Consider the following 57244-nt stretch of genomic DNA (forward strand, 5'->3'; position numbering starts at 1 on the left):
TAAACATGAGAGTTAATTTAATTCGTAAGACAACCAAATAGATTACTATAACGAGGGATTAATAAAATAAATTAAAGTATATGAATAGAAGTTGTTTGGAGCTCATAGTAAGAAAAAAACAAAGTTGAGTATCATGTAAGTAAAAGAAATTCACATAGAGGCGGTTGATGTACTCTAAAGAAAATAAAAAGTAAATACACAAAATTAAGAAGCAGAAAGCATTTTTCATATACGTAGGTCTGATAAAGTATAATCTAAAACGTTTAACAAGTTTACACATATGTTTTACAACTAAGCATTTTCGATAATATAAGATAACAATTTTATTATTCACTTAATGTACATGTTAGTTTTGGTGGAGCTCGTTGATATTTAGGTCTGTTTCAATAGTAGTTGCATAGTCTAGCAAGACTGCAAGAATGAAAAGCTTTGATTCCATAAGTACTCTTCGTAAGATGATAATCCTTACTGGGTTGGAGTAAAATCTTCTTATTAGTTTTTCGACCTCTTTCTGAAATTGATAGTTGTAGTGACATTTTTTCACAGTCGATACATATACAGTAAAGGTTTGTTTTCTATTGGATTTGATTTATACAACGCATTTGCAATTAGCAAAGGATAAGTATTGAGAAATTATAACACAATAAGTATGTTAAACTTCAAAGTAATTGAGAATGTCAATATGTATAAGGTAAGATGGAGGAATCTAATTGAATTTTCATACATTATAAGAAATACGTGGAGTCATAGATAATTTATAACAAATGTTGTGACTATTTTTGTCAAGTCCACTAATAGTATAAGCTAGTCATATGTAACTATTGACAGTTGTTAAGTTATAATTTATTATTTTAAATTAGAAACTTTAGTCATCATATCATTTGGTTTATTTCTGCCACATGTGATGTCCTAAAAAGCTAGTCATTATTTGTTCATGATATGTTTTTACTGAAATAAATATTATTATAAATAATAAAGCAGTTTTAAAGACGTATGCATATTTTCATAATGAAAAGAATTATTGTTCTTACCAATTTTAAAAATGATAATACATGCATATGTGGTTAATAAGAAAAAGATGTATAACAGCCTACAAAAGTTGGAAATTGTCTGTTCGTGTTCTTGAATCAATAATAGGTCGCAGATGCCGACCATTATAACAAGAGCTTGCACCGATCTGTTGGTCCCACGTACGGAATTTGAGATAGTAAAAACCGGAAAATAAAGAATAAAATGAACACCGAGATTTACGTGGAAAACCCCTAAAAATTATTAGGGTAAAAACCACGGGCAAGATGAAAAGATTTCCACTATAATATTTTACTGGTGTACAACTCACTCACTGTGTTTCCAAAGAGAACACACACTGTCTTAATACAGGAGAACAAACACCTCACAAATATTATAGAACTAAACACTCAAATGCTTATAAGATGAGAGAAAACTCGAAGAAGGGATGATTTCAGAATGAAGGGGGGAGCTCTATTTATAGAGCCCCTTGTCCGTGTGAATACGCGTTAAAAACGCGTATTCATATTTCCGTCTGAAAGTTGCCAGCCAACCACACGTTTAAAATTCAGCTGCCCAATTTCTTTGACTCCCGACATGCATTTAATCCATTCAATTGCCGACATTTCTCCCACTTGAAGATTTGATTGATAATCAAACACATCTCCACACATCCTTTCAATCTTGTCATTCCCTGCTGCTTACGTTTCTGCTAGGCCACTTGAGGATCTACACCACTCAAACTTATCAATGTTCACTGGCTTGGTCAGAAATCAGCTATGTTTTCTTTCGTATGAATCTTCTGCATATCCACACTTCCTTCTTCTACTACTTCTCGCACGAAATGAAATTTTACTCCAATGTGTTTCGTCCTGGAATGAAAGACTGGATTCCTTGCGATGTGCAAGGCACTCTGACTGTCACAAAACAAAAGAACATTCTCTTGTTTGTGCCCGATCTCCTCCAATAACCTTTTAATCCATATTGCCTCCTTGCAAGCTTGAGTAGCTGCCATGTATTCTGCCTCTGTTGTAGATAATGCCACAACTGTCTGCAGTTTTGAAACCCAGCTTACTGCTCTTCCTGCAAGTGTAAAGACATAACCAGTAGTAGATTTTCTCTTATCAGGATCACCTGCATAATCTGAATTGACATAGCCCCTGAGTGTAAAATCCGATACTCCATAACATAATGCAGCATTCGAGGTACCCTTAATGTATCGAAGGATTCTCTTAACAGTGCTCCAATGCTCTCGTCCAGGATTCGCCATATACCGACTAACTGCTCCCACTGCTTGAGCAATGTCCGGTCTTGTACATATCATGGCGAACATCAAACTTCCCATTGCTGATGCATATGGTACTCGAGACATCTCCATCCTCTCTGCTTCACTGCTAGGACACATCTCGGAGGATAACTTGAAGTTAACAGGAAGAGGGGTCGATATTGGCTTACTGTCTTGCATGTTGAAGCGTTGCAAGACTTTCTTCAAATAATTTTTCTGGGAAAGCCAAATCTTTCTGTTACTTCTATCTCGGTGAACTTGCATCCCTAGAATCTTGTTTGCTGGTCCCAAGTCCTTCATATCAAATTCCCTAGCCAACTGTGCCTTCAATCCTTGGACCTGATCTTTGTTGGGGCATGCTACCAATATGTCGTCCACATACAACAGCAAAATGATGTAATCATCACCAGACCTCTTGAAATACGTACAAGGGTCTGCACTCAGTCTGTTGTATCCAAGGCTCATGATATAGGAATCAAATCTCTTGTACCAACACCTCGGCGCCTGTTTGAGACCGTACAGAGATTTGTTCAACCTGCAAACCAAGTTCTCTTTGCCTTTTTCCGCAAAACCTTCTGGCTGGAGCATATAGATTTCTTCTTCAAGATCTCCATGAAGAAATGCTGTTTTCACATCTAGCTGTTCTAGATGTAGGTCAAACACCGCACACAATGCCAGCACCACTCTGACTATTGTAAGCCGAACCACAGGTGAAAATATCTCATTGAAGTCAATGCCTTCTTTCTGAGCATACCTTTTTACTACCAATCTAGCACGATATCGCTCCACTTGGTTATTGCCATCACGCTTGATCTTATAGACCCATCTGTTTCCAATGGCTTTCCTCCCTCGTGGTAATGTAACAAGATCCCAAGTTTTATTCTTGTCTAATGCCTCCAACTCTTCTTGCATTGCTATCATCCAAAAAGATACATCTGAGCTCTGAGTAGCCTCGTGGAAACTCGATGGCTCACCATCCTCTGATAATAACAATATGCAATGTTGCTTTCAGTGACATAATCTGAAAGCCAACCTGGTGGTCTTCTGTCTCGAGTTGACTGCCTCACATTGGAAACTTCAGACTCAACATGTTCTTGTTCTTCGTCCTCTGGTACTGCTTCACAAGAAACTTGACCTTCGTCTGTCTTATTCTCCACCTGAAATATAGTAGTTTCTGAATTCAGTGTGCCTTTGTCTCCCTTTACTTTATATTCCTCGAAGATAACATCCCTGCTGATGACAAGCTTGTGAACAGTAGGATCCCACAAGCGAAACCCCTTTACTCCATCAGCATAACCCAAGAAGATACATTTTCTGGATTTCGAATCCAACTTCGATCTTTCTTGCTCATTGTACAGAACGTACACCGGACTTCCAAATGTATGCAAATGAGAATAATCTGTCGGCTTCCCAGTCCATATCTCCTTCGGAGTCTTCAGATCAATCGCAACTGAAGGAAAACGATTGATAATATAACAAGCGGTTTTGACTGCTTCCGCCCAAAATGACTTTTCTAATTCATTGCTCTTGTTCTGTCCAACAAGGTCCTGTTCATCCGCTGTTTAATTCATTGACTTGAGTTTTAGTTCACGATTTAAGAAATTTCATTATTTTAATATTTATGTTTAATTGATGCATGTTAAAATGTTTTTCGAGTTTCTTGTTCAGGCGATTATTCGAGGCGGGATCGAGGAAAGAACCGGTGACGATTTTTAGCAATTTAAAGGGTGGTATTTTATTTTAAGTTTAAGATGAGGTATTTTAAATAATTTATTTAGTTTTAGTATTTTTAAAAACCTAATTTATTTATTTAGTGATTTTAGAGTTTAAAACCTTTAAATCTAGCATTTTGTGTGGGTTTGTTATTTTAATTAAGGCAATTGAGGGAGTTAGTGTTTGATTAACTTTAAATTAGTGGTCAATTTATTATTAAGCAATTTAATTCCCATAATTAACCACTAAACTCACACACTCACACTTTTACACACACCTAACTCACACACTAACACACGGCAACTCACAACACACACACAAACATATTTCTATTTCAATTCTTTTTGAAGAAAACCTAGGTTTCTAAGAAACCTAGCAGCCGCCCCCTTCCCCGTTACCTTCCAACAGGTTTTTGTTCGATTTTATTGCAAGAAAATCGCGTCACGTTCGTCCCGGATCAACCTCGCTTCCATCTCCGCTTCGGTGTCGTCGTACGGTATTTTTAAATATCAAAAGGCACGTATATTCTGTTCTTGATGCATCGATCATGTCATATTATGTGTGCGTTGTTATTTATGCTTAAAACCATGTGTATGTTGTGTAGAAGTTTGAGCAATCACGTTTAAAACGCTTTCGGAGTCCTTTTTAGATCTAAAAATCCCGTTTTTACTGTTCTGGTCGAAACTGCGAATTTTCAGTCGAGATTTTGAGAAAACTTTCAACTAGAAAATTGTAGAACTTTTCGATGCCTTCGATTTGATATAACATTCGAGATTTTTGGATGAAAATTGAGTGAGTTATGATATTTTTCGTGAGACTGCTCAAGCTGTAATTTTCAGAAAATTATGTTATGGATGCGTTTCTTGAAGTTTTATGTTGCAGGCTTCGTTGAGGATCGACGGGTGTTTGTTGCTGCGAATAAGTATATTGGTAAAGACGTTTGGAGTGTTTTTGAGGCTTTGTTTCATGTCGTTAGGCACCACGTTGAATTAAGCGTCGTAGGAAGAGAAATTGATATCAAATCCGTTTTGTGTCGTTGGTTGTGAATTGTTACGATTGGGGTTGGTTTTTAATGTTCACTCAGGTTTGGCATATTGTTATGGTGTTCTATGAATGTCTTGAGGAGTAGTCTTGTAGCCATTGAAGTTGATTAGGGAGAAGAATTTTAGTTGACAGATTTTCACGCAGGTTTCAACGTTCAGTAGCTATACGGACCCAGGGACGGACCCTGACACGGGGTCCGTGTCTTTGCTTTCCCCTTGGTGCGTCTATACAGTAGGTACACGAACCTGGTCCCGGACCCTTACACGGGGTCCGTGCCCCTTCCCTTCCCGAGTATCCCTTTCACAGTATGTACACGGACCCTCACCCGGACCTATAGACGGGGTCCGTGCCTCTTTCTTGTCGACACACATACCATGCAGTACTGACACGGACCCTCACACGGAGCTAGGCACGGGGTCCGTGTCCTTCTTCTTCCCGAACACTTCCTTCACAGTAGGTAGACGGACCCATACACGGACCCGGGCTAGGGGTCCGTGTACACACTGTTTGGGAAATATGTTGTATTGGTTTTCGAAGTCTGATGTCATGGTTTAGTGCAAGGGTTATCAAGGTCGTATCATGAGAAGTTATAGAATGTCTTAAGAAATGATTGAGCTTGAGTGTCAGTATGTTTTCTATGTCTAAGTTATGCATGTTAAGCCTTTGAATTCATGTTAGTACGTTGCAGCAACCATCCCGATCGACATCCAACGAATCCCTCAACGCCAAGTAAGTATGTATGACGTGCAATGAAAATATTCTAAGTTTTTTGAGGTATACTAAATGTCTTGTGACCAAATTATGAATGAGTTTGGAAGTCGGTGAACGTGGCCGAGGACCTCTCCACCCCGTTAAATTATGAACGGGTTTGAAGTTAGGATTGGAAAGCGTTAAATTATGAACGGGGACCAATCCGCCCATTAAATTATGAACGGGTTAGATCGTGGTTGTGAAGCGTTAAATTATGAACGTGGATCAACTGGCCTGTTAAATTATGAACAGGGATCTCATGTATGTGGCAGTGGATACGTCCCTTTCAGCCCAGTACTGTGGTGTGTCTGATCAGGCGTTTATTATGTTACAGGTCACTTGCTTTGAAACATCCTCTACGCAAAATGATGAAGTTATGTATGTTCAAGTATGCAGTATGTTTATGAAAGTTTATGTTGATGGCACGTCTAGTTATGTACGTACGTATGTTCAAGTTTATTATGCAAGTCCAAGTAGTTTCAAGCTATGTATGTCCTATTTTAAAGTTGCATGTGATTTTATTATGTACTACTCGTTACTACCAGTTCTGTCTTTTGATGCCCTCATGTAGACAAAATGCATCAAACTCGTCACTGGTATATTCTCCTCCATTGTCAGTCCTCAGACACTTGATTTCTTTTCAGAATCAAGTTCAACCCACGCTTTGAAATCTTTGAAGACCTGGAAAACATCTGATTTCTTCTTGATTGGATACACCCAACATCTCCTAGAGAAATCATCAATGAACGAGACAAAGTATCTCGCTCATCCTAGGGATACAACCGGTGCTTGCCAAACATCCGAATGAATCAGCTCCAATATGCTTTTGCTCCTAGCATTAGAAGTGCCAAACTTTAATCTGTGTTGTTTACTGGTAACACAATGCTCACAAAAGGGTAGTGACACTTTTGTAAGTCCCGGCAGCAGCTTCCGTTCTGAGAGAATTTTCAAACCCCGTTCTGACATATGCCCGAGCTTTCTATGCCATAACACTGTTAATTCTTCTCCTGAACCATTTGATGCAACAACTAGCTCCGCCTCTTTGTGTGTTTCTCCCAAAAGTACATACAGATTGGCAGCAACCTTTTCCGCCTTCATAACCACAAGCGCGCCTTTCACAATTTTCATGATCTCGTTCTCGATCCGAGTTTTGCACCCGATGTCATCCAATTGTCCCAAGGACAAAAGATTTTTCGTCAGTCCTTTCACATGTCGTACCTCCTGTATGGTGCGAATGGTGCCATCAAACATTTTAATTTTGATAGTACCGACCCCAGCGATTTCCAAGACATGATCATTTCCCATGAATACAGATCCTTCTGAGATTGGTTCATAATGATCAAACCATTCTCTCCGAGACGTCATATGCCACGTCGCTCCTGAATCCATAATCCATGTGTCACAAATTTGTGTCTGCCTTCTGCAACAGTTGCCGCTTCGCTGAATAATATTTCACCACTTCCTGAAGTACTGGCCACATTTCCTTGAGAACTTTTATCGATACTCGTACACTTTTTCTTGAAGTGCCCTTTACCGCCACATTTAAAGCAGTAAATATTTTTCTTCTTACTTCTCGACTTTGATCTACCTCGTCTTTGGCTCCCACTGGAGTCACGGTCCATGAATCTTCCTCTTATCATCGGCAAAGCCTCTGCCTGCTTCGAAGTTACCAACCTGTCTTCCTTATTCTTGCGCCGGCTTTCTTCTCCGAGAACCGCAGTTAAGACATCGTCGAATCTTAGAAAGTCCATAAGAATATTGTTGGTAATGTTGATGATAAGTTGATCGTATGAATCTGGTAGACTTTGAAGTAGAAGCTCCGCACGTTCATTTTCCCCTATTTTATGCCCCATGGAAGTGAGTTGGGCAAATAGAGTATTTAGTGTGTTGATATGGTCGGTCATCGATGAAGATTCCGTCATCCGAAGAGTATAAAGCCTTCTCTTTAGGAAAATCATATTGTGTAGGGACTTGACCTCGTACATCTTTGTCAGAGTATCCCAGATAACTTTGGCTATTTTTATCTCAGAGATACTTGACAAAACTTCGTCAGCTATAGCCAAGTGTAAATTGGCAACAGCATTATCATTCATCTCGTTCCACTTTCCATCATCTGTAATCTCCACCGGTCTATCTCCAATAACCGCCAAGCAATTCTCCTTTCTTAAAACTGCTTGTATCTTTATTTTCCACAACATAAAATTGCTTCCATTGAACTTTGCTATCTCGTACCTTCCCGCCATTATGTCTACGACAATTTTAGTAGACCGGACAAAATAATCCCGCCTTAAATAAAAAATCTCAAAAAATCTTTTCTGATGTGGAAGATCACTCTAGGCTGCAACCACAGAGCATACTCAGAATCTTAAGAAATTTTAAACCAAGGCTCTGATACCACTTGTTGGTCCCACGTGCGGAATTTGAGATAGTAAAAACCGGAAAATAAAGAATAAAATGAACACCGAGATTTACGTGGAAAACCCCTAAAAATTATTAGGGTAAAAACCACGGGCAAGATGAAAAGATTTCCACTATAATATTTTACTGGTGTACAACTCACTCACTGTGTTTCCAAAGAGAACACACACTCTCTTAATATAGGAGAACAAACACCTCACAAATATTATAGAACTAAACACTCAAATGCTTATAAGATGAGAGAAAACTCGAAGAAGGGATGATTTCAGAATGAAGGGGGGAGCTCTATTTATAGAGCCCCTTGTCCGTGTGAATACGCGTTAAAAACGCGTATTCATATTTCCGTCTGAAAGTTGCCAGCCAACCACACGTTTAAAATTCAGCTGCCCAATTTCTTTGACTCCCGACATGCATTTAATGCATTCAATTGCCGACACGATCTTGGTATAAAACCAATTCCAAGCAAACGGGTGTGTGTGATGTAATGTAATGTTTGATATCAAGAAAGTTGGTATTTTCAGTCCTATATATCCACTATCCAGTCTGTATTTTGAAATGTTAAAAGTTTTAAATTTTGCATTCCATTAATTTTGTGCAAATTAATCTGTTCCGTGCAGTGCTTATCTCTGGTTCTGTGGCTAGAAGAATGCTATAAAACCGTATATACACACCATCCGGGTTTTCAGATAGGGTTAAGGCCAATTTTTTCACCTGATATAATCCTTTCCCTGTACAACTTCCAGAGAATCTGTATGGAGAAAAATGGGCTTTTGTCCAGTTACCTTTTCCAAGGTATCAACTTTTCTCATTGAGTTAGTAATTCTATGTTTTAGCATCTTTTGATTACCATACAATAATCCAGTCTTGTATTCTCAGCTGTGGCAGAAGAGGTGGCATCTCTGCAAAATAGATTTACCTTTGGTGCAGGTTTGGATCTGGATCTTCTCGGGATTGAAGTAGGCGAAAAGACATTAGTTCCGGGACACGCTGTTGGATCTTCCCGAGCTAAACCATTAGCAGGTTACAATGCTATGCATATATTCTTCTTAGCATCATGTTCTTTTCCAAGCATTGTATTGATGTTTACATTCATTGTTGCAGCGTGGATGAATGGTTTAGAAGTATGTTCGATTGAAGCAGACGTAGCTCGGGCTAGTATAATCCTCTCAGTCTGGATTTCGACCCGGTATGTTTATGCAATATACAAGAAAACACCAGTCGCTACACGTGAAGCTGAAGCATGGGAAGCAGCAAAAGAGGCCTGTGGAGGCTTACACTTTCTTTCTATTCAAGACGACTTAGATTCAGACAGTTGTGTTGGGTTTTGGCTATTATTAGACCTTCACCTGTATTATTTTAAAGCTTTAGTAAACCATCAGATGTAGTTGCTTTGTATTTCGAGAACTTTCTTTACACTGAGCCGAAGATATCTATCTCCCGACTCAAATAGAAGTACCTTGTAACTATTCTTCTAAAAGTTCAGGTCTTTCATTTAATATACACCAAATTGTCCACCAACTATCGGGGTCAGAAATGGTGCAAACTATGAACTGTATATGGTTGTTTGTATAGACAAATTGTGAAGGCAATTGAGAGAGAATTCATGACACAATGGTTCAAAGAGTTGGATAACTACGGGATTTTAGAGAATTCCAATGTCAATTGTGAGTTTGCCTAATAGATACATGAAGTATTCTATTCATTTACAGATAGATAAACAGCAACTGAGCTGAATTCAGCTCGGGCATTCACAGGAGACAACAGACAAACTAAGCTAGCAATAGAAATAACCAACAAACTAACTTCTGAAAGAACAGAAGTATGAAGTCAACAGCATTAAAGAAATAATATGGGATTCTATGCACGGAGGAACAATATGATCTCCAACCCATTCCCTTACTCTTTAAACAGATTCTAGTGCAGCAAGGATTGGGAACAAGATGATGAAATGGAACGAGCAAAATGAGGCTCCACGTTCTGGCAGCTTCTTGGACCTATTAATGTGATTGCCTAATTAGATAATCATGTCGAGTTGCCATCAAACGCTGACAGCCATCTCTCAAGAAGCCAGAACCTACTAAAACAACAGAAATTCGAAATCAACGTTTTTGCTTCTGAGACACGAAACGAATTCCTTGCTTCCCCAGTTCAAAATTCTTGGCGTTTCCATCATCAAGATCTATGGAGACAGTTGATGTGCCCTCAAAGACTTCTATTACTGTTCCCCTGTGCCTGGAAGAGATAAAAACGAGAAAGTTTACACATACACACCAAGTAATCCAAAAAGGGTGATCATTTGAAGAAGGAACAAGATGACACCAACACAACTGGAAACTGTCATGTTGGATTGGCAATAGTTTATCAAATCACCAATTCTATTGCTTGAAAAAAAAACGGAATATTGAATTGGAATCAGACGTCAGGAAAAACCGATTAAATATTTAGAGATAAAGAGTTTACAATTTAATTCTAGATCCCACCATGGTACATCCTTCATACCAAACTCAACCAAAACCCTTGAAATTTAAGGTAGCCTTTAATATTTCATTCCAAAAAATTCACTCACCAGGAGTTCGTAGAAGGCTGATGAATTTCCACCCTTTTCCCTGCAGCATCTTTTCCTAGTTTCTGTAATACCCAGTTAGCATCAGTGAACTCCTTCATTGTGTCGTCTTCTTGCCATTGAGATGTATCTTCATCTCCTTGTGCTTGTCTCCTACGTTTTGATCTTTGACCCCTGGTATATGTTATCTCTTCCTTCAGGGCAGTCTGGTTTCCATGCTTTGAATTGTTGGGGATTTTGAACTTCAAGTGAGGCTTATGATCTTTCTCTGATGCCTGTGGAATCGTTGGAATGCTGACGTTGTCATCATTCAAGTCTCCAGAAATAGTAGGGCCATCTTCTGCATACTTCATAAAAGAATAATTGTTCCTCCTGCTAACTAGGATATCTGATCCACTCCTTGCAGATTCAATATCTTCGATGGCCCTTTTTCCAAGTGCCGAATGCTTATTCTTTGGAGAAACAGACTCATACCCATCAGAAAAGTCAGAGACTTCCGAATTGTCATTCTTGATGTTAATCAAGTTACCCTCTTTTCCTCGTAACATGGAAATTTTCACCGGGTCGGGATGGTAATGGCCTGCAACTCAAAAGACAAATGTTTTTCTCAGCAAAACTATAAAGGGACAAAATACAGCAAGATAGAAAAAATAAATATTCTTATTGCTGCCTCAATCAGGCTCAAACAGATCTCTGAGTAACAAGTTCGTATCACAGTTAAAAACAATGAAAAATCTTTTTATAACTCTGTTTCTCCAACATGAGATATATACTCATCTTGTAAGTTTGGAAAATCATAGCCTGCAGATGCACCTAACTACACATAAAAGAACTCGTGCACAGTAGTTTCACATTTATATTGCGTTGACAGATATGAAACTTCAATCTTCATCAAGGGAAAATTAAGGATTTAAATTTCTCTGAACGTTCATCGAAATAGTTTTTTTTTTTTTTTTTTTCAATTTTGGTTAAATTAAATTAAAAGAAAATGGAAGATTTAAGGTGTGTAGCTACATGCTCAGACACATCAGTAGCATGCAAAATTTGAATACCCAACAAGATTCAGTTATCAGTAAATAACTACTCATAATGTGTGATTTCCACAGAAAATCACTTTTGGCAGAAACTTTAACACACAACATATCAATATAATGCAAAACTTGAATACCCAACAAGATTCAGTTATCAGTAAATAACTATTCATATTGTGTAATTTCCACAGAATGACTTTTGGCCGAATAAACATTAAATTGTGTGTCCAGCAAAGCTTACCAATTCAATAGGAAAAAGAGTACACAAACATCACGCAGAACGTACCATTTGATGAAGTCAAATCTTGTCCCTTTCTAACAATTGAAGTGTCAGATCTGGGAGTACCAGTGATATTTCTGCTTCGTCCACCCAAATGTATGACTAGCTTTGGTCCTTGGGCACCCTTAGCGACATTACCGTCGTTGCCAATGTCCTCCTTGTTAGTCAAATCATGAGGTTTATTACTACTTATTTTGATTGTTCTTGACCTCTTATTTCCACTAGTTGCCGTAACCTCATCGACATATCTGCGTTTAGAGACACCAGACTTATCAACTGAAAAAAGGCCTTCTATTAAATTTCCAGTCACAGGATCAGAAATTTTTTCTTTCTTTTCATGACCAGTTCTGTATCCAGACAATAGTCCACCCATGTGATCTTCAAAACTCTGGGGACCATCAGTTCCATGTTTAAAAGATGTTTCATTCCCTTTTTTCTTTCCATACTTCTTGTTCGAGGACTTTTTTCCATATTCTTTGTTCTTTCTTGGAGAGTTATCACCTATCCCTTTAAGAGAGAACTTCAATGCACTGCTGTTTTCATTCTTTGACAACAGAGATCCACCCTCTTCATCATCTGAAAAGGGTGAAATGTCAAATATTTCTTCCTGAGTTGGCAAACCAGCAACTGCCCTCAAGCTAGCGATCAAATCCTTATCGGCTTCGTCTCTTCTTTTCCAAAGCTCCTGAACAGCCTCGTCAAGATTCCTAACCTGACAAGTGAGAGATATTAAGGAAAACATGAGAAAGGGAGAACTTACATGGCACACATCTCTAGAAACCAGTTAAACCAGAAAATCTAACCTGGCAGCATTCTCCACGACAAGTAGCGCACACATATTGGAGATTTCCATCAACTTGAAATTGAAGGTACTTGGCATCACTAAAATGGTGGCCAAAAAGATTGAAGCAAGAAAATCAAGGTGTGAGATAGCGACTAATAACCAACGTACCAAGTTCTTTACTCTTGAACACAAAATTTGATGTGGAAGCAGATAAGACAAGGCAACTCAAGAGAAAACAACTAAAAAATCCAACTAGTCATCAACCATCCTGTTAGGAGATGGAGATACCAACTTCCTTGAGAAAGTCATGGATCCATCCTATAGTGAACTATTGTTGACCAATTGAGAAAATATAGCCAAAATGATAGTTCGCTAGGGTGCTAATTCAGGAGCCAACAGCGAGTCAATGCAGGAAAATAGGCAACTGAATCTGCGTGGATGTTCTATTCCAGTGACAAAAGGGAACTACAAAATGTTCTGACTCTAATCAGTGACAAGGAAAAAGAAAGGATACAAAATATTCCACTACCACAAGGCTGTTTTTTTGGGTTTTCAGTTCAGTTTTTCACTTACAAATTGTGAAGTTTTTTAGAATGGTGAAAAGCGAAATTTGATCTAGTATTTGGATTATTTATATTTCGTGATGTGATAGGTAAAATGGGTAAATCTGTTTATGCTTTGTTTTAAAAATAACTAATTTGGCAATTGAAAATATGCCGATGCTGAAAATTGTAAGGAAATGGGCAATTGGAAAGGTTCGAGGAACAAGTCTTAGAGAAACACCTGATCCCATCACAGGGACAGTGTACCCAGCGTTGGCAGATATCACAGCACACCATCGGTGTTGACTCGGAATCTCTATAGACCTGCAGTTTTTAAGGAAAATAAGCAATCAACTTGTTTTGCATTAAATAAAATCAAAATTTCACCTTGTTCATGTCAGGTATATAGTAACATTTACGATGTATTTGGAAGCCCTCGGCCAAACGAATATTTCACAGATAGCCGCTAGCGAATGAATACTGAGGATGCACATATATCCATAGGAATATCACTGGCACTATCGCGTACCTTCAAACAGACAGGGCAGTAATTTCCCTTAACAAATAATCTTCCACAAGCATCACAACAAGTATACCCCAGAAACCACCTGCAGGCAGCAATTCAAACATGGTATCAAGTGAAGTGAACTTATGTTACAAAATTTAAATGTTTTTTTTTATCAGAAAAAGGATTAACCCTGAGAAAAAAATTAATGGGAAACACACACACACACACACACACACATATATATATGTATACGTATAATTACATACTATACATTCAATATATTCCATAAATTTTATATCCTAGGGTAGTCGTTAATTAGATTAAATCATTAAAATTTAAACTAATATATTAAATATAATTAAGATATTAAATTGCTTTCGTATGTAGTTCTAGTCGATTGATTCAATTAAGCTTCAGTGTCATTATTAAAAAACTTCAATTAGAAAATATTAAGGGATTGCTTTTCGCCTGAATAAATAATTTGAAGAATATCAGGGGACTGCTTTTTTCCTGAATTGCAACAGATGTAACACCTTCAAGTTCAGTTATATGTACTATCATGAAAGAACGTAAAACATATGAGATACAATGACATCAGCAAGTTTTGCGATTCACCCTGCCCCCTTAAAAATAATCCAAAAATGCACTTGTAAAAGCACTTTAAAAAACCAACACTTAATTTGTCGAATACCCAGTACTTTATTCATTAAATGTTACAAGTGAACATGATATCAAAAAGGTTGATATTCTTAAGCTGAAATCTGTATAATAAAAACTCCATCAGGACCAGGTGAGTGGTACTAAAAACGACATGATATAATCCACATAAGAGAGAGACTTTAAAAAAAATAAAATGAAATAACCCCCGCCCCCCGCCTGATAGTGAGGCTAGCTGAGAGAAGCTTCCCTAGCACACATGTAAAAGCACGTACGACAATGAATTTGGTCAAAACACTAAGGCCAGATAATAAATCGCTTAGATCTCAATGATTTAAAGATCTGTAGTTCACAGGATAGAAGAAAAATCTAAGAATACAGTGTAAAAAGGGAAAGTGCACACAAGCGATGAAAACTAATACCGAACACTTAGACCATTTCCAGGGACAGAAGAACCACAGCTGTGACACTTAGTATGCTTTGGACACAAATAAGGACCGTGGCCAACATTCTGCATGTTTAAAAAGTGAACTACATGAGCACATATAATAATGGTATAGTTGCAAGAATAAGGTATACACAGAGCCACCTTATGAGGAGGTTGCTGGCAGTAACAATGGTATGCACCATCACATCTTTTACAAAACATAAATTTATTTGGATCTCCAGTCCTTCGACAAACCTAAGGGGAACAAAGTAGAAAAGGTAACAACAAGTTGTATCCAGCATTTTCATTAATTTCCATAAACAGTCATTAGATAGATGGGGCCCCAAATCAGTTGTCCAAGTAAACATTCGAAGGATTGAAAAATATGCATCCTCGCTCATCCCTAGAATGTATAAATCATCAACTTTTATAAAAAGGGCTATCTTTTCGTCGGAACAAAAAATTGTGCCATGTAGGCCTCAATTTTTTTGTTTACGCATGCAATTCTCATGCTATACAGACACCATGTTGACTAAAATGACATTCTCCATCGCTTTGCATGAGCACAAATTTTCTATACATCTATATCACGGCAGAATAGCTTTCCCACAAAGATACAGAATACTTTCTATAATTCAGATTTCTAACAATCACCTCACATGTTCGGCATGAGGGGCAACTCCAAGAACTCCAGTGAAAAAGATCTGAGACAAAAAATTCCATCACAAAAGGTACAAACTTGCTTTCCACAATATTGTTGACAACATATAGTACCTCTATTTCGAGACCAAGATTTTAGACAGCTCCTGTGATACTTCTTGCCACAACTATTGCAAGCTAGCATTTTTCCCGTCCTTTCACTTCCATCATTTTCCCCACAAAAGCATAGCCGGCACATTACTTTCGTATTTGATTGACCCCCGTCGCCAGCTGCATCTCTCACATAACCCTGCTAATTTAGTAAGCATGTCAAGGAAATAAAGACTTTTTTAATTCAGACTTGTATTTACAAAATCTTTAAAAGAGCATGTAGTCAAATGTATGTGCCCTGGATGAAAATGATGTGCATTGACCAACAGAGTCACACTCATAATACTCTGCATGTAATAAGCAGATTCCTACACATTACACGACAAAAGATTTGACATATAACGGGTCAATTACAAAACTAAAGTCATCAGTGACCAAACAGAAAATCTTAACCGTTCAAAAAATCATGAACTACAAGTTATAAATACCGTTACCAACAATTCTATGAAAAGCGACAATATCCGTGGCTGTTACACGATAATATTTAATTTCCGAAACGTGTTCTCGACAAATGTATTTAATTGCTGTCTTTATAAGACATCGCCATCAAGTAGAGGGAATCCAAATCATAAAAACGGTTAACAAGCAGCTAATGCAATCATAAATTTCCCATGCACATGGGACCGTGGTTTGCTGGAGCAGCTGTTCTAGAGCCGGAAGGATGCTGTCGCGTCAAAAGTTTCAAGCTCAGTGATGTCCTGTAACAACTGCCGATTTCTGAAATTGGCATCCTAGAAGGCATCAGCCATCACGAAACATTTTTATGTTCTGTAATTGCCTTTTTTAACAGATTATGGTGATTTCTTGGGAGTATAAGATGTTTTTTTTTCTGTTGGTAATTTTTCAAATTTCTGAATTTTTTAGTTTTCTTCCAAAAACTTCCATGGCGATGGCTGCAACCATTTCGTGAAATATCAATAAAACTGGAACAGTAGCCTATACGAGGCCGTCCAAGGTGTGCCAAAACCATCCATGAAACTCCAAAAGTTTCACAACGAAAAAGAACCGTGCAGAGAATACATTAGCTTGATCTCATTATAATCAACCCTGAAAACTATATAGAAACTATGTGCATCACAAAACCTAATGCAAACATGTGGATAACAAACACATTCACTGGTGGATATCACCCCCCAATAAACTACAAAATGCATTGCAATATCAAATGCACTACGGAGTATGCTATCCAATGTCGCAGAATTGAAAAGAAACCTTCTCTTTTTTTGGCAAAAAAAACAAATTGCATGATTACTAAAATCCTCACCATCTTATCACCAGACTCAAACCTCCTCGCATAATCCTCAGCCACGCTTGAGGAGGCGGCAGCTTGTTTCTGCAGCCCCGCTCTCTTCACCTTTGCGGAAGCATCAGACGCTGCCACTCCCTCCCCAGCTCTACATCCCACCGCAGGGGTTTCCGGAATTTGCGGCAGCGTAGCGGGGGAAACAATAACCTTCGGCACCTTGACCTGACACGTCGCATTCTCCCTGGCTTTGATCAACCACGGGTCGTTCAAGAACTGCTCGACCCGAGCAACCTCCTGCAAAAAGCCCTTCACGCCCTCCTCGCTCTGCAATCTTCGAGGAAACCCAAGTGTACAAAAACATATCTTTCGACTGCAAACACAAAAAAAGAGAGACAGATTTATTCCAACTCAAAAACCCATATCGCACACGCACAAACACACTCCACTCCGCGCAAATCTACACATGGGTCGAAAAATAATGGGCTCAGTCCACAGATTAAGAGAGAGATTACCAGGTAATTGGGCAAGAAACATGAAAAGCCATGAAATTTGAAATTTTTTATATATTAAAAGGGAATTTTTAATTTTTCTTCGAGCTAGTGGTGGTATTTTCGTGCAGAAAAATTATTTATTTTTTACGGTACTGATATATTGGAAAACCCCATAATTATTTTGAGTGGGGAGAAGGAGAAAGGTGACTAAAGGCAATTTGTGAACGATTAGGGCTGCTCTCGGCTTATATATATATTATCGGGATATATGATTTTGCTCCCCTGTGTTTTAAAAAATTGTAGATTTGACCTTTGAATATGCATTTTATTTTTCAAATATCATAATTCTTTACAATAAATTGGAAAATATTATTTTCAAACATTTTTATTTTCACTTCTTCTTGTAAATCTATTGGCAATGCTTGAAAGATCAATTGATGTTGTACTTGATTAATCTATTGGTCTTTTGGGGGTAAAGTTTGTGATTTCGATATTTGTGGGTTTTTGTTTAAATCTGTAAATCAAAATTGTATTATTTCAACTTTAAAGTACCAATATTTTGCGCATATCCATAAAAACTAAAATCGTTGTATGTATCTCCAATGTTCAAAGCAAGAGGAAATAAATTGTTTAGATTTTGACATATATAAGATTTAATTTGAAAAAGAGTAGGTCTCTTGTGAGACAGTCTCACGAATTTTTATTTGTGAGACGGGTCAATCCTATCGATATTCACAATAAAAATTAATACTCTTAGCATAAAAAGTAATATTTTTCATAGATGGCCCAAATAAGTGATCTGTCTCACAAAATACGACCTGTGACATCATCTCACACAAATTTTTTACTTTGAAAAATAGCAACTTCTTGTTCTTGACTATCCATGTGACTCCCCAAAATTTTAAAATATTTAGTCAAAATTTAATTAAAAATTTTAATAAAAATAATAATAATACATTAATTGAATGATATGAAATTTATTATTCTCAACATAAAAATTTTAAATAAACTTATATTAAATAATAAAAATATATAAGATATTCTTCTAAAATAATATTAATTAATTAAAAACAATATTATATAAGTTAATATCAAGATAATTTAAGAAAAAATCAAATGAAAAAAGAGCATTTCAAAAGTGAAACTATTAAGTTAATAATAATCATAATAAAATCAAAATAAATAAATAAATTACAAATTAAATTTTTTAAAACATAATTAAGGTATATAATATAAAAAAATTCTAGAAAATTATTATAAATAATCTAAATAACTAAATAAAATTATACTATATTTAATCAATAAAAATATATGCTGAATTAATAAATAAAATAAGTACTTGTAAAAATTTATGAGAGTGTGTAAATATTATATTAATTAATAAAAATTATTTATTACTAATTAAATTTAATAGCGAAAATATATCATCAAGATAAATCAATACTTGCCATGGATAGTGACTTTGTTGTATCAAGAATTTTTATGTTTTGATATTAACAAATAATAAGGTAAAATTAACTTAAGCTAAAGTGATCTAGTCGAACAAAATTGATACGGTCCCAAACTGAAATAGTTATTATTAGATTATCAATTTTCCTCACTCAGTTTCAAGGATTTCAGTTTACCTAGTTTTAATTTACCAAAATCAGTTTACACCAGCAGAAAGAACTGATCGCAATAATGTAAGATACGAAACTGCTCGCAACAGTATATGATTTGTCAGAAATATGTTGACATGGACTAAAAAACAAGTCAACGGACACTTTCCTTTTGAATGGATCTTTTATTTCTGAAACTATATATAGAGCTGAATTCGAAAGAAATTCAGCCGAACACAAGGGATTCTTACTACTGGAAAAGATTAAATATTCAAGCTTTCATCTGAGTCAAACACACTTTAAAAAATGTATTTTATCTTATCATTTAAGGATAATAAAGTAATAAGATAGTATTGTAATTTATTACATTCAAATAGTAGTTTGCATACTGTCTATTATCAACATAAATATGCTAGGAGTTTCAGTTTAACAGTAGTTAAGTCCAAACTGAACTGAGACCTTGCAGATCACTTGTATAATTCAAAGTCTTCTAGTGTGAGTCTTCCAAAAAAAAGAAAGGGGGACATAAGGACTTGAGTCTCTGAACATCCAAAAACATACATGCGCATTTTTCACATTCAGTTTATCTTTCAATTCATTAGCCAACATTGTTGATGATTTGTTCTAATATGTCAGTTTGGCTTCTTTCCGCACTTATTTGTTAGTAAACTAATATCGACACTCGAGAATATATATAATTTAGTTGCCAACTCAGCTAAATTAACTAGAAGAAACAAAATTGTATCAAGTGTTTATTCAACATCCTTCTAAACATTGCAGCCGATTCTACAATTGGTATCAGAGCAGACTTATTCTAGACTCTGAACATTTATCTTCAAAGGACTTCATTCAGTAAAATTTTGATGTTCACTAAAGAAGATTTTGATGACTTGAAGATAAGAATGCAGGCTCATTTAGCCGCTCAAGACGATAATATGTGGTTTGTCATCACAGATAGACCAATGAGGATACTAAAAGCAAATAGAACTATAGACATCACTGAAGACGCTCCTCAAATGCTGAAAACCAAGTAACGAATGGACAAATGATGATAAAAAGGAAAAAATCTTGACAATATGGATAAAGATATTCTGTACAAAACTATTGACAAAACACATTCCACAAAATCAAATGTGCAAATCTGGGAAAATTGATTCAGCTATGTGAAAATAATGACCACCAAAGGAAACAAGCTCTCCACGGCCATACATAAGTTTGATAATATTAAAATGACACTTGGAGAATCTATGATTGATTTTGATGAAAGAGTTAGCGGAATCATAATAGAACTCAGTACATTTGGAAAAATATACAACAAATGACAAGTAATTCTGAAGGTGACGAGAGGGCTTCCAAAAGAATGAGATGTCAAGACGATAGCCATGCGTGAATCTAAAGATTTGATGAAAATGGAGGTCTATGACTTTTTTGTAGACTTAAAAGCTTATGAATTGAAATTGCAAATAAGGGAAGATGATCAGTCCACCTCTCAGTTGATTAAGGCTCTAACTGCTGTGAAACTGGAACCATTAGTTTCGAATAAGAAATCAGTTTAGCAGTGCTATGTCATTCTTCGTAAGGAATTTTGGAAGTGTCTAAGAAAAATCAAGGCAACTTTCAAAACTCCAACCGAAGACCTATCAAAGAGGGAGTCAACTTGTAATAGCCGATCGTTCATTTCTTTTATTATGAATTACGGTATTTTATGGTGATGTTTTATGGCGAATGTTATAGAATGGAATAGATAATGGATGGGTAGAATAGAATGTTGAATTTGAGTTAAATATGTGATGGAAGTGCTGAAACAGAATGAAACTGTGGTAGTAGTTGTGGTTTTTAGCATAATGTTTTTTATATTGATCCAATTGATGTGAGGCAACTTTCATTAGAAAGATAAGATATAAGGCTATAACTTTTGTGTTTTGAGTTTTGTTCAAATCATTAGGGAAGACAAGTCAAAAGCGCCACGAAGTGTGTCATGCGTATCGTCGTTCCTACAATGACACATGTTGGGAGAATGAGCATAACTCTTTACTCAGACCTTCAAATAAAATTAGGCTGACTGGAGATACAAGCCAAGACATTGGGCTACAACTTTCAGGTTTAGGACTTTTTCTAATTTTGAAAGGAAAAGGCGTTTCGGAAGCGATCTTTACAGTAGCTGTGCGCAGAGCGCGCCCGAGACGTAAGATTTGACCGCTCGAGCGTGGATGCTTCTGGATTTTTGGGTTTCTAACAATATGGTCTATGCTAGGGCGGTAATATGTGACCGCCTAAATGCCCATCAAGTTAAAAAACATGTTTTGAGGATTTGAAATGCTTTTAATAGATGTTGTATCACTTTTTCCTCATTTTCTCCCCTCTCCTTCTCTTCTCTCCATCGGTTAGTGCTAGGGTTCTTCATTTCTCCTTCAATCCAACTTCTTCCAAGACATTAATCTTTGATTGAAACCTTAATCTTTCTCGGAGATTAGAAGTTCTTCTCCTCAATACTTTAGAAGTAAGGTAAGAAAGCTTATTTCCTTGAGTTAGTGATTGAAGGGAAGATATTGGGTTGTATGGTTTGAATGTTGAGGTAAGGTTGTTAATATAATGATTGATGGTATTATTATTATTATTATTATTATTATTATTATTATTATTGTGTTGTATGAATCCCTCAAGAGCTTAGCAACCACTTTTAGCTCATTTAACTCATTGATTATGTATATTGTATGTATTGATTTATTGCAAAGAGATGGAATTGATGCCAATGGTAAAGTAAAGGAGCTAAGGTTTTAGCACGCACACTACATGTTTGATAAAATGTTTCAATGAATGTTTTTATGGCTTGATGGTTATATGGTATAGTGGTGTTACCTTTGTTAATTTTAAACCCACAAGACTGAAGTTGATCAACATAATGACATGTACTGTGACTGATTTTGACTGAAACATACAAGTATATCATCGACGGATGATCTATCAATGCCATGCAAAGCAAAAGAAATGATGTTTTATGGAATGCCATCTTATAATTGTTATTTATGAATTTTATTGACTGATGGCATACTACGGTTAAAAAATGATACAGATTCCTTCTTTACACGATCGTATATGTATTTGTTATTACAATGTCTATTTGCTGAGTTTTTATAACTCATTTCAGTTATGTTCCTGAGATGCAGATGCGGGTAACCGAGACTGATACGGCGGGGTGTCGAGACGGAAGAAGGAAATGTGCCAAGCTTGGAGGAAAGATGAAATGATTATTTTGTCTATGGATGGTTAAGAAATTATTTTGTTTTGAAATGGTTGAAGTGGTTAATATCTTTTGTGGTAACACATTTGATATTTTGGGAGTTTAAACTTGACTTAATTATTTTGGTAATCAAATGCAATACTTTTTATTTAGTATATCTTTATGTATTAGTTGTGAGAATTTTTATGATGTATTGTTTTTATTGCTTGAGGCAGATGGTGAGTTCCTTTTTATGGGGAAACTCTGCCAAAATTTTAAAGCACATACTTTCCTCCAAGTCTATTTTTAAAGCTTCTGCATTATAGAGTTTATTTTTATTTTTTAAATGGGCAAGGGTGTTACACAACTGATGACTCCAATGCGTGTTTTAACCGTGGCAAGACTAGCAAATTCATAGAATATTGCCCTAAACTTAGAAGGCATGATCAAAGATATTGAAAAGAGTAAGAGATATTTTGACAAAATGAGATCCAAGGAGGAAAAGAAATTTTCTAAGAAGAAGTGTCACCAAAAGGTGCTGGTGGCCGAAGAAAGCAAGTCAAAATAGACCGACTCGGACTCTGGGTCATCTGAATCAGAAGATTCAAGTAGCTCTAGTGATTATGAAGAAGTGAAGTACTTAATGGCCAATGATGCTGAGCTTGAATCTACCAGTAAACATGTATTTGACTTTATGTGAGGCCCGGGCCCGAAGAGGATGGGGGGTGATCGCCGGTGCCATCAGTTGCACGGACAATGAGCGGCTCCTGGCAGGCTTCTTGGTGGATGGAACATGAATGAACCGACCCACACGGAATTAGAGGGATTCCGAGACTGTTCAACGTAATGGACTGTACAGTTGAAGAGGGCTTAAAAGATTTGATTGGTACTACTCATATCACGAATGTGCATCTTCTTTTCGGTAGCTCATCACATAAGAACTCCAAAGTTAAGCGTGCTTGACTTGGGGCAATTTTGGGATGGGTGACCTCCTGGGAAGTTTCCCAGGGTGCATGTGAGTGAGGTTATAAGCACGCTGGAAAGACTCGTCTTGATACAGTGAGGACAGTCGTCGAATCTGGGACGTTACAAGTGGTATCAGAGCCAGGTTCTCTCTTAGTACGGTGTGGTTCGGGGACGAACCAAGCGGAAGCTGGTGGGCATGTGAGGCCCGGGGCCAAAGAGGGCGGGGGGTGATCGCCGGTGCCATCAGTTGCACGGACAATGAGCGGCTCCTGGCAGACTTCTAGGTGGATGGAACATGAATGAACCGACCCACATGGGAATGAGAAAGATTCCGAGACTGTTCAATGTAATGGACTGTACAGTTGAAGAGGGCTTAAAAGATTTGATTGGTACTACTCATATCACGAAGGTGCATCTTCTTTTCGGTAGCTCATCACATAAGAACTCCAAAATTAAGCGTGCTTGACTTAGGGCAATTTTGGGATGGGTGATCTCCTGGGAAGTTTCCTAGGGTGCGTGTGAGTGAGGATATAAGCACGCTGGAAAGACTCGTCTTGATACAGTGAGGACATTCGTCGAATCTGGGACGTTACACTTTAGCTCGACCGATTTATCACGAGAAGATCTTATCAATGCACTTTATGACATGGTCAATGAGTACCAATTCTTTCTCAATCATTTGAAGAAATTAAATCAAAACAAATTGAACCTAACAAGACTGAAACTGACTCAGAACAGTTTAGTGAATTGTTAATTCTAAAGTGAGAAATTGCTAAACTAAAAATTGAGAATGAAAGAATACATAATGAGAACCAAAAGTTTAGATATGATAATAAGAAACTGATTGAGATAGTTTCATCTTGAAATAAGTCTTCAGTTACCTTAACTGAAATGCAAAAGTTACAGAAACCTATTTAAGACAAAACTGATCTCAGTTTCAGCAACAAAGATAGCATTCTCGAGACAAGTACACAACCAAAATTGGATATGTCACTACAAGAATAAATGTTTATGGTGACATTCATAAATGTCATCATATTCAATATTTAGTGACATTTAAGTTTTAGTGACACCTCCAACAAATGTCGTCTATTCCAATGTCGTCTTAAACTTTCTGACATTTTTTAATGTCATTATAAGACGTTAATGACAACTTCATACGTGTTACTAATTATTCATATAATGACAATTTTAAATGTCAGGAAAACTCATGTTTTAAAGACATTTATACATGCCTTGCTATTATAGCAAAAATGACAAATTTATATGTTAGGTAATATAATTTATAATAACAACTAAAAATGTCGTGTATATTATTTATAGTGACAATAAAAAATGTCACTAACGATATGTTATAAGGTTAATTTAAAATGTCTCATTATGTAATCTGTAATGACACTTACAAATGTCTTCTATACTAGTATATAAGGATATTGAAAATTGTCATTAATAGTTTTTTATAATGACTTTTTGAAATGTCTCCATATGAGTTTTACAATGACATTTTTTATGTACATGATTTAATGTTCAATACAAATACAAAATTTTAAAATAGAAATTAAATTGCTAATCAATAATTTTCATTAATTTTGCAATCATTAATGTATAAGACTGACAAATTTGTTATCTCGAAAAACATCTATATCACAACAAATGTACCAAATGTATTTAGTTTAAGAACTAACAAAAAATTAAGTCTTCTAAAGCAAAACATAAGTAAACTTGTGATGCATCTTCATTATTCAACCATCTCATCTTCATTATTCAACTATCTCATCTTAATCAAAATCCAATATTCTTGTCACCTACAATAAAAATTCATATATTTGTATGAATGAAATAAAATTAAAGAAACACAAAATAAAGAGATTAAAATTTAATTCCAACTAGTGAATATCATACCAAATGATAAACTGGAAAATTATTATTTATCCAAATGCACCTAGTAGAAATCTTCCTCATTAACTGTCAATTGCAAATATAATTGATATTGGTCTAAAAAGATACTAACATGACGGACATAATAATAAATACTAGTTAATTGAAAAGTTGAATATCATACCAAATGACAAGGCCAAGCTATCATTCCTCCAAGTGCATCCCCAACCTTTTGTAAAAGATCATATGGCCTAATCAAACTCTCTTGTTGTTCTAGGACAACTAGAACTTGTATTTCACACCAATTTGGTCCCAACCTCTGTCTTCCTACTTCGGTATTTGGATCCATGCTACGAACCACTCCTTTTGCCACAATTTTCGTCGAATCAAATGAACTTTTTATTGAGACAGAACATCCAATCTACGTGAAAGTGCAAAAGAGAAAGTTTTGATAAAAACAATTATAAAGTACAATCATCAATAACCATTATGCTAATGAGTATGTCCAGCTAGCCAGAAAACAAAAAAGCATAAAGAAACATCATTCAAATTAGTTAACTCATGACAGCAAACATACATATAATATATATTCTCAACCAAAATATACTATCTAAACTAATAAATGGCTAACTCGAGATAATTATAAGCTCACACAAAACATAGCTTACAAAAAAGAAAACTCCAACTCATTATGCCACATCAAATAATAAATAATATCAAGGTTATAAAATTCTATGAAAAACAATATAATCCAGACATTTCTTCATTTTTCCAAATTCACTTGGGGAACCGTTTTCATCATACTGTACCCCAAGATTCGATACAAGCATACATTTTAAAATAATCCTTTTCAAGCTTCTATATATTTTGTCCATATTGATCGCATTTCCAGGGCAAAATTCAACATATTTCCAAATATCTTTGCCAATAAATTGTGGAAAAAGCATAATCGAGAAAGGGATTCCCTTCAATTAGTTGAATCTCTTAAATCATCACCACTTTTAACGGCGATACTTCAATCATTTGAAGTATCTCAATTTTAACGGCGAGAAATTCATTAACTTTCTTCAATAGACATCCTTGGAAGCTATCAAAGAGATTAAAATCAAATGAATCGAACTCCTCATCTCTATGAATCGAACACTCTTATAAAAAAATTGTGACCAAAATCTCTTCCAAAACAAGGGATTCGGAACTTACCGGAGATGAGCGGCTGGGCAAATCTGAAAATGAGAAACGGCTGGACAAATCTAAAACCGTGACACTAGAAAAAAGAAATAAGAAGGAAGGATTAGCGGCTGAACGAGGGAAAAGAGAAGGGGCGCGAGAGATTTGTGAGAAAGAGCGCGAGAGAGATTTGGCACACTGTATGAATTAATCCATCGTTCTTTCCTTTTTTTTCCTTTTAATTAAATTAATTTTTTTTTTAGTTTTTTAATGAGAGTGAGAGTAAGAGTGAGAGTGAGAGTGAGAGTGAGAGTGAGAGATTAAAAAATTGGAAATTAGTGGGAAAAATAAGAACTTTTAGTGGCATTCATTAAAAATGTCATTATAACATATCTAATCTAATATTTTTTTATTAAAAATTTTATGTGTAACCAGTGTCATGATATGTATGTAATAACGACATTATTTTAAAAATGTCACTAAGAAAATGTCAGTATAGCCATTTTTTCTTGTAGTGTGTGCAAAGGGAAATATGTTCATTTTGTAAGATTCAGTTGGTATATGAACATCAAGAATCTATCCTTCAAGTTGAAAAACTGTTGAAAATCTGAGTAAAGGCAGAAAATTTGGTGTTGGGTACGTGTCTGAGAGTTTCAATACTAAGACAAACTGGAAGCATAGCCAAACCAGTTTAATTAGGCAAAACTCAACGAAACACAAGTCTAATCGATACGAAAGTCTGTTAAGAAAAGATATAGGATGGTCAATGAAGTTGGAAAGGGTAAACAACATGTGGTTTCTACTGCACACAGAACACATATACGCATACTCACAACCTACTTGGAACACAAAAAATGGTCAGTTACTTAAATTAATCAAGGTTTGTGTTCCGAAAGGACTAATCCTGTCTAGACCCAAGAAAATATAAGTACCAAGAGTTATTTGTAATTTGTGATTGCAGGGCAGAATAATTGAACATATCAAAAAGTCGGTTTGGTACTTGGACAGTGGTGTTCAAGGCACATGACTAGTGAAGCTAAATTGCTACCAAAACTGACTCAATTTATTGGACCCAAAATCACATTTGGAGATGCTTCTCCAGGTAAAAATGTGGGTAAGAGTATCTTATACAAGGTAACATTACCATTAAAGGCGTATTAGTTGTTGAAAATCTTAAGTATAATTTAATCAGCATAAGTCAATTGTGAGGTATTTTTGGATGCATTATAATGACAGGTTACTGGTGTGGCAACACATATAAAAGTAGTTGGACCACACAACCAAATGAACCAGTATACTTCATGACTTCTAACTTATCAAGGAACATGTTGTTGCATAAAAGGTTAAATCATTTAAGTTTCAAAGCCATTACAAATCTCAGAAAGAATGACTTGGTTACTTATAAGCACAAAATTGAATTTTCTAAGGAGAAAGTCTGTTCAGCGTGTCAATTTAGAAAGCAAGTTAGGTCATCTTATAAAAACAAATTGCCTAACTCATCAACCCAAAGCTTAGAACTATTTCACATGGACCTGTTTGGTCTCATTCCAATCATGAGCTTATGAGGAATGAAATATAATCTAGTTATTATTGATGATTTCTCAATATTCACTTGAGTTGTATTCTTTAAATCAAAAGACATAATTGCTACTCAACGGATCAAAATTTTCAAAAAACTTTTAAATGAAAAATCAAAAGGGATTGACAAAATCAGGTCTAATAGAGGAATTGAATTCGTCAACCAAACTTTTTCTCTATTTTAGAAAATCTAGGAATCAGACATGAGTTTTCAACAACTAGAATACCTCAGCGAAATGGAGTTGTTGAGAGAAATAATAGGACCCTTAAAGAGGCTACTAGAACAATGCTTGTTGATTCTGGAGTTTCTCAAAAATTTTGGGCTAAACCAGTGAACACTACATGCTATACTCAGAACACATCAATAACTAACAAAAAAAACAGAACATGAAACCATATGAGATCCGGCATGGCAAGCAACTTGTGATATCATATTTCAAAATTTTTGGTTACAAATATTTTATACACAACAATGGTAAAAATCATCTCCCTGCCTTTTATGCTAACTCAGATGATGATTTATTTCATTGTTACTTTTTTGATAGGATCGGTTGTCGTAACAAGAGTGTTTAGAAAGGAGGGGGGGGGGGTTGAATAAACACTTACACTTAAAATTGTTCTTTAACAATATTTGAGTTCAGTTTAGTGACAAACTGAATCTCGGAATCTTGTTGGTCAATAACAATCAGTTAAACTAGAGTAGTTGCGGAAAGTAACTGACTGAAAGATAGAATACGAAACTGAAAGAAATATGCAAGAGTTGTTTCTGGATGTTCGGAGAATTTAATTACTCCTACGTCACCCCTTCTATCACAAGGATATGATATTCACTAAAAGACTTTGATCAAGTACAACACTTGTACAGACCCATTTCAGTTTGGACTTACAACTGCCAAAACTGAAACTCTTAGTTCTACACAATATTCTCAGTGCGTAACTGATATTAGCACAATTGAATCTAACAACTTTTAGAGAGTGCTAACAAGCTCAGATTGTAGCCTTGATTGCTACGAGTAATTCAAATGAAAGTGAGCTGAGATTTTGACAGAGTAACAGCAAGATTAAGATTGAGTGATCGTCTCTGTTTTTCTTCTGTTCTTCAGTCATATTTATACTTCTCTTTCAACAGTAACTTTGATATGCATTTGAATTCTAGTATCCGTTGATTGCCACTTCATCATTCCTTGGGCAATGTTCTCTTCAATGATTGTAGTTCGGCGTCTTAATTGCTTTGTCCGGAATACGTTGTCTTAAGTAGTCTTGGTTGTTGTGCGGCGTTTTTGTGCTCTGTTATGTCTTCTTTGTTCTTTCCCGAGACATCTTCAGTTGAGAGACTTTAAGACATTCGGCTGAATGTTTTTAACTGATCAGTTTACTTTGTATCATTGTATCAACTGACATCAGTTGACAAGTTCAGTTGCCGAATTTGCTTGCGCGTATCAGTTGATTCATATTTTGTTAATCGATTGATTTATGTTTTGTCAAACTCCAGAATCTAGTTTCTAACAATTTCCCCCTTTATGGTGTTTGACAAAATCAAGTGATTTAAGATCGAATATCTGAGCTCTTTGTAGATTACGCAAGTGAATCATAATATAACTGGGTTCCTTGTAGATAACATAAAATCTGAGAATATAATAACTGGATTCCTTGTAGATAACATAAAATCTGAGAATATAATATCTGGATTCCTTGTAGATAACATAAAATCTGAGAATATAACTAATCCGATTAATTCTTCTTCAGCTACTGTCCTTCCCCCTTTTTGTCAAACATCTCCATTTTGTCTGATAACTTTCGAACGTCAATGGATAGAAGTTTTACATCTGCTGAGATACTTGAGGCAACAGTTGTGAGGGAGGTCTGTAGCAATGCTATTTGATTTGAAACAGTGGTTTCCAGTTGCTCAACTCTCTGACTGATTACATCTTGAGTTGTACAGAGTGAGCTAACTAGCCCCTTCTTTATTTCATGCACAGTTCCGCTAAGAGAGTCCATGTTGGCTTGAAGAGCTTTTATTTTGCTGAGTCAAATTCAATCGAAGAATCTAATTTGACAGTATGTGACAGCTGTTCGAATTGAATTTTCTTGATGTCAGTTAGCATCTGCTGCATGCTGTACTGTATGTTCTGAATTTCTTCAAGAACAACATCTATTTCTATGGATTGAATTGGAGGTCGCTGGCTGGGCTTTTCTGAATGCTTCGATGGTTGTTCAAAAAGGACTAATGCTTGATCAGTTTCCATTGTTCCAGTCATAGGCTGAGCTGGAATATTTTCTTGAATTTGAGATGATGATGGTTGGTTTTGATCAAGGATTTGACTGTCTGGCTGAATGATGGAGATGGATGGTTTATCCGTAGGAGCTTCCTGTGGAGAGTTAACCGAACTTTGTTCTTGCTCCTTTGATTGAGTGAGCAACTGTCTTTCTACATGTTCAGCAGTTTCTTGTTCTGAGGATTTTGCTTGTTCATCAGTTTGAATAACTTGTTCAGCAGAACTTTTTGACTGCACTGGTGCTTCAGTTTGAGCTTTTTTCGATTCAGTTATTTCTTTTTCTGAAGTTTGGTTTGGCACTTCAGTTTGATCTTCAGTTTGAGCATATATAAATTTTTCAGCAATAAGTGACTCAGCTGGTGCTTCAGATGATATCTTAATGTCTTGCTCTGGTTGTTCAGCTGAATGGGTAACTGAGTCGTACTGTATTTCCCATAGCTGAGCTTCCAAGGCAACAGCTTGAATGATTTCATCAATGTTTGCCAAGGATAGTTCTGCTTCAGAATATAGCTGATGTTCTGTCTGAGAGGATTGAGGTATTCCCTGAACTGGCTTTTCAGTTGCCTGTTGTGGAGATGGTTCTTTTTGTGGAGAGGAGGATAAATCTTTTTCAGTATTTGAGTTGAGTGGATTGTCATGAAGAACTAGTTCCTGATCTTCTTCCCAAAATCTGATTTCCCTCTGCAGACTACTAAGATCTGTGTCCAGTTGAGTGAACACAGCTCTATCATTGTATGCAGTTGGACTTGAGGGATTGTAGTTGGACTTCAGTTTTGCTACCATTCATGCTAGCTTTCTGACGCGAATCTGATCAAAGAAATATTTCTGCCTTTCTAATGCCTGTGGAATTGTAGCAGCTTTGACTACTTTCATCACAATCGCTTCTAGCTTGATGAACTTTTTCAGTTGAGATTTATGCTTCAGTTCTTTGGCAAAGATTTCTGTTCTGAAGCTTTTCCAACAATCAAAAGATTTTGATTGTGATGTGGCAAATGCATTGACCTGTTCCCAAACTAGGTCAATGTGTGTTTGAATTTCATTGGATGGCCGGGGTTCTTCAACCAGCTTGCCTTTTCCTTTGTCAGTTGAGAGAGTGTGAGGAAGATCCATTCTAGAGTGTGTAGATGGCACTGGTTCCCTTAATTTTATACCTTTAGATCTGGCTCTAGGCAAGATGGTAGGGTGATTTACAAGAGTCAAGGGAGCTCTTACCTTAGCTGGTGTCTTTGCTTTGGTAACTGAATCATCAGGTGAGATTACTTGCAAAGGGATAGCTTGAATGGGCTGTTCAGCAGCTGATTGAATAACTTCCACTGTTGTTAGTGGTTTGGTTCTTTTAGTCCTTGGTCTCTTGACAAGCCTAGGGGAAGGAGTTTTCTCTGAATCTGATTCACTGAGAATCAGTTTCCTTTTTGTTGTTTTGGCCTTCTTGACTGGTGATGGCCCAACTTCTAGTTTGGTTTTTGATTGCAAGGTAATTTTGGCAGTAAATACCTTGAATTTTGATGATGTTTCAGTATTTTCAGCTACTAAACCTTTCAGTTTTAACAGATAACTGATTTGAATGGCAAAGCCACATGACTGTTAGGATGACTTGAGCATATTATTCAAGATGTTAAAAAGAATATATCTCCAATTTTCTTTCTTTTCACCCATGATTATGGTCATTACCTGGAATTTTTCGAGTGTAAGAGCAGCATAAGAACCGGCTTTTGCTAATATTCCCTTTGCCACGATATCAGCTAACAACTGAATTTCTGGTTCAGTTCCTTCTTTGGATCGGGAACCTTGATTTTCCGTCCATCAGCAGATAATCGAGACTGCATTTCTTCAATATCCTGAGTTTTTACTTCAGAAAAGTTGACATAACCATCAGTTGGCAAAGAAAAGATTTCTCCGAAAGCTTCTTCAGAAAGGAGTAGCAACTGATCGTTGATAGTCACAGAGATAGTGTCATTAGCAGTGATAAATCCCTTCCGATAGAATTCATTGACCTCCTTGAGATATATCTTCTGAGAAGATTGTCCTAAGAACATCCTGAGACCTGCTGACTCAAGCTTTAAAAATACATTCTTAACGTCTGCTTCTTGAATTGATAGAACCGAGTTAAAATCGATGACCATCGCATTCAAAATATGGGCTGGGATCTGGTTTGCCATTTCGAAAAGTGTAGTGATCTGCAAATTAAAGAGAATAAGTTCTGAAATTTGTATACTCTTAGAAACTGATTGTAATTGTGAAGAATGGAACTGAAGTGAAGCGGGCAAAATGGTTTTGTTTGTGACTGTTCAAATTCTTGATATGTGTCAGCCATGGAAATTTTTGAATAAAAACGTGTGCACGTGTGCTGTAATCGTGTGTATATAATAATGAGCGGTTTTAAAATATGCCACGTCATAAGAATTTAGTCACGTCACTTGATTTGGAATATAATAAGTTTTTAATTGGTTAACTTATGTGAGAAGATTTGTACAATTTTCAAACTGAACGATCAGTTGGGAAACTGATTCAAATCAGTTGAGAATTCACAAACGATTGTCTTCTCAGTTATCTTCTTTAAAAACTGACATTCCCCCTAGATTGGTGCATATAATAATTAAAGTAGTGCTACAAAATAATTTTAAGAGTCAGAGAAATTGTTGGTCTTGCTGAACCGTTGACGTCTCTTCAGCTTTCTTGATATTTGCTTATAAATAGAAATGACTCAATTAGTTTTAGACATATCATCCAAAATATTAAAAAAAATGTCTGATACGGGTGACTCAAGTCTTTCTCCGTTTTCTGTGGAGGCCAGGAAGGCTGAGATTGAAGACGAAGTCTTCTATGAAAGTCTGCATTACTGGGAGCGATTGCAGGAGTTTGAGCTTTTATACAACTCTGGGGAGGCCACCACTCCTGAATTGGTGACAGAACTGAATCAAGTGCGAGATCACTTGAATATTGCTGTGTGGGTGGACGTCTTCAAGGATAGTCACATGTATCAGCTGATGCTCCGCAAGGAATTGAAGATCCTGAGGCGCATAGCTCATTCTCACAGCTTTCTCATGAATGCTCCTTCTTCTTTATCTGTTTGGCTGAAATTTTGGATAATTGTTGTGGAGAAGAAGTGTGCTGATGTAATCCAGACCAACATTTATAAGTAATGAAATATTTTTCTGATTTTAACTCTGTTTTTCTTCAAGTGATATATTTCATAAGTTGTGACCTAAACTGATGAGAAACTAACTGTCATATGTTGATCATGAACTGGGACTATTTAAACAATTATTAACAGAATTCAAACTGGTGTCAGTTAACAATGAACAACTGACAACTTAAAGTCCTTGGTAAATGTGAAAGACACATTAATTGTCTTGAGACTCTTCAGCTTCTCCAACGTCATTTTCCTATAAATAAGATGATAGTGATAAAAATGTGATGCAATATCAGTTCAAAAATATTTCAATATGTCTGATTCTGATGCATGCAGCAGCACTCATGTTCATGTTACTGAGCAGTCAACCCTTCGTTTAACAAATATTAAGAGAAAGATGGAGATATATGTCTTTCAGAAGGTGATGTCAACATGGGAAAAAATTCATGAGTTGAAGAGGGTGAGTGATAGTGGTGCTATTCCTACTCGTGCTCAGGAGTCAAGAGCACTGAAATACCTTGAACGTTTTGAAGTGAGACATGTTAGGGATTTGGTTGAAGACAAATGTCTTTTGGAGGCGATGCTATGGAAGGAGTGGCATGTAGTTGATAAGATTTCGAAATCTAGGGCATTTGCTAGAGTTCGAATTTATGAGTTAAATGATTGGGTTAGGGCGTGGCTAGATTCAGTTGATTCCATGATATCTTCTATAAAATGGGAACGTTGGTATTCTTAATGAAGTGTTATTTTCAATTTGTTGTGTTCTTATTTTCTTCGTATAATTCTGTTAGTGAAGCAATCTTACTAATAATTTCTAAGATAAATCAATTAAACCAAGAATATTTCGAAAATAAGAAAACTTAGCCTCGGGTAATGGTTTTGTGAAGATGTCAGCTGCTTGCTGTTCAGTTGAAATATATTCTAGTCGAATATCCTTTTTATCGCATGATCCCTGATGAAGTGATGCCTGACATCTATATGCTTGGTCCTTGAGTGAAGAACTGGATTATAAGTGATGGCAATTGTGCTGGTATTATCACAAAATATGGGCGATTCAGTTGATGTTACTCCATAATCCTTCAGTTGTTGCTGAATCCAGATCAGTTGTGCACAACAGCTACCAGCAGCAAGATATTCTGCTTCAGTTGTTGAGGTAGCTATGGATGTCTGCTTTTTGCTGAACCAAGAGATCAGTCTGTCTCCTAAGAACTGACAAGATCCACTTGTACTTTTGCGATCAAGCTTACATCCTGCATAATCTGCATCTGAGTATCCAACTAAATTGAAGGTGGAGTCTTTGGAATACCATAGCCCAACATTTTGCGTGTCCTTGAGATATCTCAGAATTCTTTTAGCAGCTGAGAAATGTGATTGCTTAGGGTTTGCTTGAAATCTGGCACACATACAGACAACAAAAACAATATCAGGACGACTGGCTGTTAGGTATAACAATGAACCTATTAACCCTCTATATAATTTCGCCTCCACTGATATTCCCCCTTCGTCAGTGTCTAGTTTAACTGATGAGCTCATGGGAGTTGTTGCAGCTCAAAATGATTCCATACCAAATTTCTTTAGCAACTCCTTTGTATATTTTGTTTGACTAATGAATATACCAGTTTCCAGTTGCTTCACTTGTAGTCCAAGAAAAAATGTCAGTTCACCCATCATGCTCATTTCAAACTTATCCTGCATTAACTTAGAAAACTTTTCGTACAACTTGGGGTTAGTTGACCCAAAAATTATATCATCAACATAAATTTGAACTAGTAGAATATGATTATTTTTAGTAAATTTAAACAAGGTCTTATCGACTGATCCGACTGTAAAGTCATGATCAGTTGAGAATTTTGAAAGAGTTTCGTACCAAGCCCTGGGAGCTTGTTTAAGACCATATAATGCTTTGTTCAAATAGTATACGTGATCAGGAAGTTTGTGGTTTACAAAACCTGGAGGTTGTTCGACATATACTTCTTCTTGTAACCGACCATTTAGGAATGCACTCTTCACATCCATCTGGTAAACTTTGAAGTTTTTGTGAGATGCATAAGCAAGAAATATTCTGATTGCTTCCAATCTTGCAACTGGAGCATACGTCTCATCGTAGTCAATTCCTTCTTCTTGCCTATATCCTTGTGCTACTAGTCTTGCTTTGTTGCGTATAACTGAACCGTCCTCATTTAGTTTATTCCTGTACACCCATTTTGTACGTATAATGGTTTTTGAAGTTGGTCTTGGAACTAAGTTCCAGACGTTATTGTGAGTGAACTGATTCAGATCTTCTTGCATAGCATTTACCCAGTTAGGATCAGCAAGAGCTTCATCAGTTTTCTTTGGTTCCAGTTGTGAAACAAATGCTGAATGAATAAATAAATTTAACATTTGATTGCGAGTTCTTACTGGATCAGATTGATTTCCTATTACCAGTTGTGGTGGATGTGATTTTTTCCATCTGTACTCTGCATTTGTTGCATCAGCAACTTCTTCAGTTGGTAACTGAATGCAATTTTCAGCTTCAGTTGATGCTTCGTCAGCTGATATTTGAATGTTATCAGTTTGCTTTAATAACTGATTGTCAGCATTGACTTCCTGCTCATTTAATTGATCCAATATCTCTGGTTCTGGTGTTTGAAAGATGTCTTGATTGTTATGACTTTCATCGTTGTCATCATCTTCTAAACTGATATCTGTAAATCGATCAGCTAGCTCAACTTGATCAGTTGGCTTATCAGTTAGTACAGTTTCATCAAAATCAACATGCGCAGATTCTTCAACATTTAAAGTTTTCTTATTAAAGACTCTATAATCTATACTAACTGATGAATATCCAAGGAATATTCCTTCTGCGGATTTGGCATCAAATGCTTTTAACTAATTTTTACCATTATCATGAATAAAGCATCTACAGCCGAATATTTTGAAATAAGTGATTATACTTTTTCTTCCATGCCAGGTCTCATATGGTGTTTTCATATGATTCTTATTAATCATTGATCTGTTCTGAGTATAACATGCAGTGTTTACTGCCTCTGCCCAAAATCTTTGAGAAATGCCAGAATCAGCAAGCATTGTTCTAGCAGCTTCTTTAAGGGTCCGATTTCTTCTCTCAACTACACCGTTTTGCTGAGGAGTTCTTGCTGCTGAGAGCTCATGCTTGATTCCAGCATTTTCTAGAAAACTTGAAAGTGTTTGATTGATGAATTCAGTTCCTTGATCAGATCTGATTCGATCAATCCCAACTGATTTTTCATTTAAAAGTCTTTTGAAGAGTTTAATTAGTTGTGCAGCCGTATGGTTTTTGGATTTGAGAAATATAACCCAAGTAAATCTTGAAAAATCATTTACTACCACCAAGAGATCTATGTGCAATAGTTCTAAGCATCGGGATGAAGATTTACAGCCCTTGTTTTTTAAAGAAGATCGTACTTGTTTTCCATACTGACATGCTTAGCAAAGTTTTTCTTTTGAAAAATTTATTTTGGGCAAACCAGTTACAAGTTCATGTTTACTCAGATAAGCAATGTATTTAAAGTTTAAATGATTTAACCTTTTATGCCACAACCAGTTTTGAGATGATTTTGAAGCAATGAAGCAGACTGGTGCATGGGGCTGTTCATTCCAACTGACTTTATATGTGTTTCCACATCGTTTTCCAGTTAGTATGATTTCATCAGTTGATGTTTTAACTAAGCATGAGTTTTTATCAAATTGTACCGAGAATCCATTTTCGCATAACTGACTGATACTAATCAAGTTATACTTCAGATTCTCTACTAATAAAACATCTTTAATAGTAAAGTTACCTTGGATAATCTTACCCTTACCCACGGTTTACCTTTGGAATTATCTCCAAAACTGATGTTTGGACCACTATATTTGATCAGTTGAGATAGCATACTTGCGTCTCCTGTCATATGTCGTGAGCAACCGCTGTCCAAATACCATATTGAATTTTTATTTGTACATGTTACCTGCAAACACACACATAATATGATTTGGTACCCATATCTATTTGGGTCCAAAGCTTATTAGTCCCTTTGGAACCCATACTTGGATTAGTCTGACTGACTTTCCAGTAGCTGTGTTCCAAATGGTTTTTCTCGGTTTTTGTGTGCTTGGTGAATAGTGTACAGATGATACAGTATGTATTTTAGCTTGGTTCAACTGATTGTTTAGTCTGTATCTTTTCTGGACTGGTTTGCAGTTATAATAATTTGAATAATTCTTGCCTAATCTTTTTGATGAATGACTTTCTGAGTCAGTAGAGATTTTTGGACTGTAACCAACTCCATGTCTTCTGGTCTTATACATATTCTCAATAGGTTTTTCATTCAGTTTGCTGGGCTCAAATTTCTCTTGTTCTACTGTTGATCTGACTAATTGAATGTACTTCCCTTTGTTCATTGTCAGCTTTGGTTGAGTATCATTTGAAAACGTTTCTCCTTGATTACTAAACTCTAAACCAATTTTATCAGAAACTGATTTTTGTGAATTATGCATTTCATTCAATGCAGTAGACGACTTATTCTAATATTGAATGAGTTTAGTCTGTTTTGAATTTTCAAGGATCAATTTCTGGATCAGTGACTGATCTTTCTTTCTCTCTGATTTTAGCTCAGCAATTTCCCTTTTTAGACTCAACCCATCAACTGATTCATCAGTTTTGGTTTTGTTGTCCATGGGATAATTTTGCTTTGACTTTATTTCCTCAAATGATGATGCAAGTTTCTGGTACTCATTTACCATTTCATGCAATGTTAAAATTAGTTCTTCTCGTGTAAAATCAGTTGAACTAAAATCAAATACCTGTTGACTTGTAGATTCTGCTTCAGTATCATTTGCCATTAGACATTTGACTTCCTCTTCATCACTTGAGCTATATGAGCTTTCTGGTTCTGATTCGTCACTATAAGTTTCTGCCCATTTGGATTTGTTCTCTTCAGCTAATAGAACTTCGTGTTTCTTTCTGTAGGTTTTCTTATCATCTCTGGGTCTTCTCTTATGCTCATATGGTTTCTTTCTTCTGTCAGTTGATCCTTGACTGTCCTTTTTAGGTTTAGGACAGTCAGCAATGTAATGACCTGTTTTGCCACAATTGTAGCAAGCATTTGTTTCTTCTTTGGAATTATTTCTCTGGTATCGCTTCTGAAAGTTTCCTTGGTTCTTTCTCACGAACCTCCCAAACTTTTTGATGAATAATGACATAGTATCATTGCTTAACTGATCAGCAGATTTCTCGGCTGAACTAGTTGGTTCAGTTCTGACAGCTGCTAAAGCAGTTGTAGTTGTAGGAGTAGATGGTTCTCCTTCTCTGTTCTGCAATTCAAATTCATAAGCTTTTAAATCAGCAAATAATTCATGAAGTTCGATCTGGTTCAAGTCTTTAGATTCTCTCATAGCCATAGTTTTGACATCCTATTCCTTTGGAAGACCTCTCATCACTTTTAGTGCAACCTCTTTGTTGGTATACACCTTTCCGAGTGCATTAATTTCATTTACAATACTGCTCACCCTTTCATCATACTCATTCATTGATTCTCCAACCTTCATTTTGATATTGTCAAATTTCTGAACAGCAACATAGAGTTTGTTTTCTTTTGTTTGGTCATTTCCTTCATATAACTGAATCAACTTCTCCCAAATTTCTTTTGCTGTTTTGCACATATTTATTTTGTTGAAGGTTGATTTGTACAGTGTTTTGTATAGAGTATCTTTGGCCACATTGTCAAGATTAGCTTTTCTTTTGTCCTCAGTTGTCCACTCTTCTCTGGGCTTTTGAATTCTCTGTGGTGCCCTTTCAGTTATGGCAATTGCTGTGTTTGCTTTTAGAATCTTCATGGGTCCGTCTGTTATGACATACCACATGTCATCATCTTGTGCAGCTAAGTGAGACTGCATTCTGATTTTCCAGTCATCGAAATCTTCTTTTGGGAACATAGGAATTTTATTGAATGAAGTCATGCTAGCAGATTTATAGATCAGAAGTATTTAAAAACAAGATTTAACTGCTCTGATACCACTTGATAGGATCGGTTGTCGTAACAAGAGTGTTTAGAAGTGGGGGGGGGGGGGGGTTGAATAAACACTTACACTTAAAATTGTTCTTTAACAATATTTGAGTTCAGTTTAGTGACAAACTGAATCTCGGAATCTTGTTGGTCAATAACAATCAGTTAAACTACAGTAGTTGCGGAAAGTAACTGACTGAAAGATAGAATACGAAACTGAAAGAAATATGCAAGATTTGTTTTTGGATGTTCGGAGAATTTAATTACTCCTACGTCACCCCTTCTATCACAAGGATAGGATATTCACTAAAAGACTTTGATCAAGTACAACACTTGTACAGACCCATTTCAGTTTGGACTTACAACTGCCAAAACTGAAACTCTTAGTTCTACACAATATTCTCAGTGCGTAACTGATATTAGCACAATTGAATCTAACAACTTTTAGAGAGTGCTAACAAGCTCAGATTGTAGCCTTGATTGCTACGAGTAATTCAAATGAAAGTGAGCTGAGATTTTGACAGAGTAACATCAAGATTAATATTGAGTGATCGTCTCTGTTTTTTTGCTGTTCTTCAGTCATATTTATACTTCTCTTTCAACGGTAACTTTGATATGCATTTGAATTCTAGTATCCGTTGATTGCCACTTCATCATTCCTTGGACAATGTTCTCTTCAATGATTGTAGTTCGGCGTCTTAATTGCTTTGTCTGGAATGCGTTGTCTTAAGTAGTCTTGGTTGTTGTGCGGCGTTCTTGTGCTCTGTTATTTCTTCTTTGTTTTTTCCCGAGACATCTTCAGTTGAGAGACTTTAAGACATTCGGCTGAATGTTTTTAACTGATCAGTTCCAACTGATCAGTTTACTTCGTATCATTGTATCAACTGACATCAGTTGATAAGTTCAGTTGCCGAATTTGCTTGCGCGTATCAGTTGATTCATATTTTGTTAATCGACTGATTTATGTTTTGTCAAACTCCAGAATCTAGTTTCCAACATCTTTAGTCAGTAAAGCTTATCGTGCATTCAACAAAGGAACTCTAAATGTTGAAGAATCTGTGAATGTTGTATTTGATGAAAGAGTGATTACTGACCAGTCATTTGATCCAACCAAACTGATCAACCGATTCGAAAAAATCAATATGGAGAATGAAAGTGAAGATGAAATCTACAAAAGAACACTTCAATCTCCAAAACCTAAGATTTTTGACGAACAAATTAGATAGAATGACGCTTTAGTTGACTAGTTTGTTGACACACAAAGAATGATGAGATCCCAACTGATGCCAACCAAACTGATGTCAACTCAAGTGAGCAGAACCCAACTGAAATCAACTGGACTGATTCAGTTCCACCCAACCACATCGATGAACCTTACTACAGATGAAACAAGAGCCATCCACCCAGATTGGTAATAGGTAACCCAACTGCCCCTATTAGAACCACATGGCAGGTGATCAATCAACTATTACATGCCATATTTATTTCTAATAATGAACCTAAAAAGATTGATGAAACCTTAACTGGCTGTAGCGGGGTTGATACTATGCAAGAAGAGCTCAATCAGTTTACTAGAAATCATGTATGAGACTTAGGTCTAAGACCCTCTCGTCAATCAGTTATACGTACATGATGGGTTTACATGAACATGCTAAATGAAGATGGAACCACAATAAGGAGCAAGGTGTTGCGACTTTGATTGTGGCACTCCCAAGAGCAGGTTGTCCACAAGTAATATAATTCGGTGAGTCCGAATATCGTATCCACAGGGAAGCTAAGGTAATTACAAGTCCACTACAATGTCTTTTTGTTTTTGTTTCTTTTTAATTTTAATTGTTTGAATATTTAATGGGTAAATTTTAATTGTTCAAATTTTAATTTAAGTAGTTGAGATTAAAGATCCACTCTTGGTATTTTAATAAAGTTAACATTAACGAACAATATTGAAATCCACTTAATAAAATGGTTCCAATATATTAAATAATCATATTTATATTATGTTATAAATTATTATCTCATAAATATATAATATATACCAAAACTTATAAATGTGGTCAAGTATTTATTGTGTTATATATATATTTGTAAACACAAAATCAAGGTTCCCACTTTAAATAGTTGGTAAAACCAAACTAACATTTAAATGGTACCAAGAAAATATTATTATGATATATTTATATATAGTAAATCAAGGAATCCAAGTTAAATGGTTGGTAAAACCAAACTAACATTTAAATGGTTCCAAGAATTTAATATTATAATATATTTATATATAATAAATCAAGGCATCCATTTTAAATGGTTGGTAATACCAAACTAACATTTAAATGATTCCAAGAATTTAGTGTAACATATAGCAACAATAAATCAAAACTCCCACTTATAAGTAGGGTATAAAAATGCTTAAAGAAATAAATATAACATAAACAATAAATAATGATTAAATAATATAAAACATAGATTCTTACCTTTTAATAACCTTATTATCATGCCAAGAGTTTCACCTTATCATCTCAACTTTAGGAAGTTAGCTATTCATTATTCAAAGTGTAAAACTTTGAATATGAAATTAACGTGCTAATTATATTAAAATGAAGAAATAAAGGAAAAATAGAGAGAAATATTATGAACTCAAAGGTTTGTTCATAGAATGAGGGATATCTCAATACATTACAATGCACCCCTATTTATAGCCAAATTTGGGGAGACAACCACAAATAAAATATTATTTTTTACACATAAGTCTTCATTGGTGTTCCAAGAAATTAATATTTTAATACACATCACTTTTGAAAATCTTCTTCTCCGAATTTGCTTCTTCATATAAAAAGAAACATGTGGATAATTGAGTTGTCTAGTTGTGGTAATTTTTTCAAACCATTTGACCAAGTAATTTGAGAGATATGGTCAAAATACTAGAGCATGGTAAAACTGCCACTCCTTTGGTAACTTTATTTGTTGCATAATTTGATCCCACTTGTGAGAAGATTTTTATCTCATGCTTTCCATCAATATTGTAGATATTAACATCAACTTTCTACAGGTCCAAGAATCATCTTAATCCATTTGCAACGCCAAGTTTATTCGTGTTTTATCGAACCTGTAAAAATAGTAACAACTTATATTTTATACAATTTATTATAAAACATATAATATTTAAACATTTAATAAAACAAAAACTATATATTTATATAATAAAACATTTAATTACTATACAATATTTTATCTTTATCACACTCTCCAACCAGCTTATTGCTAGTCCCTAGCAATTTAAGCGTTAATAGCAACACAAAACATATTGATTAATTTAAATAGAAATGTAATCAAAACTATCCAAGTGTTTAAATTAAATTTGAAAACTGTCAAAGTTATATCAAGATCATTATAATTATAATTTATGAAATAATCTGAACTGATCAATTCAAAGCTTGTTTTCAGGTAGTTAAATGTACATGGCCTTCAGAAATTCCTAATAAGAGTCTCAACTCCATATTCTCACAGGTTAATAAGTGTTTCAATTTATGGGAATGATTTCTCTCATGGAGTTGGAATACAGATAAATGCTCAGGAAAATGGTTTACAGAATGCAGAAAGACAAACGAGCCAAACTAATCAAAAGATAGGAAACCATTGATTTAAAATCCAGTTGTTCTTATTATATATATTTTTTCCTGATTTTTTTTTACATCATGGAATCAGACTAAGTTTATGCTTCTTGACCACATATTTATTTAATTTGTACAATGTATTTCTCTCTTTCTTTCTTTTTTTTCTTTTTTTTATTTGTATTTTTATGAGAGATAAATGGGTCGCAGCATGTAACTTAAAAATTACATAGATCTTTAACATCTTTCTTTTTTTTCTTCTTTTTTTTTCAGGAAATATCAATTTTTTTTTTTCAAAATAAGAACACAAGATCTAAACAATAGATAGCCTCTCTGATGATCAATAAAGGCTCGCAAGCTGTTTTCTCAATCCTCTCCACTCACTCACAAAATATGTGTGAGTTTAAAAATTTTAGGCACTCTTACCAGGTATATCATGGGCCACATACTTTAATAACTGATTTTATCACAATGGTTAATCATTCAAAAAGATTTCATAAATCATAATTTTATAGTGATCAAAATATTAAAATTGACTTTTTTTTCAAATAACAATTTAAACATACTTAAATAGATTATTACAATTTCTAATCTAAACCTTTCAAACATGTAATGTATGACATTTTTGCAAAAATTATTAAGATACAAACAATAAACATGATTTTATTTTAAAATAATATATATATTTTTATTTTTATTTTTAAGTTTTTTTTTAAAATTTTTTTTTTAAGTTTTCTCCCCCCAGTCAGAATATGACATTGTCCCTAATGTCAAAATAACTATTAATAAAGAGTACATAATGAAAGAGATATCACCTGGAATTTTATTGAAGATAACAAACTGAAACAAACGCAAACCAATCCACGACGTTTGAATCAATGATCCAACTTCCTTTTCTTACTGCTTGATTGCGACCAATTGATATTTTCTATCATCGGATCAGGCTTATGAACAAAAGCTTCCAAATCATCAATTAATTGGTCAGCAGTCGTAGCACAGATGAGCATCCGTCGTGAATTTTCTGAAATGAAATTCTGTTCCACAGCTTTATCAAGAAATGTCAACAAACTGTCATAATAATTATTGATATTCAACAAGTCCACAGGTTTATTATGGATATTAAGTTGTGCCCAAGAAACAGTGTGAAAAATTTCTTCTAATGTACTAAAACCACCTGGTAATGCGATAAAAACATCAGAATTTTCAATCATTTTGGTGATTCTTTCATACATAGAAGAAACTTTTAATTCTTCCTCAATCGTAACACCTGTAATATTTCCTTCAACTAAAGCTGTAGGAATAATACCCAAAACCTGACTACCTCCAAGATGAGCAGATGTTGAAACAGATCCCATTAACCCAATATTACCTCCCCCATATACCAAGTGAATTTTTCTCTCAGCCAATATCTTTCCAAGATTATTCGCTGCTTCTACAAACACTTCATTTTTTCCAGGACTCGACCCACGAAACACACAAATATTTTTCAATGTTTGTGCAGAGGATCCAGCCATGTTTTTACTTTCTTTTTTTTTTCTGCGAAAATAGAAAGAAATATGAGATATTTTTAGGGATAATATGTTATCATGACAAAACTATGGGTCACAGCTGTAAACAGAATAAATAGTAAAAATAATAATGACACACATGCATATAAACAGTAGTGTGATTGTGGTTCACAATTTTCCTCTGGTTTTACGTCCAGAAACGGCTTCAACGCCTTCTATGAGTCGAGGATATGCTTCCCATCCAATTTTCTTATAAATTGGCAAACAGAGTCTTTTTTAGTCGGATTCCCAAGACTATGACGCTCATCTTGGAATTGTTTCCACAAACGGAGAAGTTCAATATGCACATGTCCACTAGAATGCGTCTCAAGAGTCAATAAGATGTTATCTAAAGACTCCTTACTCAGCTCATTCTTAATGAAACCAATTTTATCTTCTCTGTTATTGGAAACACATCCCAAAGATCTGCATCGTTTGTCACAAGTCCATCTCGCACACTTATGACAAACCCCTAAACATTTGGCCCTTCGTTTTTTCGCATAAGTGCTTTTTCCTAATCCAGGCAAATACCGAATGAGCAATGATTGTGGAACTTCTCCTCCTAATCGGACCTTAGCTTCTATTACAAGACGAATATCTTCTGGAATTCCTTTTTGCATTAGCAATCTCAATCTTTCACACCTTCCTGCATAAATTTTTCTTAGAACATTTTCAGAAACAGAGGGAAAATATTTACAAATTTTTGAGAGAATTTCATCCAATTTGAAAAGAAAAGAAATGATTTTTTTTTATTTTTGTATCAGCAATTGTGGGAAACTGATTTAACCGACTATGAGAGTCACGGAGTACCGTTATCTGCCATTTAACCGGAAAAATAAAAAGATTAAGGAAACCTGAAATAAAAACAAACAAAATTAAATGCAACATAAAAATTTAAGGATCAGAAAGGGAAATAAACTCTTCTTGAAAGATTTCACTTTCCAAAAATGGTTTAAGCCTTTGTCCATTCACTTTAAAAACATCACCATTTTTAGGATTTTCAATATCCACAGCTCCATAAGGATACACATGCTTTACAACATATGGGCCTGTCCATCTTGATCGTAATTTTCCTGGGAATATGTGAAGTCGAGAATTATAAAGCAAAACTTTTTTACCATTCTCAAAAGATTTTCTAAGAATTGTTTTATCATGAAATGATTTGATTTTTGCTTTATAAATCCTTGAATTCTAATACGCGTCATTTCTGAGTTCATCAAGTTCATTAAGTTGCAATTTATGCAATTTGTTGGCATCATCCATGCTTGAATTTAAAGTTTTGATCGCCCAATAAGCTTTATGTTCTAATTCCACAGGCAAATGACAATGTTTTTCATAAATCAACCTATAGGGAGACATATTCAATGATGTTTTAAAAGCTGTTCGATATGCCCAAAGTGCATCATTAAGTCGCAGAGACCAATCTTTTCTATTTGAGTTAACAGTTTTTTTCCAAAATTTGCTTTATCTCCCTATTAGCTAATTCAACTTGTCCATTTGTTTGGGGATGAAAAGGAGTAGTTACTTTATGAGTAATACCATATTTTTTCATTAATGAAGCAAACGGTTTATTAACAAAGTGAGTTCCTGTAGTATCCCGATGCCTAATTTGAGTTAATTATTGGATTAATTATATTTCGGTGGGATCGGAAGGACCGAACAGAGTTCGGATCGTCCGAAGCGGGTTCGGATCGTCCGAAGAGGGTTCGAATCGTCCGAAGACAGGTGGCTGGACACGTGGAAGACATGCAGAGTTCGGATCGTCCGATCAGGGTTCGGATCGTCCGAAGACAGGTGTCTGGACACGTGGAAGACATGCAGGGTTCGGAAGGTCCGAAGTGTACAGTGGATCGGATCGTCCGAAGTGGATCGGATCGTCCGATCGTTGTCTATAAATAGAGGCGCGAGGCTTCACTTTTTACTCGCCAATTCCGAGTGTTCCAGAGCGTTTTAGTCGTTTCTGATGGGTTTCTAGTCTTTTCCCGAGGTTTAGGCACTAGCGGGGAGCTACTAGTCTTGTAGCGGAGCTGTGCTCTAGTTGGGAGCTAGCGGCATCAGTGGGCTGACTACGGACGCAGGCTTGATTCTAGGGCTGATTGCTAGGATCTACTGATTTGAGGTACGAAAGTACTATCCGAGATAGCAGGATTGAGTATGCTTTACTATGTGTTGCATGTTTATATGTTGCATTATTATCTGTCATATGATGCATGGTTTATTATGCGGCATTTGCATAATCATGTTGAGCCTGATTATCTTTGAGATAGCCTGTTGAGAGGGTGCTCAGCCCTTGTTTGTTGTGGATGGTTGGACCCCGTTGGCCGACGGTGGTCAGGTCACCGGTATATCCACAGGTTTATTTTGGTATGGGAGCCACCTCCTGGTGCGACGGCGCAGAGTGCTACATACCTTGACGTCATTTACCTGAGCAGTATTTCGATATACCCAGATCCTGGTATCCAGTACATTTTGCATACATGCATGTCATAGTCTTGTATACTCATGCTTTCGGTGCTGAGCGTTTTATGCTCACGTCCTCGGTTTATCTCTGTTTTGGACACCCTATTCGATGGGGCAGGTCTCAGGTTGGACTGTCCAGGAGGGAGTGGACAGGGAGCTGGCAGAGGTTGACTTGTAGTTGTTGGTATTTGTTCTTGATATTTAGTTCGATCTGGTTGTTTAAGTATTTTGTACTTACAGATTCGATTGGGTTATATTACTGTTTTTCCGCTGTTTACCTGATTCAGTTTAAATGTTAAATTTTGCATGCTTAAGTTCTGATTAGTAGGTGATTCTGGAACGGGTCACTACAGTTCCCCCATCACTTATCAATGGCTCGAGGAATTCCAAATCTACTAAAAATATTTTCTTTTAAAAATTTGATGACGATTTTATGATCATTTTTTCGACATGGAATTGCCTCTATCCATTTGGAAACATAATCAACTGCAACTAAAATATACAAATATCCAAATGACGGTGAAAAAGGTCCCATAAAATCAATTCCCCAACAGTCAAAAATTTCAATTTCAATGATAGGATTCAAAGGCATCATGTTTCTTTTTGAAATCGCACCCAATTTTTGACAATTTTCACAGATCTTGCAGATTTTGTGGGTGTCTTTAAACAAAATGGGCCAATAAAATCCACACTGCAAGATTTTTGCAGCCGTTTTCTTTGAAGTAAAATGTCCTCCGCATGCTTCTGAATGACAAAATTTAATGACACTACTTACCTCATTTTCGGGTATGCAACGTTGAAAAATTTGATCCGGACAATACTTGAACAGATACGGATCATCCCAATAAAAGTTTTTTTATCTCATTCAAAAATTTTCTTTTATCTTGAGAACTCCATTGCGGTGGCATTTTTCCTGTCACAAGAAAATTTAATATGTTAGCAAACCAAGGTGTAGTAGTAACTGAAAATAGATGTTCATCAGGAAAATTATCGTTAATTGGTGTCATTTCACAAGATGATCATGTTACTAGTCTCGATAAATGATCGGCTACGACATTCTCGGTTCCTTTTTTATCTTTGATCACAATGTCAAATTCTTGGAGCAACAAAATCCATCGTATCAGTCGTGGCTTTGCATCATGTTTGGTCAACAAATATCTAATAGCAGAATGATCAGTAAACACAATAGTCGTTGATCCAATCAAATAAGAACGAAATTTATCTAATGCAAATATTACAGCAAGTAGTTCTTTTTCAGTTGTGGAGTAATTCATTTGAGCATTGTTTAAAGTTCTACTTGCATAATATATCACATAAGGCTTACCGTTTCTTCTTTGACCCAATACTGCACCGACTGCATAATCACTCGCATCACACATGATTTCAAATGGTAAAGACCAATCAGGAGGTTGCATGATAGGAGCTGATGTTAAATGTCGAATGATTTTATCAAAAGCATTTTGACATTCTTGAGTCCACTCAAATGCAGTGTCTTTTGTTAAGAGGTTACAAATGGGTTTAGAGATTAAACTAAAGTCCTTTATAAACCTCCTATAAAATCCAGCATGTCCCAAAAATGAGCGAATTTCTTTAATGGTTTTTGGAGGGGGTAAATTGGCAATGACATCAACTTTTGCTTTATCAACTTCAATTCCATGAGATGACACGACATGTCCCAAAACAATTCCAGAAGTAATCATGTAATGACATTTTTCCCAATTTAAAATAAGACCTTTTTCCTCGCATCTTTTTAAAACTTTTTCCAAATTTTCAAGACAATTATCAAATGTATTCCCAAAGACAGTTAAATCATCCATGAAAATTTCCAAACAATTTTCAATCATGTCGCAAAAAATGCTTAGCATACATCTTTGAAATGTTGCTGGGGCATTGTATAATCCAAATGGCATCCTTCTAAATGCAAATGTTCCAAAGGGACATGTGAATATAGTTTTATCTTGATCTTCGAGTGCAATGGGAATTTGATAATAACCTGAATATCCATCAAGAAAACAGTAGTATGGATGACCTGCTACTCTTTCTAAAATTTGATCCAAAAATGGTAATGGAAAATGATCTTTTCTAGTGGCGTCATTTAATTTTCTATAATCAATACACATCCGCCAACTAGATGGGACTCGACTTGTTAACAATTCACCTTTTTCATTTTTTATCACTGTGATGCCAGATTTTTTCGGAACTACTTGTGTTGGGCTTACCCACTTACTATCAGAAATAGGGTAGATAATCCCAACATCAAGTAGTTTGAGAACTTCAGTTTTCACAACATCTTTCATGTGTGGATTTAATCTCCTTTGTGGTTGTTGAGACGTTTTAGCATTTTCTTCTAAATGAATTTTGTGTGTGCAAATTAGTGGATTAATACCCTTGAGATCTTTTAGTGTCCAACCAATTGCATTTTTATGTCTTTTAAGCATATCAACTAATTTACCTTCTTGATCACTTTCTAGTTTGGAAGAAATTACCACCGGATATATTTCATCTTCTCCAAGAAATGCATACTTCAATTCTTCTGGCAAGAGTTTTAACTCCAATATGGGTGGTGCGTCTTTGTTCTCATATTTTGCATCAAATTTTTTCTCTGATCTTGGTAACGAGTGATACCTGATAAAATCATCAAGATCAATTTCAATATTTTCTTTAACATTTTCAATTGAACAAATATCTAATTGATCACGAGTACTCCCTTCTTGAATGTTTTCTTCCACAAGAGTTTCAATAAGATTTTCATCTTCACTTTCATCTCCTTTGTCATGTGGTTGCTTACAAAGATTAAAAACATTGAGCTCCAAGGTCATGTTACCAAATGACAACTTCATTATTCCATTCCTGCAATTTATAAGAGCATTAGAAGTTGCTAAAAATGGACGACCCAGAATTACAGGAATTGCATTACAAGCTTCGATAGGTTGTGTATCTAAAACTACGAAATCGACAGGATATACAAAGTTATCAACTTGGACCAACACGTCTTCTACCATACCTCTTGGCACTTTAACAGATTTATCAGCAAGTAAAAGTGTTACCGAAGTAGATTTTAACTCGCCTAGTTGAGTTCTTGATAAACTGAATATGGAAGTAAATTAACACTAGCTCCAAGATCAAGCAAGGCTTTTTTAATCTTTCGTTCTCCAATAATACATGAAATAGCAGGACAACCAGGGTCTTTGTATTTCAAAGTATTATTATTTTGAATGATTGCACTTACTTGTTCGGCTAAAAATGCTTTCTTTCTCACATTCAATTTTCTTTTCACAGTGCACAAGTCTTTCAAAAATTTAGCATATGATGGTACCTGTTTTATTGCATCTAATAAAGGAATATTAACTTTTACTTGTTTAAAAATATCATATATATCAGAATTCAAATTTGATTTTTTTTGTATTTTTCAATGCATGAGGGAATGGTGGTGACACTGTCTGTTGAACCTCCTCTTCGGAAGTTATGGGTTCCACTTCCTTATCCTTTGAAGTTGATTTATCATCATCTTCACAAGGTTCAAGAATTGATTTTTCCACAACCTTACCACCTCGAAGGGTAATAACAGATTTTACTTGATCCATCGATTGAGTTCCAGAAGTTCCAGTTTGTGAATGATGATCCTTGGGATTAGGCAGATGTTGTGAAGGAAATTTACCTTTCTCATGAACATTAAGTGCAGATGCAAATTTAGCAAGAGTATCTTTCAAATCTGTCATGGTTTGAGCAGTTTGAGTATTGATAGACTCTTGCTTTGCAATAAAAGAATTCAATGTATCTTCCAAATTTATTTTAGGTGGAGGAACATAAGGTGCATAATTTTGAAAATTTTGTTGATTTTGGAAATGTGGTTGTGAAAATTGTGCAGCATTATCATTCCTCCAACTAAAATTTGGATAATTTCGCCAACCTGGATTCTAATTTTGAGAAAATGGTTCAAAATTTGGCCTTTTGAAATTGTTCAAAACATTGGCTTGTTCATGCAGACATTCTTTAAAAGAGGGCAAAGTGGGACAATCTTTTGTAAAATGATCACTTGTATCACAGATGTGACACACAATTTCTTGAACATATTTTAATTGACCATTCTTTTTCAATTCAAGTGCCTCAACTTTTCTTGCCAAAGAGGTAAATCTAGCTTGAAGATCATGTTCATCTTTCAGAGTGTATATACCTCCACCAGATGTAGGAGATTGAATCTTGTTTGAGGGTTCGATTGTACCTATAGTGTCCCAATTTTGAGCATTTTCAGCTAATGAATCGAGATACTCAATTGCCTCGTTTGGATCTTTATCTTCAAATGTTCCATTACACATAAATTCAACCATTTGCCTATCTTTAGGTGTTAAGCCTTCATAAAATTGAGAAACAACTCTCCAAATTTCAAAACCATGATGTGGACAAAGATTAAGCAATTCTTTGTATCTATCCCAACACTGATAAAAAGTTTCTCCTTGTTTTTGAGTGAAGTGATGATTTGCCTTTTGAAAGAATTTGTTCTATGAGATGGAAAAAACTTTTTCAAAAATTGTTGTTGCAATTCATCCCAAGTTCGAATGGATCCCGATCTAAGATTTTGTAGCCAAGTTTTAGCTTTATCTTTTAAAGAAAAGGGAAAAAGCTTAAGTCGAATGGTGTTCATGCTACAATTTAGATCATTATATGTGTTGCACACTTCTTCAAACTCTCGTAAATGCATATATGGATTTTCAGAATCTAAGCCATGAAAATTGGGTAAAAGTTGGATAATACCAGGCTTAAAATTAAAATGAGATACATCAAGGGGAAAAACTAGACATGAAGGTGCACTAGTACGTGTAGGATTCATGTGATCTCTAAGTGTTCTTCGTCTATCATGATCATGTTGAGATTGAATTTCATCTTCATTTTCTTGGATGGGTTCTTCCGCCATGTTTTGTAAAAATAAAGGGTTGTTTCGAATGAGTCGACCACTAAGTGTACGTGACCAAATGCTCATACAAATGCAAAAGAAAAATAAAAAAAACAAACAAAAGCAATAAAAATTCAAATAAAGAAAAATAAACTATAAACAATATTAAATAGACTTGAAATTAAATTATACTTCCACGGCAACGGCGCCAAAAACTTGTTGCGACTTTGATTGTTGCACTCCCAAGAGTAGGTTGTCCACGAGTAATATAATTCTGTGAGTTCGAATATCGTATCCACAGGGAAGCTAAGGTAATTACAAGTCCACTACAATGTCTTTTTGTTTTGTTTTTGTTTTTGTTTCTTTTTAATTTTAATTGTTTGAATATTTAATCGGGTAAATTTTAATTGTTCAAATTTTAATTTAAGTAGTTGAGATTAAAGGATCAACTCTTGGTATTTTAATAAAGTTAACATTAACGAACAATATTGAAATCCACTTAATAAAATGGTTCCAATATATTAAATAATCATATTTATATTATGTTATAAATTATTATCTCATAAATATATAATATATACCAAAACTTATAAATGTGGTCAAGTATTTATTGTGCTATATATATATTTGTAAACACTAAATCAAGGTTCCCACTTTAAATAGTTGGTAAAACCAAACTAACATTTAAATGGTACCAAGAAAATATTATTATGATATATTTATATATAGTAAATCAAAGAATCCAAGTTAAATGGTTGGTAAAACCAAATTAACATTTAAATGGTTCCAAGAATTTAATATTATAATATATTTATATATAATAAATCAAGGCATCCACTTTAAATGGTTGGTAATACCAAACTAACATTTAAATGGTTCCAAGAATTTAGTGTAACATTTAGCAACAATAAATCAAAACTCCCACTTATAAGTAGGGTATAAAAATGCTTAAAGAAATAAATATAACATAAACAATAAATAATGATTAAATAATATAAAACATAGATTCTTACCTTTTAATAACCTTATTATCATGCCAAGAGTTTCACCTTATCATCTCAACTTTAGGAAGTTAGCTATTCATTATTCAAAGTGTAAAACTTTGAATATGAAATTAACATGCTAATTATATTAAAATAAAGAAATAAAGGATAAATAGAGAGAAATATTATGAACTCAAAGGTTTGTTCATAGAATGAGGGATATCTCAATACATTACAATGCACCCCTATTTATAGCCAAATTTGGGGAGACAACCACAAATAAAATATTATTTTTTATACATAAGTCTTCATTGGTGTTCCAAGAAATTAATATTTTAATACACATCACTTTTGAAAATCTTCTTCTCCGAATTTGCTTCTTCACATAAAAAGAAACATGTGGATAATTGAGTTGTCTAGTTGTGGTAATTTTTTCAAACCATTTGATTAAGTAATTTGAGAGATATGGTCAAAATACTAGAGTATGGTAAAACTGCCACTCCTTGGTAACTTTATTTGTTGCATAATTTGATCCCACTTGTGAGAAGATTTTTATCTCATGCTTTCCATCAATACTGTAGATATTAACATCAACTTTCTACAGGTCCAAGAATCATCTTAATCCCATTTGCAACGCCAAGTTTATTCGTGTTTTATCGAACCTGTAAAAATAGTAAAAACTTATAATTACACAACAACTTATATTTTATACAATTTATTATAAAACATATAATATTTAAAAATTTAATAAAACAAAAACTATATATTTATATAATAAAACATTTAATTAATATACAATATTTTATCTTTATCACAAGGTAAGACTAGTTCAAGGATTTAGGCAAGGAGAAGGAGACGATTATGATGAAACATATGCACTAGTAGCTAGACTGGAAGCCATCCACATATTTCTTGCTTATGCCTCTTGCAAAAATTTCAAAGTCTATCAGATGGGTATAAAGAATGAATTTTTGAACGGACACCTACAGGAAGAATTCTATGTTGAACAACCACCAGGTTTTATCAAATATTTATTTCCTAATTATGTTTATCACATAAACAAAGCTTTATATGGATTAAAGTAGGCTCCAAGAGCTTTGTATGAAACATTATCTAAATTTTTAATTGATTATGATTTTGTTATAGTAATTATTGATAAGACTCTATTTAAATTTACCAAAAGAGAGCATACTTTATTGGTCCAAATTTATGTTGATGATATTATATTTTGGTCAATTAAACCCAAACAATGTGAAAAGTTTGCTAAATTAATGCTGGACAAGTTTGAGATAAGTATGATGGATGAACTGACATTCTTTCTTAGTTTAAAAGGTAAACAAATGGAAAATGTTACTTGCATTAGTCAAACCAAGTATACAAGGAAGTGCTCAAGAAATTTGGCATAAAAACAAGTTCCGCAGCAGCAACCTCGATGAGTTAAATAGTTAAACGAGACAAATATGAAGGGTAAATATCAATTTAGGTGACCATGTATCGAGGATTAATATGTTCTTTATTATACCTAACTACCAATCAACCTGATATTGTATTTGTTTTCTTTATGTGTACTCGATTTCAGTCTATCCTAAACAATTATTTAGCTGTCAATCACAATATTAAATATAAGAAAGACACACAAAATGTGGTCCTATAGTATGCGAATTTTTTTTCTTCAATTTAGTTGGATATGCAAATGCAGATTATGCAGGATGGAAGCTTGATCGAAAAAGTACTAATGGATCATGTCAGTTCTTACGAGATAGACTGATATCATAGTTCAGCAAGAAGAAGAATTACAATGCAACATCTACAACTAAAGCAAAATACTTAGTTGCATGAAGTTTTTGTGCTCAATTACTCTGAATTCAACAACAGCTGAGAGACTATGAGATCATTACACAAGAGTCACCAATCTTTTGCGACAATACAAGCATCCTAACAATCACCTACAATCCAATTCTACACTCCAGAACCAAACATATTGATGTCAGACATCATTTCATCAAAGATCATGTGTTGAAAAATGACAAAAGGATGGAATAAGTCTCAACTGAACAAGCAGCAGGGATATATTCTCCAAACCCCTTCTTGAGATTGAGTTTTCTTTCTTTAGAAATGTTTTAGGACTCTTTGGTTTATCTTAATATCTTATTTAGGGGGAATTTTGAGTTTTCAGAAAGTCAACTGAAAATACTGAAGTAAGTTACCCTTAAGATCAACTGAATGTCACTTTAGTATCTCAACTAAATTGAGACAATATGCTCTCAGAATAACAGATCTTATCATCTGGTCTACTGAATTCTTAACTAAGTTTAAGTTTGTTGGAACTTTTCAAGTTCGCAATATTAATTTTGATGTTAACAAAACTTGTTATTTTGTATTACTAATGTTTTACCTTAGTGTTCAGAAGCTAGGATCAGTTACGAGCTATTTACATCGCAAACTGAAGACCTAACTGATCGCACAAACTATATCAGGCGAACTGATATGTCAAATGAGTAGTTCAGCTGACTGTCCAATCGATAGTTAAAGAGATCGATTTTAGGTGCTCTAAAGCGCAACGGAAGGTACAAAATTTTCGGTTTTTGCAAGAGAAAAACGAGCACCTTAGTACTAGTGTGTAACATATACTAAACACCTTTGTCATACATAGGGTGTTAAGAAATTATACCTATCAATCACAATGGATTGATGATGGCTCCAACTAAGGTGTAAACACCTTAGCTCTTGATGGGATGACCTTCTACAAGCTCTCCTCTTTTCCTTAAAAAATTAGGCCCAGCACTTGCTTAAAAGATCCACCTTACACTTGCACTAGAAAATGTAGGGCATTTTTCTTTGAGAAGAGTTTTTGTTTTCAACAACTTGAAGAACAAAATGAGAGAAAAATTTGAGAGAATAATTCCCCAAAAATTCGGCCAATTCTCTTGTGTAGGAGGGAAAGGAAGACTTTTCTTGGGTGTTGAAAAAGTAGAGACAACATTTTGCATGCCATGCAATTTTTTTAATCAAAAGTATTCCACAACCCTTCACCTCCCAAGCATGCAAAACCTAGTGGGCTTGTAACATTTACAAAGGGCCCATTGACTTTTTAATTTCATTGTCTCAAACATATTTGAGCCCAATTAAACTTCACTTGATTTTACTCAAGCCTACTAGTAAACAATTATTTCCAATTGGGCTCTACAAGGCCCAATGTTATTTAATTAATTCAACTCTTGAATTAATTTAATTATTTAGACTCTACTAGGCCCACTAGTGTTTAATTAATTCAACACTTGAATTAATTTAATTTAGTCCATAATAATGTTTATGAAAATCACAATTTTCAAATACATTACTCGTTTGGCCAACTTTTAATTTAGGAATGCATTCATAAATTAAAAATTACATTTCTCTCATAGAAGTCATACTTCTATTTTTCCTTACGCTTATAAACTCATTTATAAGTCGTTCAACACATTGAACTATTTTTACTTCTCAACGGGATCTAGTAAGAAAGTACTTATGTGGCCCTCAATGGTTCACTGATACAACTAGCCGTGGGTTCACATCTCCATGTGATTCGGACTAAACATGTCCTTATTTGAGCATACCCCAATTGCTCCATTCTTACTTATCAACTCTTTGATAACAAGAACGTCAGAACTCAAGTCTGATAGTACCCAACCAATCATGTTAAACGCCTAGCAGCATCGCTTACATGATTCCCTAGGTATCAAATGATAGTGCCTGCAAGAACCATTCTATTATAGTTAGCATACAGTACGGTCCCTTCAACTCATATATCCCGATCGATTCGACAACCATTGGTATATCGAGAGTTGTCAATGAATCGTTACTATGTGTCATGTTGTAGTTGCATCGATGTGTAATCTATGAAACCCCTTTCACAATTACCACCATACTCTGATCAGAGATTTCATACTACATACACATAGGATATCCATACCCAAAGGTAAGCGGTGAATCCCCGACTAAAATGCATCGACTCCTATATATTTCGACAAAACACCCAACCTTGCCACCTGATGACCCCTTGAGAGTAAGAAAACAAGTCAAAGTGTAATGCTAGCACATAGAGTCTCAATGTTGTCCCGGGTCATAAGGACTAATGGTGTACAACCATAAAATAGGACGTTTCCACTCGATAAGTGAGAACCACTTGGAAAGTCCTTTATGGAGGGTTGTTCAGTGCACTCTACCAGGAGCACCTATCTGCATGCTCGGACATCACAATGTCCCCTACCAATGAAACATGGTACTCACATCGCAGATACTAGTCTCGAACTCGAGCGGCCTATATCCTTCTTAGCGGTGGCTGAATCGACTAGGAACTATTTAGAATATACAGTATTCCAAATATGAGTTTCATGA

General features: G+C 35.2%; 2 protein-coding genes and 1 long non-coding RNA gene across 5 annotated transcripts; 1 reads left to right on the forward strand and 2 right to left on the reverse strand.

Moving 5' to 3' along the window:
• Positions 1 to 8724: 8724 nt before the first annotated feature.
• On the forward strand, positions 8725 to 9765 carry LOC140811419 (protein TAB2 homolog, chloroplastic-like). Of its 2 annotated transcripts, none has more exons than XM_073169272.1 (3): positions 8725 to 9010; positions 9095 to 9238; positions 9320 to 9765. In XM_073169272.1, the coding sequence occupies exons 1-3, from the start codon at positions 8971 to 8973 to the stop codon at positions 9601 to 9603; spliced, it is 468 nt and encodes a 155-aa protein (XP_073025373.1). In that variant the 5' UTR covers positions 8725 to 8970; the 3' UTR covers positions 9604 to 9765. The 2 variants fall into 2 exon arrangements, with proteins under 2 accessions (XP_073025373.1, XP_073025374.1); XM_073169273.1 differs by having other exon boundaries at positions 9146 to 9238.
• Positions 9766 to 9822: 57 nt separating this feature from the next.
• LOC140811418 (uncharacterized) lies at positions 9823 to 17760 on the reverse strand. 2 transcript variants are annotated; one of them, XM_073169271.1, is made up of 12 exons: positions 17579 to 17760; positions 17085 to 17436; positions 15785 to 15959; positions 15665 to 15714; positions 15173 to 15265; positions 15006 to 15094; positions 13948 to 14026; positions 13660 to 13742; positions 12896 to 12974; positions 12099 to 12804; positions 10785 to 11361; positions 9823 to 10450 (listed from the first exon to the last, which is right to left on the reverse strand). In XM_073169271.1, exons 1-12 carry the CDS (start codon positions 17608 to 17610, stop codon positions 10318 to 10320), a joined length of 2448 nt encoding a protein of 815 aa, XP_073025372.1. In that variant the 5' UTR covers positions 17611 to 17760; the 3' UTR covers positions 9823 to 10317. The 2 variants fall into 2 exon arrangements, with proteins under 2 accessions (XP_073025372.1, XP_073025371.1); XM_073169270.1 differs by having other exon boundaries at positions 15785 to 15962.
• A 7139-nt stretch (positions 17761 to 24899) lies between these two features.
• On the reverse strand, positions 24900 to 26601 carry LOC140812813 (uncharacterized). Its single transcript, XR_012113758.1, has 2 exons — positions 26420 to 26601; positions 24900 to 25640 (listed from the first exon to the last, which is right to left on the reverse strand). It is a non-coding gene; the product is annotated as an uncharacterized lncRNA (long non-coding RNA).
• Positions 26602 to 57244: the final 30643 nt, after the last annotated feature.

This window comes from Primulina eburnea, chromosome 14 (genome assembly GCF_022965805.1).
Source record: "Primulina eburnea isolate SZY01 chromosome 14, ASM2296580v1, whole genome shotgun sequence".
In the NCBI taxonomy this organism is placed as follows: domain Eukaryota; kingdom Viridiplantae; phylum Streptophyta; class Magnoliopsida; order Lamiales; family Gesneriaceae; genus Primulina; species Primulina eburnea.

Coding starts and splice junctions, on each gene's coding strand:
- LOC140811418 (XM_073169270.1), bottom strand. CDS start 17,610: ATGGCTTTTCATGTTTCTTGCCCAATTACCTG. Junction 15,963..17,084: donor TTGAGTCTGGTGATAAGATG/GTGAGGATTTTA, acceptor TTACTAAATTAG/CAGGGTTATGTGAGAGATGC. Junction 15,715..15,784: donor ATCTTGGTCTCGAAATAGAG/GTACTATATGTT, acceptor TTTTTGTCTCAG/ATCTTTTTCACTGGAGTTCT.
- LOC140811419 (XM_073169272.1), top strand. CDS start 8,971: ATGGAGAAAAATGGGCTTTTGTCCAGTTACCTTTTCCAAG. Junction 9,011..9,094: donor GTCCAGTTACCTTTTCCAAG/GTATCAACTTTT, acceptor TTGTATTCTCAG/CTGTGGCAGAAGAGGTGGCA. Junction 9,239..9,319: donor CCGAGCTAAACCATTAGCAG/GTTACAATGCTA, acceptor TCATTGTTGCAG/CGTGGATGAATGGTTTAGAA.